The sequence below is a fragment of the Arachis hypogaea genome, chromosome 20, assembly GCF_003086295.3.
Source record: "Arachis hypogaea cultivar Tifrunner chromosome 20, arahy.Tifrunner.gnm2.J5K5, whole genome shotgun sequence".
Taxonomy (NCBI): domain Eukaryota; kingdom Viridiplantae; phylum Streptophyta; class Magnoliopsida; order Fabales; family Fabaceae; genus Arachis; species Arachis hypogaea.
The window spans coordinates 2934458-3004409 of record NC_092055.1 but is presented as its reverse complement, the minus strand read 5'-3'; the positions used below and the strand labels follow the sequence as shown (position 1 = coordinate 3004409).

The 69952-nt window shown below is 32.9% G+C and overlaps 9 protein-coding genes across 18 annotated transcripts; 5 read left to right on the top strand and 4 right to left on the bottom strand.

Annotated features, from left to right (window-relative positions):
- Window positions 1–13412: 13412 nt before the first annotated feature.
- On the top strand, window positions 13413–15039 carry LOC112782311 (pyridoxal 5'-phosphate synthase subunit PDX1.3). Its single transcript, XM_025824657.3, has one exon. It carries the CDS (start codon window positions 13787–13789, stop codon window positions 14714–14716), a length of 930 nt encoding a protein of 309 aa, XP_025680442.1. The 5' UTR covers window positions 13413–13786; the 3' UTR covers window positions 14717–15039.
- A 14940-nt stretch (window positions 15040–29979) lies between these two features.
- On the top strand, window positions 29980–31346 carry LOC112784779 (aquaporin NIP1-2). Of its 2 annotated transcripts, XM_025828103.2 has the most exons (4): window positions 29980–30169; window positions 30242–30664; window positions 30749–30810; window positions 30916–31346. In XM_025828103.2, exons 1-4 carry the CDS (start codon window positions 30059–30061, stop codon window positions 31118–31120), a joined length of 801 nt encoding a protein of 266 aa, XP_025683888.1. In that variant the 5' UTR covers window positions 29980–30058; the 3' UTR covers window positions 31121–31346. The 2 variants fall into 2 exon arrangements, with proteins under 2 accessions (XP_025683888.1, XP_025683889.1); XM_025828104.2 differs by lacking the exon at window positions 29980–30169 and having other exon boundaries at window positions 30236–30664.
- Window positions 31347–32065: 719 nt separating this feature from the next.
- Window positions 32066–35060, bottom strand: LOC112784776 (seipin-2). Its single transcript, XM_025828101.3, has 2 exons — window positions 33778–35060; window positions 32066–32726 (listed from the first exon to the last, which is right to left on the bottom strand). The coding sequence occupies exons 1-2, from the start codon at window positions 34930–34932 to the stop codon at window positions 32229–32231; spliced, it is 1653 nt and encodes a 550-aa protein (XP_025683886.1). The 5' UTR covers window positions 34933–35060; the 3' UTR covers window positions 32066–32228.
- Window positions 35061–36164: 1104 nt separating this feature from the next.
- On the top strand, window positions 36165–40397 carry LOC112784774 (uncharacterized). 2 transcript variants are annotated; one of them, XM_025828099.3, is made up of 9 exons: window positions 36165–36927; window positions 37363–37512; window positions 37665–37805; window positions 38005–38124; window positions 38233–38295; window positions 38386–38463; window positions 38563–38670; window positions 38783–39333; window positions 39680–40397. In XM_025828099.3, exons 1-9 carry the CDS (start codon window positions 36363–36365, stop codon window positions 40289–40291), a joined length of 2388 nt encoding a protein of 795 aa, XP_025683884.1. In that variant the 5' UTR covers window positions 36165–36362; the 3' UTR covers window positions 40292–40397. The 2 variants fall into 2 exon arrangements, with proteins under 2 accessions (XP_025683884.1, XP_025683883.1); XM_025828098.3 differs by having other exon boundaries at window positions 38383–38463.
- Window positions 40398–41224: 827 nt separating this feature from the next.
- On the top strand, window positions 41225–46574 carry LOC112783552 (uncharacterized). Of its 2 annotated transcripts, XM_072230471.1 has the most exons (8): window positions 41225–41837; window positions 43469–43618; window positions 43950–44093; window positions 44195–44242; window positions 44510–44623; window positions 44943–45116; window positions 45204–45541; window positions 45614–46574. In XM_072230471.1, the coding sequence occupies exons 1-8, from the start codon at window positions 41273–41275 to the stop codon at window positions 46229–46231; spliced, it is 2151 nt and encodes a 716-aa protein (XP_072086572.1). In that variant the 5' UTR covers window positions 41225–41272; the 3' UTR covers window positions 46232–46574. The 2 variants fall into 2 exon arrangements, with proteins under 2 accessions (XP_072086572.1, XP_072086571.1); XM_072230470.1 differs by having other exon boundaries at window positions 41227–41837; window positions 45204–46574.
- Window positions 46529–48920, bottom strand: LOC112784778 (26S proteasome non-ATPase regulatory subunit 14 homolog). The gene is made up of 6 exons (XM_025828102.3): window positions 48540–48920; window positions 48220–48397; window positions 48026–48107; window positions 47372–47548; window positions 47079–47246; window positions 46529–46897 (listed from the first exon to the last, which is right to left on the bottom strand). Exons 1-6 carry the CDS (start codon window positions 48670–48672, stop codon window positions 46706–46708), a joined length of 930 nt encoding a protein of 309 aa, XP_025683887.1. The 5' UTR covers window positions 48673–48920; the 3' UTR covers window positions 46529–46705.
- Window positions 48921–52904: 3984 nt separating this feature from the next.
- On the top strand, window positions 52905–59856 carry LOC112784772 (probable LRR receptor-like serine/threonine-protein kinase RFK1). 7 transcript variants are annotated; one of them, XM_072230461.1, is made up of 24 exons: window positions 52905–53306; window positions 53754–53928; window positions 54250–54321; window positions 54429–54497; window positions 54615–54660; window positions 54748–54819; window positions 54916–54987; window positions 55077–55148; window positions 55246–55317; window positions 55403–55474; window positions 55598–55669; window positions 56025–56093; window positions 56299–56364; window positions 56447–56509; window positions 56609–56656; window positions 56731–56774; window positions 56861–57249; window positions 57320–57518; window positions 57823–57966; window positions 58053–58171; window positions 58263–58473; window positions 58619–58856; window positions 58940–59090; window positions 59246–59856. In XM_072230461.1, exons 6-24 carry the CDS (start codon window positions 54749–54751, stop codon window positions 59642–59644), a joined length of 2571 nt encoding a protein of 856 aa, XP_072086562.1. In that variant the 5' UTR covers window positions 52905–53306; window positions 53754–53928; window positions 54250–54321; window positions 54429–54497; window positions 54615–54660; window position 54748; the 3' UTR covers window positions 59645–59856. The 7 variants fall into 7 exon arrangements, with proteins under 7 accessions (XP_072086562.1, XP_025683881.1, XP_025683880.1 ...); XM_025828096.3 differs by having other exon boundaries at window positions 54589–54660; window positions 59246–59825; XM_025828095.3 differs by having other exon boundaries at window positions 54589–54660; window positions 56606–56656; window positions 59246–59825.
- Window positions 59542–62847, bottom strand: LOC112784775 (dynamin-related protein 4C). The gene is made up of 2 exons (XM_025828100.3): window positions 61475–62847; window positions 59542–61354 (listed from the first exon to the last, which is right to left on the bottom strand). The coding sequence occupies exons 1-2, from the start codon at window positions 61967–61969 to the stop codon at window positions 59828–59830; spliced, it is 2022 nt and encodes a 673-aa protein (XP_025683885.1). The 5' UTR covers window positions 61970–62847; the 3' UTR covers window positions 59542–59827.
- LOC112784773 (heat shock 70 kDa protein) lies at window positions 62085–65289 on the bottom strand. Its single transcript, XM_025828097.3, has 3 exons — window positions 64331–65289; window positions 63852–64255; window positions 62085–63746 (listed from the first exon to the last, which is right to left on the bottom strand). The coding sequence occupies exons 1-3, from the start codon at window positions 64965–64967 to the stop codon at window positions 62358–62360; spliced, it is 2430 nt and encodes an 809-aa protein (XP_025683882.1). The 5' UTR covers window positions 64968–65289; the 3' UTR covers window positions 62085–62357.
- Between the last annotated feature and the right edge of the window lie 4663 nt (window positions 65290–69952).

Sequence of the window (69952 nt, the reverse complement as noted above, 5' to 3'; positions counted from 1 at the left end):
GTCTTGTATCTTATACCAGTGAGGTACCTATTTCTTAGTTGGGTGAACACTAAGAGTGAAGAGTTATATATTAGCATTACCAAGTCAAGTTAGGTTAGAACTTGAGTGTGGAAGGATTGTGTCAATCCTGTAGAATTGGTGTATGTAATACTTTAACTATAGTGAAAATTCCACCCCTGTTGTGGTGGAGACTGGATGTAGGTTGTATTGCACAAAGCAACCGAACCAGGATACATGATGGTGTCAGCTTCTCTCTTCCCTGCTCTGTTCTATTTTCTGATATTCATGAGACAAAATGAAATTGTCTCATAAATTTTCCGCTGCTGAGTTCAAACGGATTTAGATTGAAAGTTTATTTTAAAAGGGTTATTTCATTAAAGTAAAAGAAGGTCATAGATTCAACCCCCCCTTTTCTAAGCCTTCTACAACCTTCAATTGGTATCTAGAGCCAAGATCTCAAGAATCAAGCTTAACCACTTGGAACAAAGGTCCAATGGCGAACAACTTGGGTACAACCACAGTTGCCTACGCTCTAATTGAAGGCCAGTCAAACAACAGGCCATCCTTCTTCAACGAGAAGAAATATGCCTTCTGGAAAGAGAGGATGGGGGATCTTCATTCAATCCATTAACTACAACATATGGAAGATTGTTGTAAGCGGTCCCAAGATTCCAACAAAAACAAGTGCTGATGGAGTGGTGACTCCAAAAGAAGAAGCTTAATGGAATGATGACGACAAGAAGAAAATGGAGCTGAATTCTAAAGCCATCAACCTTCTTCACTGTGCTATCAGTTTTGAAGAGTACCAAACGGTGTCTAGATGCAAGACAGACAAAGAAATCTGGGAGAAACTCCAGGTTACACACGAAGGCACTAAACAAGTAAAAGAAACGAGGATTGATATACTGTGAAAAGAGTATGAGATGTTTAATATGAAGGATGGAGAAAGCATTGATGAAGTGTTTGAGAGATTCTCAATCATAATCAACAACCTTGATGCTATGGGTACAACCTACTCAGAACAAACCCTAGTGAGAAAACTCCTTAGAAGCCTCACAAAGGAATGGGAAACTACTGCCACTGTCCTAGCCGAGAGCAATAACCTAAGTCCTATAACCTATGATGAGCTGAGAGAAAAACTCCTTGCCTATGAAGTCACACACACAAACCCGAACTCAAAGAAAAAGGGAATAGCCCTCAAGTCAAAAATAGAATCAAAAGAGAGTGAGCCTAGTGAGCATATTTCAGATGATGAACTTATGTTTTTTGTTAGGAGACTTAGAAGGATAATGAAGAACAAAGGCAAATACAAGGGTTCAAGCTCAAAGGATTACAAGAAGGACTTGAGTAAGGTGACTTGTCATCATTGCAAGGAGGCTGGACATTTTAAGTTCAACTGTCCAAAACTCAAGAAGGAGGACAAAGGAAAAAAAGAAAAGAAGAGAGTGCTCATAGCATTTTGGGAGGATCTTGAGAATGACTCAAATGAGGAAGAAGATTCTGAAGGTGAAGATAAAATTTACTTCATGGCTGGTAATGATCATCTTGATGAGGTAAATTACTATGACTTGTCTATAGATTATTTACATGCTATAATTGATGATCTTATACTAAATTCTTCAAAACTGCTGGATAAATACACTAAGTGTAAATCTGAAAAAGAAATATTGAAAGCTGAAAATGAATTTTTGAGAGAAAGGGTGAAGGAAACTGAATGTGCTTTAGATATCATTGAAGAAAATAGATTTCTAAAATCTGAACTTGAAAAACTAAAAGGAAAGCACATTGTGGATCCTTCTCATGAACTTATTGCTGAAAATGAAAGATTAAATGAAATGATTAAGAGGCTGAATGGTGACTTAGCAAAATTTGCTCAAAGTTCTAGTAACTTGGACAAATTACTTGCAAGTCAAAGATCATTATTTGAAAAATCTGGTTTGGGTTATGTAACCAAAGAAAGTGCAATTTTTAATGATTCATCTATGAAATTTGGGGCTTCTTCATCAAAAACTAAATCCACATCCAACAAATCTGGTATTGGATATGTTCCTACACATGAGAAGAAATTTGATGAAGTTTACACAAGTGAAACTGAGCCATCACCAAAAACCAAACCTACATCAAATAGGTCAGGTCTGGGATACATTTCGAATGATGAGGTTGCTTTCGAAAAACCACAATTTCACAACAAAATCTCATATTCGAAAAGTCCAAATATTTTAAAAAATTCTGGTTGGAACACTTTTGCAAAGAGGAACAATCACAACAAAAATCAGTTTGTCAAAAGAAATGCACCTCTTCTAAAAACCAGAAAATTTCAGTCCTTTAATCATTTCCAGCACAATAACTCACCTCAATTTTAGCGATATACATAAGAAAATCATTGTTTTAACTGCAAAAAATTTGATTACTCATATTCACAATATTTCATTGAAAAGAGAATTGTGGGAAACCAAATTTACAATGTTGTTTGTGATTTCAATGCACTTGGGCAACCAAGATGGGTTAACTTCAAAGGATCTAAATTAATTTGGATACCTAAGATTACTTGAAGTTTTTAATGCAGATTTTACCTAGCATCCAAGAACAAAAGGGATATGTGGTACTTGGATAGTGGATGCTCAAGGCACATGACTAGAAGGTCAACTTTCTTCATCAAACTAAACAAGTATGATGGAGGTTTTGTGACTTTTGGAGATGACGAAAAAGGTAAAATAGTTGCAGTTAGAAAAATAGGTAATAATCACTCCACTTTCATTGATGATGTCTTTTTGGTAAATGGTTTGAGGCATAATCTTTTGAGTATAAGTCAATTATGTGATTTGGGTTATTTGGTGACTTTCAAAAGACTTGAATGTTGTGTTGTAAATGAAAAGACAAATGACGTGTTGGTTGTTGCTAAGCGTTGTAATAATGTGTATGGACTTACCCTTGATGAACTAAATGACAAAATGTAGCTTGTTTTCATTCCAAAGAATCTGAAAAGTGGCTATGGCATAAGAGATTGGGTCATGCAAGTATGTTTCAAATAAATAAACTTGTCAAGAAATGATTAGTAAGAGGTCTTCCTTTGATAAGGTTTGACAAAGACATTACTTGTGATGCTTGCCAAATGGAAAAACAAACAAAAAGTTCTTTTAAATCAAAGGAAGACATCTCTACTAAAAGACCACTTGAATTGCTACATATTAATTTATTTGGTCCAACAAGAACTCAAAGCTTAGGTGGTAAACATTATGGTTTAGTGATTGTGGATGACTATTCTAGGTTTGGTTGGGTTTTATTTCTTGCACACAAAAATGAAGCCTTTTCGGCCTTTGAGGTTTTTAGCAAGAAAATTCAAAATGAAAAGGATTTAAAAATCTCTTCTATAAGAAGTGATCATAGAACTGAATTTGAAAACCAATTTTTTGAATCTTTTTTTGAGGAATTTGAAATATCTCACAACTTCTCTTGTCCAAGGACACCACAATAAAATGATATTGTGGAAAGAAGAAATAGAAGCATTCAAGAAATGACAAGGCTATGCTTTGTGAGAGCAATGTTCCAAAATTTCTTTGGGCTGAAGCGGTTAACACAGCTTGCCACATTTTAAATAGAACCATCATAAGGAAATTCTTGAAGAAAATCCCTTATGAACTTTGGAAAGGCCTCCCACCAAACTTAAACTACTTGCATATCTTTGGATGTAAATGTTTTTTCTTTAATAACAAAGATAATTTGGGAAAATTTGATCCAAAAGCATATGAGTGCTTATTTGTAGGATATTCCACAACTAGTAAAATATATAGAGTTTATCATCAAGATGCTAGAATAATTGAGGAGTCCATACATGTTACATTTTGTGATAGTAACTAGGTTCAAAGTATTTTGGAAGGCTGTGATGCAGGAAATCAAGCTCAAAAGGACAATGAAACAGCACAAAATCATGAAAAAGAAAATTCTGGACAATCTGAACCAGAAATTACAGTTGCTGAAAATTTAAGAGACAATTCTGTTTTGTCTCATGAATCTGAAGAAAATTCTGAAACCACTAGTTTCCTGAATTCCTTGGTGACTGAATCTGCCTCCAAGTCTACCAGACCTCGGGAATGGAGATTCTTGAAGAATTATCCTGAGGAATTTGTCATTGGAAACGTCTCTCATGATGTTAAGACTCGGTCTTCAACTAGAAAGGCAAATGAAGAATCAAACATGGCTCTTCTCTCTCAAATGGAGCCTCAGAATGTCAAAGAAGCCCTTAATGACCTTTCTTAGATAAAGGCAATAGAAGATGAGCTTCTTGAATTTGAGAAGAACCAAGTGTGGACATTGGTTCCAAGGCCAAATGGAAAGAAAGTGACCGGCACCAAGTGGATATTTCGGAACAAGCTAGGAGAGGATGGTAGCATTGTAAGAAACAAAGCAAGGCTAGTGGCACAAGGATATGACCAAGAAGAAGGAATAGACTTTGATGAATCCTTTGCCCCTGTTGCCCGAATGAAAGCCATAAGACTTCTCTTAGCTTATGCTGCTTTTTGTGATTTTAAATTATATCAAATGGATGTGAAATGTATATTCTTAAATGGTGTGATAGATAGAGAAGTATATATGGAGCAGCCACCAAGTTTTGAAAATAAAGAATTTTTCAACCATGTTTTCAAATTATCAAAAGCTCTCTATGGGTTGAGACAAGCTCCCAGAGCTTGGTATGAGAGACTTAGCTCTTTTCTTTTGAAAAATAGTTTTCAAAGAGGCACCATAGACACTACTCTATTTATCAAGAATTCTAATGATTCTTTCATTCTAGTCCAAATATATGTTGATGACATTATTTTTGGATCAGCCAATGAATCCCTTTGTACTGAATTTGGAAAACTCATGACAAGTGAATTTGACATGAGTATGATGGGTGAACTTAATTTTTTTCTTGGGCTACAAATTAAACAAACTAAAAATGGTATTTTCATTTATCAAGAGAAGTATGCCAAGGAACTAGTTAAGAAATTTGGTATTGAAAATGCCAAACCCATGGGAACCCCATGCACCCTAATTCAAAATTAAATAAGGGAGAAATTGAGAAAGATGTAGATGAGACTAGGTATAGAGGAATGATTGGCTCTCTTATGTACTTAACTTCCTCTAGACTCGATATTGTGCAAAGTGTTGGAATGTGTTCAAGATTCCAATCTAAACCAAAAGAGTCTCATCTTTCTGCAGTTAAGAGGATCATTAGATATGTTCATGGCATATCCAATTTTGGTCTTTGGTATCCTAAGATTGATGATTTTTCTGCAGTTGGTTATTGTGATGCAGATTTTTCCGGTGATAGAGTTGATAGAAGGAGCACATCAGGCTTATGTTGCTTCTTTGGAAAGTCTTTGAATATTTGGTCAAGTAAGAAGCAGTCAACAGTGGCTTTATCCACTGCAGAGGCTGAGTATATAGCTGCTTCTTCTTGTTGTTCTTAGCTTATGTGGTTAAAAACACAGCTTGCTGATTACAAATTAAATGTTGAAAATATTCCCTTGTTGTGTGATAATATGAGTGCCATTAATATTTCTAAAAATCCAATTTTGCACTCTAGGACTAAACATATTGAAGTGAGATTTCACTCAATAAGAGAACATGTTCAAAAAGTAGATATTAGCATTCAATTTGTTAAATCAAAGGAGCAATTAGCTGATATTTTCACTAAACCACTAGCTGATGACATATTTTGCTTGCTTAGGACTAGTCTAGGGATTTTAAGCTATGATTCATTGTTTGAAAGTTGCTGATGTGTTTGTTGGAGTTTTTGTCTCATATACAGGTATGAGACAATTCTAGGCAAATGAAGAACCTTCTCTCTAAACAGCATTCTCTGGCCTTGTTGCACATGTTGAATCATCTGGGCCGACCCTAAAATTCAGATTCTGAGTGGTTCAATATGCTTCCTTAAACACAACCATCTCTGGGACCAATGAGTGTTACATGTGATGGTCCAATGTGTTTCCTTAAATTCTTGTGATTTTGTGTATTGTCTTTAGTGAAAAAGTTTTATTTAAATCAGTTTTTATTCTTTTAAAATATTTATTTTTCTCAAATCAAAACACTTTTTCATGATGTCAAGTCTTGTTGGTTGATTTACAAAATCTAAAAAAGAAAGGTTTTGAGTTTGTTGATAATCTCATTTTTCTGTACTGGAACCATCTTTTTTTAAAATAAAAAATTTGATTTACCCAGTTTTAGTCAATGAATTTTATGCAAACATGACTTACCATGAGGGGACTGTTCATTCCTATGTAAAAGGCCGTGACATAATTCTGAATAATGAAACCATCAGTGATTTTCTGAAATACACTAATGTTGGTGCATGTGCCTATACATCTGGTAAGTGGGATGAAGGGGTAGGTCTCTCTTTCAATGATGCTCTGGCCTATATATGTGAACATATTTCTTTGATTGATGACATCACTCCAACTCACAAAGCCTTGGGTTACACTCGTGCTCAATTGCACTGCATAGTGAACCCTATCATCCTTCCTCAGAGTGGCTCATACTAAAGGGTATCTTACACTGACACTCATGTTTTGTATGCTATTCTCACAAAAACAAAAATCTCTTTTGCTTATTTAATGGTAAGATATATGTTTGATTCTGTTAGAAGTGAGAAAGATAAAGCCCTTCCTTATGGGATGTTCTTAATCTGTATTTTTGAACATTTTGGTGTTGACTTGTCAAATGAGTTATATGAAACTAGACACTCTTATCTAAAAGGAGGTGGTTCAGTAAAACAGCATAAGGGGCCTACTCGCACTGAAAGAGTTGTGCTAGATGATGAAGATGATGAGTTCATTCCTGAGGAATCTCCTCCTCCTTTCACTGAGGAAACTTCCATCTCTACTGGACAAAAATCTGCTCTATTTAATGTTGTCAAAGACATAGTCCAGGAGTTTGTCTCCCAATCTAATCACATTTTTGCCATGAGTAAGGAACAAAGGAAACTAGCAAGCAAGCATGAGAATTTCCTCTGGAAATCAAGAGATAGAGTGACTGTTTTCATGAAGTTTATTGATAACCTTCAACAAGATGAGGATCCTGCCACTGATGCTGAAGAGGAAGCTGATTTAGAGGGAAATGGTTCAGATGCCTAGAATTGTCTCATGAAGCTACTGTTGTCTGCTCACTTTTGTCTCATGAAAACTGTCTATCTTGTTACTTTTGAACTTTCTTTTTGTTAGTTCGGATTACTATAATACTTTAACTACTGTTGCATTTACTTTAAATTAATTTGATGTTTTAGACTGTGTATTAACGCTTCCTTGCAAGTTTTAAGGTGTAGATTTTAATTGTTTTTTATTATGCTCCATCCTTGATGACAAAAGAGGGAGTAATAGCATGAGCATCAGCAGCATGTGAATATGTGATTTTTAAGGGTGAATGATCTTTTATGAAGTTTTACTACTGAATTTTTGTGAAGCTTTATTGTGTTTTTTATTGCTACTGCTACAATGTTTTTTTTTTTTTTTTTGCATGAAAATTTGATTTGAAAATTTTTGCAACTACTGTGATTTTTGGCATGAAAACTGGAACTTGCTTTATATGATATGTTGCTAGTTTGCCCTTGTTAAACTTCATACTCTGTTTTGATGCTGAATTAATATGTTATACTGGGCTAAACTTGTGTTGTTGGTTATGTAATATCCCTTAGTCAAGTTGTATTGTGTACAACTCTTTATTGTATTCTCTACAAGTATAACAATCAGGAAGGAAGAAAAGAGCATAAATATAGGGGGAGCTATCCTTGAAAAAAAAGGGGGAGCAACACTAAAGCAAGTGACAAAAATTAAAGGGAAGTCTCTCAACTAAATTTAAAATTCAATTTCTTTGGTTAATATTTCAATTATGTTTATCATCAAGGGGGAGATTGTTGAGTTAAGAAATTAACTAACATAAATGATGATGACAAATATTAAATTATTGGGCTAATTATCCCATTAGTTTTGATTATTTTAGTGTTATGTTGCAGGCCAAAAATCAATATAAAGCAGCAGCCCAAGTGGATGAAAAATATAAACAAGGCTGGTGGGCTACAATCCAAAGGAAGCCCAAAGAAAACAAAGCAAAGAAATCAACGGACTGATTGAAAAGATCCGATCCAAGCCCGATAGCAAGCAATTTCCTCCCATTTGCTTTCACCAAAAGCAACGTTCACTTTCTCCCTCTTGGTCAGAAATCAAAGAAGTAAGAGAGAGCTTAGTTCCTAAGCTATTCATAGAAGAAGAAAGAAAGAGAAAGTTTAATCAAAGAAAGCAAATGTCTAATCACCCAAATCAAATCCATCAAGCTGAGTTAAAAGTTAAAGGTGATTTATTTCCATTTGTATGCATGTTAATTTCTTTACTCCTTCTCCAACTTTCTGCGATACCATTTTTGGTTAAATAAAGAAAGGAGTCTCTGTTCACCACTGCTGTAAATCTATGGTCAAATTTATGTCTTGGGGACCAAGTAGCATTTTAATGGCTCAGATCTGGGTTTACCATTGAAAATATTTTTTTTATTGATGTCATGAGGCTTTCGGTCAAGAAAGGGGGTTAGAACCAAAGTTCCTAATTTGAGAAAAAATGGAAGAAAGTGAAAAAGTGAGTCGGTGAAGCACACAGCTCGAGGGTTGACCTTGGAGAGAGCAACTCAGCAACATGCAAGGAGATACAAAAGAAGATTTTCATCATTCTGAAGCCAAGGAGAGATAACCAGTGTTTTGAGGTGTATATTCTGAGAAGAGTTCTCTGAAGAAGTTCATCAACTTGGACAGTGCTTCCTAGTCAAAGGAGCATTCTGCCAGAATGAGGAACTAAATCAGAGGCAAGCGAATCTGGTTTATCACATAGCAAAGAGGCTGTTGAAGCATTAATCTCCTTCATATTTTATAGATTGTAATTTTCTTTTCAATGTTTATCTTTCTATAATTTCTTGAGGTAAAAGGCTGAATGAGAGAGTTCTTGAAAAGCCTAAGAGTAGAAAGAGGCAGAGAGAAACACACGAGTGAAAAGTCTATAGTGATTTCAAATTTCTTTAGGTTGATTCAGTGTCTTGTATCTTATACCAGTGAGGTACCCATTTCTTAGTTGGGTGAGCACTAAGAGTGAAGAGTTAGGTATTAGCATAACCAAGTCAAGTTAGGTTAGAACTTGAGTGTGAAAGGATTGTGTCAATCCTGTAGAATTGGTGTATGTAATACTTTAACTATAGTAAAAATTCTACCACTGTTGTGGTAGAGACTGGATGTAGGTTGTATTGCATAAGGCAACTGAACCAAGATACATGATGGTGTCAGCTTCTCTCTTCCCTATCTGTTTTATTTTCTGATATTCATGAGACAAAATGAAATTGTCTCATAAATTTTCCGCTGCTGAGTTCAAATAGATTCAAATTAAAAGTTTATTTTAAAAGGATTATTTCATTAAAGTAAAAGAAGGCCATAGATTTAACCTCTCCTTCTCTAAGCCTTCTACAACTTTCAAGGATCATCGACTGAGCTCCACCTCTTCTCTTCGAAAAATATGATTTTGATGATAAAAATTATATTCCCCGAAAAGATATTGCGCCTCGATCTCATGTCTTCAAAATCGTATTTTTTCGACTAACAAATTGTTTACTTAGGATTAATGCGCTCTTTTTCGATACCAATTGAAAATGAAATGTTTAATCCTATTTCGCTTGACTTTCCAAACGCATACAATACATTTGATTTTAAATGCAATTTAATAATCGTCCATTTATTCGTGCTCACTCTAGCACGTTCTCTACTAATAACCAATAACCGTCTCTTTCCCTTTTACTTTTACTTCTTAAAAAAGTTTTCTCCTTTTTCAAATTTTTAAAAAAGTGAAATATAAAACGGCAAAAAATTTCACTTACCTTCCTTACTTTCACTTAACAAAATTCTCACCGTCACAACGTTAACTTTTCATCTTTATCTTCTCATTCTTCTTTCCAAATTCATCTCCTTTCTGACAACAATGACTTCCCCCCAAACTCCAAGAACCTTAACAACTCAAGACAAAGGTAAGGGTGTTTTGACTGAAACGCTCGCACAATCTGATTGAAAATACTAACCTGATTCAATGACACTATTATTGAAGATTCTAAAAATCTTACATATGATAAAAGAATACTTATCCCTTTTCTGTTGAAGATGATACCTACTGTTTCATCGGCCCACTACAGACATTTGAAGAATCCAAAGAAAAAAAAAGTCCAAATCTTCCCAAGTGTCGAAGGGGAGGATCATCAAACAGCCTCTTTCCATAGCACCTCTCACCGAGACTAAAAAATCATTCATAAATAATCTTAAAATCACTTCCAAAAATGTTGATTTCCTTACTTGGTACCAACGACTCGAACCAGTAAAAAACGAGGCTTGGAGAGTGCAAGGTATTCACGAGCTTCTTCGCCTGTCTCATTTTTACCCAACTAACTATTATTGGATGATTGGTGCTGCATTATGTTTTTGGAATAAAATCACAAAATTTTCAACTCCATTGCGAAATGGTTGGACCTATACTGTTTGATGTAATTGTCATTATTGGACTCTCGATGTGGTCAATTCTATAGTTATATTTGACACAAAACCTACTAAATCTTATAAGATCATTCAAAAAAATTCTTATGGTGAGGCAGTTCTGTCACCAATGACAAAAATATGACCTTTTTGTATTTTGTAATATTATTAAAAGAATTGTCTGTAAATAGTGTTATTTATTTAAATAGTTAACTATTTTAAGTTTATTGGATAGATAATTTAATTAAATTTATTAAATTATTTAATAATTTTTAAATATTAATTTTACGTGAAGATAAATGTATGTGAATAAATAAAGTGCGATGTCCAAAAATATCTTGAATATAAATATGCAACTTCCTTGCTACTCAAGGAAGCAATGGACAAAACTGATTTCGGTTACCAAAAATTAACACTACAATATAAACCATAAAGCAAAGCTGAGAGCGACGGCGCATAGATTCAGTGACAAAGATCTTTTTAGTGAAATAAGATGGTGGCTTGGTCTAAGGTGAGTCAAAATTTAAATGCAAATGGTGATTTGGTGAAAGAAAATCGACATTGTTATCTCTTGGTATTGGTCACTGAGGCCGCATGATGATGCAAATAAGACAATGAATCAATTGAATAATACACTTCTTAAAGTTTTATGAGGTAGCAAAGTAGGAGGGAGAAAAAGAAGTTTTAGTTGATTAATATATATTAAGATTATTATTAGTACAAAACCTTATTTTTTTATAAATATGTAATAAATGTTAAAAACTTAAATTTTACTTATCTTCTATAAAGTTTTTTAATTAATAAGTTTAATATATATTTTTAAAATATATTATTTAAATTTTAAAAATTATATTAGTACGTAATAGCGTATACATAAACAAGTGGAGGTGGAAGACAAGTTGAACCCAATCTCTTAGTTAATTATTAATATAAATAAATATAATAATTTGCATAGCATTGGTTATATTTTCCGTGGGGGAGGATGAAAGTTAGAGATTGAAAACGAACGGCTCCACTGCAGCCTTTATCTCAGCCTTTTTAGACAAAAAATTATATGTAATTATTTTTATATAAAATTAATAATTAAAAATTATTAAATAATAATTTAGTTAAATTTATTAAATTATTTAATAATTTTTTATTATTATTTTTATATAAAAATAATTGTATATAAATTTGTACTTTATTAAAAATAAAAATATTAATTGTTATATATATCTTATGTATATTAATATGTGTTATTTTATATTTTATATCTATGTTATATAAATAATTATTTTTTATATACAGCTAACATAATTAAAGTTTTATATATAGCCATTATTTTATGTTGAGTGATTTATGATTCATACTTATTATTTGGGAGTCTTTTGTTAATATTAAAAAGTGTACGAAGTTAGTCCCACATTAAAGTGAGCATTTTATAAGATAAGAAACTCATTAACTTACTGCTCTAAGGTTTTGTGTTGGATGTAATGTTTTCTCATTTTATTTTATTTCACTTGATTCTTACTGAAATTTTTCGGGTGGTCGAGAACTCTCCATGGCGGCTAATACTTTTAGTTAGAAAATCTTTTATTTATTTTTTAGTTTATATTTCCTATAAGAATCTCCTTCTTTTCTTTTTTTTTTTCTTTTTTATCAAAGATAAGAGACTCGAACTCGCAATCTCTTAATTGAGTATGGGAAGACTATACCATTTGAGTTATTACTCATTGGCCTATATTTCTTTACATACGTCTAATTATATTAAAAAATATTATGTATATATAAAAATTAGCTACTAAATTAATTAATATATTTGTATATAAATATATATGATGTTTAACTTATTTGGATGACTATTTTTTATACCCACATAACATGATTAAATTATATATTAGCTTAGATGTCCTCATCTTTTTTATTATTTGCTAATGTATTTGATTAGTTAACCTAACCCAAGTCGCCACAAATGGCAGTAGAGAATATCACAGTGCTCAAATTTATTTATTTATTTTATTATATATATAAACAAAAGCATTTCTGTTGGCCCAGGAAATGCCACCATGCCTTAATTAGAAAAAACTGTCGTGGTTTCCCCTTTACATATGGTTGCCGCCCATGATTTGTGTCTTCCTATTCAACATAAAAATTATAATTCTTAATATTAAGGTCTTGGTTAAAAATGTAGAAATAGATCTAATATTGCAATCCATGCATATGTCAAAAATCTTGAGAGCAGCAATTTATGCTCAGATGAGTTATAGCTCAAATGACATAATTTTTTTATACTCAAAAGTTGCGGGTTCAAATCTTCTATCTTTAATAAAAAAAAAAAAAACAATTTATGCTCAGACGTCCTAGTTGTGCTACTTGTTAAGCAACTGCGTTTAGTTGTAGAGACTAAACAAAAATAGAGAAACTCAATGTCTTTGGAAAAAAATAAAATGACATGAATGAATTTCTTAAATAATAAAAATCCTGGATTTTCTTACATCACTTTTAAGGTTGGGGAAGCAGGAATAATGATAAAAGAACAAACGATAATCCAATGGAGATACGACGTGAACTTATTGCAAAATGTATGCTTAGCAGTTAGCATGTGTAAAGTACTTTAGATTGAAGGTACCCTTCCAAATGTGTGTACTATTGCTTACTGTGATTTTTTGCTTGGTTGGCCTAATAAATTTGAATTTAGATCCTTTAAAATAAAAAATTAATAAAATAAAAAATTAAAATTTATAATTTATATCATATGTAAATTTTATTATCCTAATTAAAAATAATTAATTTTTTACTTTATTATTTTATCAATTTATTTATTATAAAAAGGTTTAATCCGATCAAATAAATTTAGGTCCAGTTACGTTGTTATAGAAAGTCTATTTGGATTTTAATTAGTTTTAAATAAAAAATTAAGATGAATTGTTCAGCGAATTGAGTTCAAACACTGAGAATATCCTAATATTTTATAGAATTATAAATGATTATAAAAGTATATAGTAAAATAGAAAGTTGATTAAAAAAAAAGTGATAATTATGATGATCACATATATAGAAGGAGAGGAATGCGTGGCCATGTTTGATTAGGCAGGGTTGAAGGCAAATGAGGCATCGAGATACGTGAGTGTTGAAACACTACTTAAACCCCCCAAGGCCCCAACCCCATCCCTTCATTCGTTACCCTTTCAGAAACACACAACACACACACACTAACAAGATAAATAAAAAGAAACTCACACACACAGTCTCTAGCCCTCTGTTATTTCTGCGCTACCAATGGAAGGTTCTGGTGTAGTAACCGTTTACGGTAACGGCGCTATAACGGAGACCAAGAAGTCCCCCTTCTCCGTCAAGGTCGGCCTGGCCCAGATGCTACGTGGCGGCGTCATCATGGACGTCGTTAACGCCGACCAGGCCCGCGTTGCCGAGGAGGCTGGCGCCTGCGCCGTCATGGCCCTTGAGCGTGTGCCCGCTGACATCCGGGCTCAGGGCGGTGTGGCCCGCATGAGTGACCCTCAGCTAATCAAGGAGATCAAGCAGGCCGTCACCATACCCGTCATGGCCAAGGCCCGCATCGGCCACTTTGTCGAGGCCCAGATCCTTGAGGCCATAGGCATCGACTACGTCGACGAGAGTGAGGTTCTCACTCTCGCCGACGAGGACAACCACATCAACAAGCATAACTTCCGCATCCCCTTCGTCTGCGGCTGCCGCAACCTTGGCGAGGCCCTCCGCCGCATCAGGGAAGGCGCCGCCATGATAAGGACCAAGGGAGAGGCTGGAACAGGCAACATCGTCGAGGCCGTACGCCACGTGAGGTCCGTCATGGGCGACATTAGGGTTCTGAGGAACATGGATGATGATGAGGTCTTCACTTTCTCGAAGAAGATTGCTGCCCCCTACGATTTGGTGATGCAGACCAAGCAGCTTGGCAGGCTTCCCGTTGTGCACTTCGCCGCCGGAGGTGTGGCCACGCCGGCTGACGCCGCGCTCATGATGCAGCTGGGATGCGACGGGGTTTTCGTCGGCTCCGGGGTTTTCAAGAGTGGTGACCCGGCCAAGAGGGCGCGGGCTATTGTCCAGGCCGTGACGCATTACAGTGACCCGGAGGTGCTGGCGGAGGTCAGCTGCGGGCTTGGGGAGGCCATGGTGGGCATCAACTTGAACGACGACAAGGTCGAGAGGTTCGCCAACAGGTCGGAATGAAAGTAAGTTAGGGTTTGCTGCAATTGGATCTTTTGAAGAAGAAGAAGAAGAAAGAAAAAAGGGTTTTTACTTTTTCTTAATTAATCTTTTTTCTAGTGTTGGTAGCTGTTGTTATTCTTAATTGTCATGATAATAAGGTTATTATTGTGTTTGTTACTGGGAATTTGATGTTTGGGACAATTTTAGGGGAGGAAAAAGAATGCAATTTGGGAGTTGTAAGAGGGGATACTTGGTTGGTCTGAACGTTGGATGGTAAGGTGTTTGATCAAGTATGTCTATTTACGTTGCTGCATAAATTATAAGCATTCTTATTTTGAATATTATCTTTGGTGTTAGCCTTGCTCTGTTTATAAATTATTCTTTATGAACTGAACTGAGCTGATATAGAACTGCTTCATTGGTTAATTTGTGTGGTTGATGAGACTATGAGAGAATGTTTGAACTTTGAACCATATACAAAATGAGTTCATACTTGAATTGGTTCAGCTAGGGCTTGGCTGGGTTATAATGTGTAAAATTATTGGTTTATTTTAATTTAGAATGGTTAAACTAGGTTGTAAGTGTGTAGGATGCTTGGTATCTCTGGAATTGTGATAGGGAAGTGACGTTTTCTGTGTGGCGGCTGTGGAGAATGTTGGATGCTGAAAGCTATGCTCCTTAATGACACTTTACTATGTTGTACAATCTGTAAATTCATGTTTTAACAACCAAATAAGGTGTTTTACCCAAAACATTTAGCATTTGTATTTTATGATTATTTTGGTATATTGTTTACCTTGCACTATACTAGTTACCTAGATTGAGCTATGTGAAGAAAATTCAGGAACTGCTAGCTGCTTTCCAAAGCTAATTGAAACAAAATACCAGATTCTCTGTTCATATTTCATGGTAGCTTTGTTAGAATCATGTTGATGTAATGTTAAGTAATTATAGCTTCTCATCTTCCTAACTTGTATTCTTTTGGTAATGTTGAATTCATCTACCAAATTTTGCTGTCATTTAACTGAATTTGGGAGTTATGGTAAAATATTTGCCAAAGTTTTCTACTCTACCTGTTCATTACAGAAGCTTTTGGAGTTTTGGCTTCTTACTCTCCCTTGCATTTGTTTACTTGTGTGTTACTTTTTTATTTGGTCTCTTTATATCTGTTACTTTAATAGTTTAATTGCATTCGATGTTTTTTTTTAATTATTAAATCATAAAAATATTATTATAAAAACATTTTGGGTCATAACACGTTTCAATCTTAGCCATTAGTTATAATTATAGTGTGCCGAGGTTCTGAATTTCTGAGTATACTATAAAATAAATGTGTGTAGAGTTGTTTGCTTGTATCCTACAAAGACAAAGATTATGAGTCACATAATTAGCTGTGGACAACATCGGCAACTAGACCTTCAAATACAATTGGTAGCAAACTTAGCAGCATGAAGATAGAAACCCGGATAAGATCTAGTACCACATGCACAGAGCAAGTAGTGCATCTAAACAAATTGCACACTGACACAAATTATAATTTGTGTGAGAGCATACGTTTATTATTTGTGTTCGAGACATGAAAATTATATATATATATATATACTTTGTCCAAATAATAACTTAAATAGGCATGTGGCATTCATAATTGTTACAACTTACAACATCATTTAGGTGGAATTGAAAAACAGAACAAGGGTATATTCCCTGGGCGATGCAGAAATTTCTGAGAATCGAATTATTTGAATGTATTTTATGTAGTAAATTTTATGATACTAAATATATTAGCTCCTAATAAATTATTATTTTTCTATGGCATCCCAAGTCTCATACATTTTTATGTCGCATACAAATAATTGAAAACCTTGCATAATTCATTATTTTTGTTTTTGGTCGATCTGCATATTTTATTTTTCCTACATAATTTATTATTATTATTATTTCTTTTTTTTTTGGTAAGAATTTATTTTTTTTTTTTTTTTGTCGGTAGATTGGATACACTCCTTACATACTTACCAATTTGAGATGGAGAGGGGACGGAATGCTGTGTGAGCTATGGCCCATTGGCGAATTTATTATTTATCTGAACCAGTTAAGCTAGTGGTTCAGCTTCTTAGTAGAAGCCCAGAATGGTTTGGACTCTTATTGATGCATTGTATATATTATACACTCTGAGAATTCCACATAAGGCATTAAAGATTGGACCTATTCCAAAGTAGAACTAAGTTGGGTTGGGCCTATTTAATTAGTACCGATGAATCCAATTGGCCCAAAATGATAGAACTTCTTGTACTTCTCCTTTGATACCATTTTGCAAGTCCTAAGCAATACATCACATGATCACAAATTCACAATGACTCATGCGAACACTCAAAATATTTAAAGGCAACAAAAAATGAGAGAGAAATTAAATGTGAAATTAAAGGCAACAAAAAATGAGGGGTAAAAAACCTTAATAAGCCAAGTCAAGAATCATGTAACGTAAATACGCCAAAACGAAAATCGTTTCAGCAATAAGCCAAATCATATTTTTATATAATTCGAACCATGCTGGTTCGAATTCCATTTCTACATAATTCGAACCAGCTTGGTTCGAATTATACACAAACACATGCATACACGTAATTCGAACCAGCTTAGTTCGAATTACACACAAACACACGCACACACTAATTCGAACCAGCTTGGTTCGAATTACACATAGTAATTCATGGTATAATTCGAATTATGCTGTTAAAAAATTAATAATTTATTTAAAAAAAATTATTAAAAAAATTAATAATTTAAAAATAAAAAAATATATATTTTTATTTCATACGTTAAAAAAAGCTAACAAAATATTTAATTACGAGACTTCTTTAAAATATTAATGAGCTATCAATTCGAATTCCATACAATACTTTTCTGTCCATTTTTAATAGTTCATGAATATTTTTTAATAAATTTTTTTAATAAATTTTTTTAAATTATAGTACAAAAAATATTTTATCCTATGCAAAACAATTTAAAAAAAATGGCTTAAAAAATGTTAGGAGTACTATAAAAATTTGTAATGTTATAATAACTTAGGTAAATACATGCATGTACTCAAATTTTAAATAAAATACTCTACATAGTCAATAATAATTTAGAAATGAAAGAAAATATTTTATTTCATACAAAATAATTAAAAAATATATTTTATTCTATACAAAATAATTTTAAAAAATGGCTTAAAAGATGTTATGAGTACTATAAAAGTTTGTAATATTCTAGTGATTTAGGTAAATACATGATAAAAATATTTTTTCTTTAATTTCTAAATTATTAGTGACTATGTGGAGTATTTCTTTAATGTCCTAAGTCATTAGGACATTACAAATTTTTATATTACTTCTAACATCTTTTAAGCCATTTTTTAAATTATTTTGCATAGAATAAAATATTTTTTTGTGGTATAATTTAAATAAATTTATTAAAAAATATTATCGATTATATCATAAAAAAATATTTTATTCTATGCAAAATAATTTAAAAAATGGCTTAAAAGATGTTATAAGTACTATAAAAATTTGTAATGTCCTAATGACTTAAGACATTAAAGAAATACTCCACATAGTCACTAATAATTTAGAAATTAAAGAAAAAATAATTTTATCATGTATTTACCTAAATCACTAGAATATTACAAACTTTTATAGTACTCATAACATCTTTTAAGCCATTTTTTAAAATTATTTTGTATAGAATAAAATATATTTTTTAATTATTTTGTATGGAATAAAATATTTTCTTTCATTTCTAAATTATTATTGACTATGTAGAGTATTTTATTTAAAATTTGAGTACATGCATGTATTTACCTAAGTTATTATAACATTATAAATTTTTATAGTACTCCTAATATTTTTTAAGCCATTTTTTTAAAATTATTTTGCATAGGATAAAATATTTTTTGTACTATAATTTAAAAAAATTTATTAAAAAAATTTATTAAAAAATATTCATGAACTATTAAAAATGGACGGAAAAGTATTGTATGGAATTCGAATTGATAGTTCATTAATATTTTAAAGAAGTCTTGTAATTAAATATTTTGTTAGCTTTTTTTAACGTATGAAATAAAAATATATATTTTTTTAATTTTTAAATTATTAATTGTTTTAATAAATTTTTTAAATAAATTATTAATTTTTTAACAGCATAATTCGAATTATACCATGAATTACTGTGTGTAATTCGAACCAAGCTTGTTCGAATTAGTGTGTGCGTGTGTTTGTGTGTAATTCGAACCAAGCTGGTTCGAATTATGTGTGTGCGTGTGTTTGTGTGTAATTCGAACCAAGCTGGTTCGAATTACGTGTGTGCATGTGTTTGTGTATAATTCGAACCAAGCTGGTTCGAATTATGTAGAAATGGAATTCGAACCAGCATGGTTCGAATTATATAAAAATATGATTTGGCTTATTGCTGAAACGATTTTCGCTTTGGCGTATTTACGTTACATGATTCTTGAAATGGCTTATTAAAGTTTTTTACCCAAAAATGAGAGAGAAATTAAATGTGAAAGGAATTGGTACCTCCTAAAAAGGAAACAGATATCGCGGGTCGCGACATCCATTATTTTATTAGCGCCTTTATTTGTTTTCCAAATTAAATTAGTGCAAAGTATACTTTTGTGGGCTAATTTTTTTTGATATGACATCAACTGTGGTGTAATGCTGGGTTATGGAACTATGGGGAGTTTTACACCGGTGTGGCGGTGTTCAGGTGAAGAGAAGTAATCAGACGGTCCGATTTATTGCAGCTGAAAAGGGACACAAATCGGACCGTCTGATTTGTGGATCATGAAGGGCAGTGCATGGAAATCGGATCCACCAATTTCATGCTTAACGTTCAGATTTTTCTTTTGCATAAGGAAATTGGACCCAACCATTTCTTGGCAAGATGGAAAAAAATTTTGGAGGCCATGAAATCGGACCCAACGATTTCTAGGTGCCACACTCCAGTCAAGCACCCTGCACCCCCATAGTGCAGTTATACACCACCACTAACCCAATATCAAAAATAAAAAAGTGTACTTTTGTGTATCCAAAAATGAATTAAATTCCAAAATAATTTATGAGATTGTCGTGCACTAAAATCATTTCTAAGATTTTAATTGCACTAATTACATTCCTGAAATTGACAAAAGTGTATCACGTTAGTCCTTGATCTATTTTTCATTAACGATGTGATGGCATGGTGGCTTGATGACGTGGGCTGTTAGTGACACATGTCACTCTATGGTTTAGCCACGTGTAATGGTATGATGATGTGTTGACCAATGACACATGACATGCTGATGTGGATGGTTGTGCCATATGTCACAATGTTATTTGGTCACGTGTCTGTTTGTGTCACGTGTCGCAACAGTATTCGTCCACATGTCACCCATTATGTCGCCATTGTAGATGCACCAAATTAGTCCCTCACTTTGCATTATAAGTGACTCATTTTAATCCTTGAAATTGAATGTCGTGCACCAAACTAGTCCCTTCACCAGTTTTTCTCATTTTTTAAAAAATTTAAAATTTTCAATATTTTGGATGCACTAATTTTAATTCTATTTTTTCACATATCGTTTATATACAAGTGTTCTTATAAAAAATTTTAAGATTTTAGTTTTAATTATATAATTTTTTTTCTATAATGACTTAACATTGGTAAATTTTGTAACATATAAGTATGTTATTATAAAAAAAGAATTATATGATTGATTAGACACTTTTTTTTATTAAAAATATGTGATTTTAACAAGAAATCAAGAATTAAAATACACATTTTTTTTAGTTCTTATAGAATACATGTTTTTGTTGTGTGTAAATGGGCTAGACCGAAGGCACTTCAAGCACCTTCACTAACATCTCTGACCTCTTCGGTCTAGACGAAAGAGGTCGGAGATGGTAGTGGGGGTGCGTCAAGTCGTCAACTCCAAAATGGGTGGTTAGGAGTATCCGCAAGAGAAAAATATTTTATAAAAGCACTTGTATTTAAATAACATGTGAAAAAATAAAATTGAAATTAATGGATTCAAAGATATTGAGAATTTTGAATTTATAAAAAAAAAAAGAGAAAAAACTAGTGAAGGAATTAATTTGGTGCACGACATTTAATTTCAAGGATTAAAATGAATCACTTAATGTAAAATGAGGGATTAATTTAGTGCATTTACAATGATAACATAATAGATAACACGTAAACGAATATTGTTGCGACACGTGACACAAACAAATACGTGGCTAAATAGTATTTGTGACACGTGGCACAACCATCTACATCAGCATATCACGTGTCGCTGATCAATACATCATACCATTATATGTAGTCAAATCACAGAGTGATACGTGTCACTAATAATCTACATCATCAAGTCATGTTATAATGTCGTTAATAAAAAATGGATCAAGAATCCACATCATCAAGTCATGTCATAATGTCGTTAATAAAAAATAGATCAAAAACTAATGTGGTATATTTTTATCAATTTCAAAAATATAATTAATACAATTAAAATCTTACAGACAATTTTAATGCACAACACCAGTTTAAAAGGCCATTTTAAAATTTAACCCATCAAAAATACAAGTTGACAACATTAGCTATATAGTCTTTTGGTTTGAAAAGTAATGTGTTAATTGTTGAAAGCAGTCAACAGCAATTTTAATTTTTGTTTTTTCGGTCAGCAACAATGATTTTATCATAAGTGACACATTTAAAGAAATGGTAGATATTATTTCCACTAAAAAATTATTGGATATTATAAAAATGTAAGGTACCTAATTAATAAACATCTACTTACTTATATTAAGTATAATTAGTTTCCCTCTATGATTTATTTCTCTATTAATAATATATTAAAATAGAATCTAAAGTAATCTCTATTCTCTAGATGCATTATTAATTTTTTACAATAATGTTACGTCAGTTTAAATAGTTAATTTACACCATTTAAATATAATTTTTTATTTTTACATTATATTATATAATTTTTATTATATTTTTATCTTCTTATAATAACTTATTTTTATATAATATTATAAGATTTTTTTAACTTTAATTTTTTATATTCTCTTACATTTTATTTTTATATATGTTACACTATTATTTTTAATATTAATGTTATGTCTTTTTAATATGTATAAATTTAATTAAAATTTAATTCTTTCTCTTCTTCTTTCATACTCATCACTCATTCTTATATTTACTATATAAATCAATATTTACTTCACACATTTTCTTTATATCTTTTAGCATAATCTTATACTTCTTTCTCTTTCTCCTTATCCCTCTCAATTCTTACTAATTTTTTTCATAATTAGAATTGGTTGATAACTATAGTTTTTATTTTTAATTTTTTAAATTTGTTAAACGTATATATTAGGTGATTGTGTGATTGTATTCATTAATTTTTTTATTTCTTTGTGTAATTGTATTCATGATTTATATAGTGTCTTTGTCGTCTATATATCACTTCTTTTTCTTTTAACAATTTATACTTGTTTAATATCATTTAGTTGTAATCATATTGTTAAAAATATATGTTGTCATGGTTCATGAAAAATAAATTTAGAAAGTTAAATATTATTTTTAAGGTTAAATTACACAGTTAGTCTCTACAATTTCAATGAAATTGCAAATTGATCCCTACACTTTAAAAGTTTGTAATTGGGTCCCTAAAGAGAATTAAAATTTGTAATTTAGTCCCTATCATTCAAAAAATGTTTGATTTAACAGAATATTCTCAACATATTCTCTATTTTAACAGAATATTCTTAGTATATATTCTGAGAATATTCTGTTAAATCAACAATTTTTGATTGGCAGGGACTAAATTACAAATTTTAATTCTCTTTAGGGACTCAATTACAAACTTTTAAAGTGTAGAGACCAATTGTGTAATTTAACCTATTTTTAATTATTAAAACATTAATAATATTCATACTTATATTTTATTCAAACGGGTTGGTTCGGGTTAGATATCCGCGAATAGGGTATATATTGTCAGCTCTAGCAGGACGAAAAAGGAGTGCGGCAACAAAGGAGGAATGTGAGGCGCTGCGAATCTAGATTTTATGAGCGGGTGAAAGATTTAATAGAGTAAAACTGTATTTTGAGATATTTAAGGAATGTTTTGGGAGTTGTTAAGATTTAAAAAGTTTAAAATTAAATTGTTCAATTTTAGTTTTACTTAAATTATTTTTTGAGCTTGTATTTTAAATTAAAAAATATTAAATCTATTTAAATATATTTATTTTAATTTTTTTAAATTAGTATAATAAAAAATTATTTAAAAGATAAATTTAAAAAATACCTAATCATATTGATAAAAAAATTTAAATTTAATAATGTACACTAAAGCTTAATATCCTTTATTCGTTTCGTTGCAATCTTTCTTATTTATTTGGTGGTTTCCATGCTGTATATAATAATTATCTTATTATTATAAGCTGTATATAGACTCAAAGAGGGCATTATGAGTTTTTATTTTATTTTATATATATATTTATATTATATGGATTTTCCTAATAAATTTTTCTTGGAATATAAATGAAATGTAGGTTGTACGTAATCATTAATCTTAATTATATTATATTGTTCCGAATTGATATTTTGGATCCTATCCAATAAACTAGCTCCAACATTAGTATCAGATTTGGCTATACGATGCAGTAAGCGGACTAAATTAAAAAGCACGTTATTTTAAGAAATACAGATCAAATAAGAGTAATAATATCTTTTCAAAATTAAGAATGCAAAATTTAATGAATAAAGTGTCATCATATATGATCCCGTTATGTATTAATTAGTTCAGTACTTCAGTTGAACCCTAGTATAATATAAGTTCGCAAATGATTATACTATCAATTTCGGGAGGAACATATTACATATATTTAGTTTCACGTACATGATCATAACTCTGTATTACAATCCTGATAATTTATGCTTCTGCATGTACTAAATACTAATAATGTTATCATATGTTAATTCACATCTATAACTCTATTCAGTATTCACCTCAATTTCGATTAGGAATATAAAAAAAAAAAAAAAAAATTCGTACCCACAATTATTTGTGATAGAATACTAACATAACCTGTAAAATTTTTATAGGAACAGGGTTTGGCTCCGGACAAGAGCGAAAATTGAAGTATCCTGTAAAATCTAATTAGATCTTTTGATTACATATTTTTTTTAGAAATATTTTATTAATTTTAATAATTTTTATATAAAAAAAATTTAATTACAAAAATTAAAAATAATTTAAAGATTCAGTTAAAAAAATATAAAAATTTAATTAAAAATTTAATAAAATTATAAAAATTAACAGAATAATTAAATTTATTTTAATTTATACATTAAAAATTATATATATATATATATATATATATATATTATGTTAATTTATGTTTGAATTGTGTTTAATTTAATATATTTAATTAAATTATATTAGATTTTATTATAATTGTGTTAGTTTTATTTTAAAAATATTTTTAAACTTAATATTCACATATATCCCCGAGTATCCACCTCTTTTGCGAAAAAAAAAAAAAACAAAGATTTGTGAAAAAAATAAAAGGAAGACAAAACATATTTTAAAGGAAAACAGGAGACCCATCCCTAACTTTGATGGTTATCAATTTACCATCACCCACCAAAACTAGTTGTATTAATAATTAAGAGCCTTAGCTTTTGGCATACTTTGACTTCTTAGATCATAATTGTTCTTGCTTTGTCAACTCATATACAAAATAAAACCATATAATAATGATGAAAAATCAATTCAAGATCGAATCCCTTGTCCCTTGATATTAAAGGTGAGTGGCCGCTCATGCTACATTAATTTTTAAATGAAAAATGTTACTAACCATGAAAATTTATTATTTTTAGTTATTATTTAATTATTAATTTAATTTTTTTAATTTAATTTTTTAATTTAATAATTTAATAATATATTTTATTTTATATTTTTAATTACTAATAATTAAATAATAATTAAAAATAATAAATTTTGATCATTTTTATTTTTTTTTTTCTTTTCTGAATTCGGTAGCTGGAGAAGACGTCAAGAATTAAATGCAAATTAGCTAGATCCCCAAAATCCATAACTCAAGCTGCTACAACTTACAAATAAATATTCCGCTCCATTGATATATCTTAATGTTACATAAAAATGTTTATTATCACTCCAATTCATAAATTTAATCTTCTATTATGAATTTATATTTTTGATTGAATAATTATGTAAAATTATTTAGAGTATCATTGTATTAAAATTATATTTTATATACTCTTTTTTAATATGGTATGTATTCTAGTGTCTCTGAACATATATATATTTAAAATAGGTGGATACTCTAATAAAAATTTTATAATTATTTTTATGTGAAAATTTTTTTTTTAACCATTAAATGATGAATTGAAGAGTTAGATTTTGATATGTTATAAAAGTGTTATTTATATTTAAAGTATGGCCAAATAAATAAATAACATTTTTATATAAAACATTTTTATAAAAAGATATTTTTGACATTTTTATTTGACTAACTCCCTTTAAAATATACCTAGTTCAAGTGTGACTGAAAGTTTTTTGGGTCTTATACATATAAAGTGTAACTATAAAAAGCATTCTCACCCTTAAATCAATAAAAAATATAAATCGGTTTATATGTGAAAAAGAATAAAAATTTTCTACCTCTTGCTTTGTAAATTTCCGTTCATTTTATAGAAAGATTATTTTAGTGAATTAACATGTTGTTGTAATCAACTCATTTATCTATTATTCGTTATAATTTAGACATACATTTCTGTAATTGTTAATCCGACTATTGCTCAGTAGATCAGTATGAATCTTTGCTAACAAGTATTTTAATGACATTTTTTAAGAATATTAAAATAAAAAATTATATTTTTTATATACTGAATTAGAACTTCGATTTTTTTTTTTCAATTACAATAACCATTTTACTTTTATATTCTCTAGCGGAACCCTTACAATATATATCCTTAAACGAGAAACACATAGTATGTTAATAAAAAAAATCTAAATAGTAGTCTAAAAATATAATTAGACAAAATTGTCCTTATAAAAAAATTAAATTTATATAATTTTTAAAATTATATTTTTTTGGTGACTGAAATAAATTAAACAAAGAAAAACAAAACAAATAAAACAAGGAACTGCCTAAATAGAGGGACAGTCCCGTTCAAGACTACTCTTAAACTCCTCCCAAGGTGAAAGAAGCTCCACATGCGAAAGTTGTAACTTCATCGCCATCTTTGCCATAGTATCTGCCACCGTGTTTGCATCTCTCATAATCAAACGAAAGTCAACCCGCCAATTCCAATGCATGATATCTCTTATTTTGAGCACCAGTGGATCAATAAACCCAAAACCATCTTGAGTAACAAGATTAAATGCTTCCATACAATCCGTCTCACAAACAACATCTCGTTGACCCACATCCCAAGCTAAGAGATATCCTCTCCAAATAGCAAATAATTTTCCTTGAAGAATACTATTACTCTCAATCATTCCCAAACACCCCATTTGCCAGCTCCCATTACAATCTCTAATAACACAAGCAAAACCAACAATATCACCCGAACCAAAATAACTAGCATCACAATTAATCTTAAAAGTACCAATAGATGGGAGATTCCAAAAACTATTTAGAGTAGAGGGAAGGGACATACGTTGTAATTCAAAAATATTCCTAAGCTCCTTTTCTGAAGTTAATGCCAGACAAATCACTTTTTCCGGAGTCCAAGTTTCATGGGGATTAAAGATGTCATTATTCCTTGCTCGCCATATCCACCAAAGTCCCGAAAAGAACTTGAACGGATGCTCTCTGCTATGATACAAGAACCAGTTCTTCAAATCCAAAGGATGACAAGAAATATCCAACCTATGCCAGACAAGCTGAGCTTTTGGACAATCCCGAATACAATGTAAAACTGATTCCTGGCTAGAAAGACATCTTGGACACCTATCCGATGACGACATCCCTCTTCTAAAGCGAAAACTTGCAGTAGGAAGAGCCTCCTTAAGACACAACCAAGCCAAAAACTTATGCTTTTCCGGAACAAGTTGACGCCAAAGCCAAAGCCAATTCTCCCGCTCCTCCCAACCAAACAGCTGCTTACACAACCACAAGTAACCATTACGTGAGTCATAGACTTTGGCAGCAGACCCACTCCAATACCAACCCACTTCCGGACCTGCTTGTTCATCTGGATTGTAAGAGAGAATATTATCTTTCAGATTTTGAGATAAAGGAGAATAAAGAGTATCCAAATGCCACCTACCAACCGACCAAATATCCTGTATCCGGAGATTCGAATCAGAAATGTGAACATAATCCATCTCATTAGATAACCGTCCTTCTCTCCTCCAGCTAGAAAACCAAAAATTCTGGTTCAAATCTCCAATACACCAAGCAAACCCATCCTTCAACACTTCCCAAACCTTGCAAAGACACCTCCAAATGGGAGAGTCCTTGTTCTTAGGATAACTAAAACAGTCATATAGAGATGATCGGTATTTGGCATCCAACAATTGGACCCATAGCTTGTTTGGCTGCTGGAAAAAGTCCAAACTAGCTTCCCAAGAAGAGCAATATTTACACAATAAGGATCTCTAATCCCCAAACCTCCATATTTTTTTGGAGTAACCAGTACCTTCCAACTAACAAGATTCAATCCTCTTCCATCAACTTGTCCTTTCCAAAGAAAATTCCTCATCATAGACTCCAATTTACTAATGATTCCTTTGGGAAAAATAGAGACCTGCATCTGGTACGTGGGAATAGCAGCGGCAACAGAATTAACCAAGCAGAGCCTACCAGCCCGATTGAGTAAACTTCCTTTCCAGCTTGCTAGCCTACTCCGAATCTTATCCAGGACACCATTGAAAGCTGAACGAGTCACCCTAGAATGGCTAAGGATAACTCCAAGATACTTGCCCAAGTCCTGGACAAATCTGATAGAGGATACCCCAATGAAAACCTCTTTCCTTGTTGCAGAGACATTCTTGGAGCAAAGCGCTTTAGACTTCTCCACATTAATCTTCATCCCAGATGCTTTGCAAAAAGTCTCTAAAACCAACATCACATTTTGTACTTGTCTCTTTGTAGCTTTACAGAACAGAAGCAAGTCATCCGCAAACATTAAGTGGGATATTCTTGGTCCCCCTCTAGAAATAGCAACCGGCTCCCACAAGCACAAATCAATCTGATGACTAATAAAGCATGCCAATCGCTCCATACACAACACAAAAAGATAGGGTGACATAGGGTCTCCTTGTCTAAGACCTCGGCTAGGAGTAAAGCCATTCAGACGACTCCCATTCCAAAGAATAGATAAGGAAGAAGTAGTGACACAATTCATAATCAAATTAAGTGTAGGAATAGGAAAACCAAAGCTTTTAAGGGTATGAGCTAAAAACCTCCAGTCAACTCTGTCATAAGCTTTCTCCAGATCAATCTTAAAGGCCAGTGTGCCTTTCTTTGATTTAGTCTTCTTCATAAAGTGGAGGACTTCTTGAGCAATAATGATGTTGTCAGGAGTTCCTCGTCCCAAAATAAATCCTCCTTGAAGCGGGCCAACAATCTCCGCAAGATGAGGACGAAGCCTATTAACAAGGACCTTCGTGATGATCTTGTAAACTACATTGCAGAGACTAATCGGCCTGAAATCTTTCATAGATACCGGTGATTCAACCTTTGGAATGAGAACCAGTAAAGTCTCCAACATTCTCAGATCAAGAGGAACACCGGAGAATGCCTGCTTAACCATCTTCCAAACATCAAGACCAATGATCTCCCAATATTCTTTGAAGAAGAAAGCTTGAAACCCATCAGGACCCAAAACTTTAAAAGAGTTCATGTGAAAAACAGCTGCTTTGACTTCCTCCATAGTAACTGGTGCCGTAAGGTTATTGCAAGCTTCCTCATTCAGAGAAGGAAGAGGCACATCACCAAGGCAACCCAAATCAACATCATCCAAATGACAGAATAAGCTTTAAAATTACATTAATACTAGGAGAATGGTAAAAAATAATAAAATTACTTAAATATTATATAAATATTACAAATTAAATATCCTATGATATATGCAAATCAACAATAACTCCGTCTATGCTACACTTACGGTACATAGTCAGTTTTAAACCCGGATAAAGGAAGAAGGTTGTGTTAGACCTTCGACAGTCAACATAAAAACTTAGTCAAATTTTTATGACATAGATAAAAAACGTTATTGCGCTAAAACTAAGTCGTTGCCTAGAAGCAACGCTTTGTATGACTCGAGTACAGTGTCAAATGAGCAAGAGTCACTGCATTGGTGCCTGGGAGTATTAAATGAGCACGGGTTCTTGCATTTTCGTGAACAGACGACAGTAAATAAGCTAGTTCACAAAAAAAAGAATAAAGGTAAAGGTCGGAGCGACAGAAGGTTAAAATTTGGGACATGAAATATATGCACTCTAACAGGAAAATCCATGGAGGTGGTGAATACCATGACAAGGTTATGTTTTATGATCCAGAGTGTTGGGCAGTCAAAGAGGAGCATGAACATAAGTTAAGTGTGACAGAGATGAAGATGTTGAGATGAATGAGTGGTCATATGCGATTAGATAGAATAAGGAACGAAAATATAAGAGAGAGAGTTGAAATAACACCTATTATAAAAAAGATGGTAGAATTGCGTCTCAGGTGGTTTGGACATGTGAGAAGAAGATTAACAGAATATCCAGTCAGAAGAGTGGATGAGATGGAAGATAGATAAAGGATGAAAGGCAGAGGAAGATCTAAGAAAATCATCCATGAGATGGTCAAACGAGATCTACATATAAATGTTCTTTTTGTAGACGTGATACAAAATAGAACCCAATGACGTCGTTTGATCTATGTAGCCGACCCTAACTAGTGGGACAAGGCTTGGTTGATGTTGACGTTGTTGTTGTATATGCAAATCAAGAATATTTTTATCTATCATCAGCTATATTACAATAAATTTTTATGGACACATGCAAATAAGTAAAATAACAAATATTTCAATTTAAATAGAATGAAATACTTTTAAAGTTGATTGAATCATTAGAGTCGAATCTTGTTTCCATCATATATCCTTTGAAGAAATGGAAAAGCCTAATAATAACAATAATAATAATAATAATAATCTCATTATTTTCTATCAGTACAGTGACTCTGTCCATTGTTCTCTTTAGCACTTTTGTGTTGCTATAAATTGCATTGGCACACACAACTTCGATTGACAGAGAGTATTGCTTGTTTCTGCCCTTAGCTTAGCTTGTTAGTTCTTGTCTCTTAGCTTTCATTCTCAGTCATGTCAGATAATAATAATAATAATAATAATAATAACAGAGATGTTGTAATGAGTGTTACCAATGATGAAGATGAGTCAGACACCAAGGTCACTGTGCCTCTTCTGCAAAAGGTATGTATGTATGTATGTGTGTTGTTTATTTATTTGCCTATTTTGTCTTGAATGGATATGAATATGATGCAGATGGTAGCAGAGGTAGTGGGAACGTTCTTCTTGATATTTGCAGGGTGTGGTTCATTGGTTGTGAACCTCAACAACGACAAGGTGGTGACACTTGCAGGAATCGCAACAGTTTGGGGGTTGCTTGTGATGGTGTTAATATACTCTCTTGGACACATATCTGGTGCTCATTTCAACCCTGCAGTTACCATTGCTCTTGCTTCCATAAACAGGTTCCCTTGGAACCAGGTTCCTGCTTATATCTTCTCTCAAGTTCTTGGATCCACACTTGCAAGTGGTGCTCTCAGACTCTTATTTACGGGCAAGGATAACCAGTTTCCCGGAACCGTTCCATCTGTGACTCACGTTCAAGCTCTCGTTATTGAATTCATAATCACTTTCTTTCTCATGTTCGTCATTTCTGGGGTGGCCACTGATAACCGAGCGGTAACATTCTCTATCTAAAGGACTGTGTCATGAGGATTAAACACTAGTATCACAATAATTTCATTTGAGCTTTAAATTTTGCAGATTGGTGAATTGGCTGGACTTGCAGTTGGATCTACTATTCTACTAAATGTGCTCGTTGCAGGGTATTGACTTAAACATTAAGCCTAACAAAAAATATATAATATAAATTTGAAATAAGACATTTTTCATCTAGAAACAAAAGATATCATTCAACTATTTTTGAATAGGCCATTAACGGGAGCATCAATGAACCCTGCAAGATCATTGGGACCAGCTATTGTGCACAGTGAATACAGAGGAATATGGGTGTATTTGGTGTCACCCATTGTTGGAGCTGTGGCTGGTGCATGGACCTACAATTTCGTTAGGTACACAAAGAAGCCGGTTCGTGAGATCACCAAGAGTGCCTCTTTCTTCAAGGGGAGTAACTAGAGATCAGATATAAGCAAACATGTTCCTAGTCTTCAACATCACACGTTGTATGGTTTTTCTTAACACAGTTCAGTTTTCTCACGTGGCCTTTCGTTGTACTATATACACACTTTAGTCCCAACTTTCTTCTAAAATATAAAGTTTGCACTTTGCTGTATTAACGAGTATGTTATTAAGTCCAACAGGCAACAGAATTGTATTTTATGTTAAAATAATCTTTCGGTTTTTTTCTTTCTTCCTCAAATTTTTTTTTTTTTGTATTAAATTAAGTCCAAACGTTTTTTAAATATCTTGTCCACGACCGGAATATGTAATTAATTCTTTGTTAACTTATCGTTAGTTAATAGTTAGGCACTTCAATCAGGACTAGTCCAATCGAATTAAATTAAGAGGAGTGCTAAAATGCTAACAAATTTTGTAATTTGTAGCTATCAATTAGTTATAATTAGTCATCATTAGTGTTTTTAACAGTGAAATTAAAAGTACAGTATTGAATAAGAAAGGGAAATGAGCCTAACCACGTGGTCACATGATGAGCTTGGAAGATGACCAAACACAGCTATAGAAGTTCAATCATTTGTTTGGGCCTTAAGCCCTTAACAATACTCCTAGCAAATCCTGTTTCATATTTTCTATGGGTTTGTCAAAAGGTGTCCAACGACTCCAAACAACAACATCCAAGGTATGACAAAAAAGATCCAAGGTTGAAAAAAACAAAAACCTTCATCCGCGAGGTAGGTAAATAGGTAATCAGAACTCAGAAGTGTAAATACCAAAAAAAAAAAAAAGAACTCAGAAGTGTCAAAATTCCTTGAGCACATTGCATACAAGTTTGTCATAATAGGATACAACATTCCGGAATGAAGCTGTTTATTGATAAAAGTATACAACTAAATCAAATGAACAGATAATACAAAAAAATAAAAAAAAAATCAAATGAACAGATACAGGAACGATTAACCATATACCTCATTAACAAATTAACAGGTTACACAAAATTACATTATACATCGCATGTAATTAAAAGACTACATTGTGACTGTAAAGGAATTTAACAGAAAAATGAACATTAAAATTAAAAAAAAAAAAAAAAAAAGAAAGGAAAAAGTTAGAATTTAGGATGCCTTGCTAAATTTTGTACCTGATGATTATTTTGGGTTGCAGGTCTGCTAACCCTTTGCCTTGTTCTAGGAATAATTACAGGTCTACAACACACCAGAACAAAAAGTAACTGAATTATGAATACCATCATCGTGATCCATATGAATATGCTCATCTTCCAAACCCAAATAATCCTCTTAAAGAATGGAAGTTGGGACTCAATAACCACAGATGCATCGTATATCTGAGGAATGCCAGCACCAGGTTGATATTCAGCTCGCTGCTCAAGTGTCACCTTCAGGCACGAAGTAGGTTCATTCCCTTCAATGAAACCTCTCATATGGACGTTCAGAGTCTGGGTTTCGGCCATATAACCAGTTACAAGAGGAGCAATCTTGAGGAAAGTCATGATCAATCGTATAGGCTCGCTGCTGAATCTTAACATGCAAGGTTTACTTGAGCTTGCCATGGTTCTACCATCAGCCGATAGGAAATCAACTCTGGCCTAGAAATGAGTCATAGAAGAAACTCAAAAGAAGGCAATAGGAAAACTATGCACTGTAGTTATCATAGTTAGTTCTAACAGTTTTAACAAAGATGCTTGAAGAAATCATACAATTAATCCACTAGTCATAGATAAATAACACGTCAAAGAATCATTTCACCTAAAAGTATGAGCTATTAAGCAAAGGCCTTCGAAAATGTTTTTGATGTTTTTACACAAATTTCATGTTAAGTCTACATTGGCTTGAAATAATGAAAAAGATTGCTCGAAGAACTCAACATTACATTTAGAAAAGGGCATCAACAATCAGACTCCACTGATCTCGTCTAAAATTTCAATAGATGTGACCGAGACACTGCAAGAAAGGAGGCCTTTGAACTCCTTTCAAATGAGACACATTCTTAAAAGTCTATGATCACGTTTACAACAAAAAAATTCTTCTCCGTTTTTGATAAATCATTTACCAAAATTTCTTCCAACCACATGCCAACAATACTAAAGTAACACAAATAAGAAACTAATGGGAGTTGGAAAGGGAAAGGTTTAATGAAACTTCAGAGTTTACACACAAAACAATGTTCAAAGGTGAAAACTCATGACTGCAAATAGTATTACCCCACATCAAAGGTCCTTATTCTTCCATAGTAACATATAATACCTCATTCTTACAGTGTATCCTCTCAACTATAAAAGTGAAACCTATGACATTAAAGAGAGGTATAGACGTAGTGGTTTATCCGACGAGGTCCACAACTTTAATAATGTAAACAAAGAAGAAAATCAAATTCTGTAGTTATTAATTGAAGAAAGTGTAATCAGAGTAAGAAAAATGAAAAAAAAAAAACCCTGCTAGCTTGCCCAACAAAGTGAGGATTAAATGTTGGGCCATTCAATACTATTTGTCAAAGCCAAATCACAATCACTTCCCCTATGATTCCTAAGCTCAGAGTGTAACAGAACATACAAAATTGCTTAGAACTAAATCACAATCACCGAAATCACAAAGCAAAACAAAATTTGCAGAAAAGGAGTCAGATAGATTTATCTGTACCTGAAAGACCCCAAGATCTCTGTTGTATCCTGACTCAGGAACTGTCAACAAGAGAGTGACTTGCACTTTGTGCTTATAAGGTATAAAACGTTGACCCCTCCACTTGGTACTCGTAACACCAACGTCGTTGTTCAAATTCTCAGAATATTTTCCACCAAAAACAGCATCACAAGAAATTATGGGCACATAAGCCACAGGGCTATGCTTAGTGAAATCAAAGTTCAAAACTTCCCTCGTCCGAATCGGCTTCTCCACAAAGCACTTCATCAAAAGCCCACTCACCACAAAAGAATTAACCAAGAGCCTAAACAAGACGCAACAAACGTAGATCGACCACAACAACCCCCACCCGCAACGAAGCGCCAAGCTCCAAACTGAATCGTTCTCGTTGAACCAACCCTTGAAGTAATGCCCCACACGACCATAAACAGCGTCACGCACTCTCGCCAAAACTCCTGTCACGAAAGCCTTGCCCTTTTTCGTCGTCCCCAATGGGTCCACGCAAAACATGCAACATTGAAACGCGAACAATAGCGGATACGTCACAAACATCGTGACTAGCTTGATTTCGAATGCGATCGCCTTAATTACAAGCCCTGCAACTATTTCGAGGAAACTCGAGGACGAGTTGCCGTGTTGAATCGGTGACTCGGCTGAATCCCCCGGCGAGTCGTCTTTCGAAGCTGTGGTAACCGTCGACTCCTCGTTGTTCACATTGTTCTCTTCTTTCACGGAACTTGAAGCTTGAACTGCGCGAGCGCGTTGACGTTTTGCTTCGTTCGAATCGCATTTCTCGGCAGGACTTTCCTCTTCCTTTGTTGATGTTCGAGGGCCTCTGTGATTTCGGGAGCTGCTTTTAGCGCCATTGGTGAAATCGCTGCTCTCGGAAGTGAGGAAAGAATCGGGAGCTGAAATTTCCGGTTCCTTGCCCTGGGAATCACGATTAATTTTCCGGCGGCGGATTCTGGCGGCCGGAGAAGGTCGTTGGGGATGCGAAATTGGAGGTTGTGATGAAAGGGGTTGAGGATCCGAAACCGTAGAATTCGAGGTAGAAGGTTCCTCGGCGTTGTGGAAGACGGCGTTGGAAGAGGAGGAGGAGCAGTGATTGAGGCGGACGGCGTCGTTTTTGTGGATTGATGAAGCTGGCGAGTCCATCTCGGAGAGGGAAGACGCTGGAAGATTGGGTTGCCTTTTATTTATTTATTTTTATTTAATTAAAAAATAAGGGTAGAGAATAGAGATGAGTATTTTACTATTTTTCATTTTTAGACATAATCCAACTCGTTTTGCATGAAAGCATTAAAATAATATTAGGAGTACTTGCGTAAGCGAAAGAGAAAAAATCCAAAATAGCTTGATAATTACTTTGAAAAATAACAAGATTTTTAATAAAAAAATATTATTTATTATTTATTTTTATTTTTATAATATTAATTAATTTTTTTATTAATATTTTTTTATATTAACAGAATAAGTCTATATAAATTAATTTATCTTTTAAAAAAAATTAAAATTTTGTTGTCTTTTAAATATAGTTATTAAGATCGTTTAATTTTTTTATTATTATTTTTAAAATACATTAACTAAATATATATTGTAAAATTAAAAAATATTAGTAATTTTTAAATTATTTTTATGATAGAAACATAACATTTGATGTTTGAAGGTTAAATGATAACAAAGTCTTTTAATTGTATTCTATAAGAGTAGTGCTAGAGAGTCAATTGACTAAGCGTACAATGTGTACAATAGACTAAATCTTTGGTTCATGAATAAAATAAACATCAAACTTAAGCTGATTTTGGAGTTACTTTTCGGATCTAGAACTCTAATAGTATATCATGAAACTACTCATCCCAAAAAACGTAATTTAACGGGACAATGTAACACTAATAGTCATATCTCTAATACTTCCTAATCCTCCATTGTAAGTTCAGACCATTGACTCCCTATACTTATTCATTCTATAATCCTCGTCGTGAAACACGTTGAAAAGGTGCAATTTGTGACTTTACTTGGAGAGGAAACTCAGCATAGATACTCACCAAAAGCAACCAATCCATTAGCAACAAATAAAACATTCCATAACCTGTATGTGTTTAGATTTTTTTTTAAAATATATTATAATCGAACAGGATTCCTCTGAAAGAATTTTCTTTTGGACAAAAAAACAGTTCCAATCAATATAAAATCCAAATATGTTGGAATCTCTCATACTCAAAGGCAGTAAAATCAGCATTGTTTCTATTTTCAATTCAGTTTTGGATCTTTCAAAGTTGCTGGCTGCACTTTTTTGCTTCCAACCGAACGAACGCTGTCAGATAAAGAAAAAAGGAATTGAAGAGACTTAATCGAAATAAAGAGCTGCAGATTGGAGATCCAACAATGGGAACAAACATGAACATCTCCACTTTATATGGTAGGATCGGATAAAGATAACTTCATATCCAAGTAATAAATAAAATAGAAATATATTATTCAAATACATAAATACACATTCATAAGCTTTGATCAGTTTCACTAATCACTATAAAAAGTGCTGCTGAATGCTGGTGATACATAGATTATAGAGTGAGTGAGAAGTTATGGGAAATCATGATGATGATACTGATCATATTGAGAGTGTGACGTGTAATGAGACGATGAAGAAACAAGAGAATACGAAGCAGCTCTTCCAAATCTGCATGGAAGGTAGATGGAAGGAAGTTGTTGAGATCTATGAGAAGGAGAAGAGAGCTCACACGGCAAAGATAACGAGGGGAGGCGAAAGCGCGTTACACCTGGCAGTCATCGACGGCCAAGAGGAGGTGGTTTCAGAGCTTGTGGATCTGATTGTGAAAGAGGAGAGTAAGAAAGAGGCTCTGAGAATCCAGAACAAGAGGAATAACACGGCATTGCACTTTGCAGCTTCCATGGGGACTATCAGCATGGTTCGGGTGATTGCTGATGCTGATCCTGAGCTGGTGAGTTTTCGAAACGTTGATGGCGAGACCCCTCTCTTCCTTGCTGCTTTCCATGGAAGAAAAGAGGCTTTCATGATCCTTCATTATATCTTCCACAAGGAACCAGGGACTCCCGTTAACTACTCTAACTGCAGAAGAAATGATGGCGACACCATTCTTCATTCTACAATTGCTGCCGACAATTTTGGTAAGAGTAGTGCTAGGGAGCCAATGGCCTAAGCGTACAATATGTACAATGGACTAAATCTTTGGTCCATGAATAAAATGAACATTACTTATACTATCCATAATAACCATCCGGATACCAGGATAATAAATATCTCATGTCATAAAACCATTCATCCCAAAAGTTTAAGTTGATTTTGGGATTCACATCGAACTCTTGACCTTTCGGATCTAGAACTCTAACACCATATCATAAAATTATTCATCCCAAAAGCGTAACCTGACAGAACAATGTAACACTAATGGTCATATCTCTAATATTCCCTAAACCTCCATTATACACGTACGATTAGGCCATTGGCTCCTTATACTTATTCTTTTGGTAATGATGATAGAGACATGGATTGGTTTAATTTTCTTTCTTGATTTATGTGTGTCTAATTGAGCTGTTTTACAGAATTAGCATTCCAAATAATTCACTTATATGGAGATCTTGTGAATTGGGTGAATGAAAGGGGAGCCACTCCTCTCCATTTCCTTGCAACCAAGCCTTCTGCTTTTAAAAGTGGCAGTCGTCTTGGCCGAATAGAAACATTTATTTATCACGGTAACTCTTATTAATTAATTCACACTATTTTATAGTTAACTCTTTTTAAAAATAAAAAATAAAAAGATATATATTATATCCTAGTATATAGTACTTATATCTTTTATCCTCAATTTCATTATTATAACTACTGCGTTATATATTTTTGGAAGGTATACGTGTGAAGCAACTGAAAGCTGAAACTGATTACCGGCCACAAGCTGAAACGAGAGACAATGGCAAAACTAGATATCCAAAGAATTATCAGGCATGCGTAGACTTTATGACCCTGATGAAAAATGCAGCCTCGGTTGGTATGCAAAAATAATCAATTATAAGTTTGATTTTGATATAATTTGCACCTTACTGTTAGTGTAGTTTATTCATCGGTACATATAAATCAAGTCATTGAAGAATTATATTACTTACTATTAATTGCAATTAATGTGATTTAATTTGAGTCTTATGTACCGCAAAAGGAATGATTTGATTCAATAGTTATGTATCCACCAGCTACCACCAAATTCCCCGTGGCAACTTTTCTGATTGGAAAACTAAGAAAAAAGCATAATAAAACTCAAAGAAGGGACCTTGAAGCACAAGAAAGAATTGCTTCTCAGACAAACCTCTTAGGTGAGACCATAGGGCTGCATTTTAGTGCATGCACAACAATTACCATATGTTATGATTTGATATAACAATTTTATTTTGTTACAATATTTGAAAATTAAACTACTCTAGGACGGGACTCTAAAGCACAAGAGAAATCTACTGTCAATGAAATTGAGACAGACTCTTCATCAGGTGAGGGATGAACTATTAATTAGTGATACACATACTCACATGTATACTTTTAACTAAAAATGTTGCTTCAATTTTTGTATGTGAAAGTAGTATATCTGAAAACTCAATTAGGACAAGGAGGGGATGGTGAAGCACAAGAGAAAATTAATGCTGACACAAACTCCTTAGGTGATGTCTACATATTATTATTATTATTATTATAAAATGTATTCGAATATACTCAACATAGATAAGAATCTAATTAGCAAGATATAAATAATTGTTTAGGGTCGGAATCTGAAGCTTGGTCGCACCCCCTATTTCCAGAAAATTATGAATGCTGTGCTGGCTTCCTCGCGTTTATATACACGGCTATCCTGGTAATCTTTGGAAAAGGTATGTCAAACATATATATAGGGCGTTGTGGATTAATTCATGGTTGACATAATTAAGGGATTAGTGTGCTGTTTAGTGATAATGTGGTATATATGTTTTGTACTACTAAAAGGGACAAACATATTCAAGAGGATAGGGCGAAAGAAGGAGAAGCACATATGGTCTAATCAAGTAATGAACGAACTTCTGAAGCGAGTATCCTTGTATGAGTATGATGGCAATGGCAGTAGTAGTGGACCTCAAGATCAAGATCAAGGGACATCTCCATATAATGTTTATAAAGATGATGCTTTGGATAGAAGCAGAAATGAGCAGCATGGTTCCACCAGCAGAGCTACTACTAAGGAGATGGAGACACCGATATTAATAGCAGCAAGGAATGGGGTAATAGAAATGGTGGAGAGAATCCTGGAAATGTTTCCAGTAGCAGTGCATGACATGGATTGCAACAAGAAGAACATAGTGCTGTTGGCTGTAGAGCACAGGCAACCACACTTGTATGAGTTCCTGCTGAAGAAAGAAAGCATAAAGGAAAGTCTATTCAGAAAAGTGGACCATGAAGGCAACAGTGCGCTGCACTTGGCGGCCAAGCTTGGTGACTATACGCCTTGGATCATTCCCGGAGCAGCCCTGCAAATGTACTGGGAACTCAAGTGGTATATGGTAAGTACGTAATTATTTTTATGTGAAGTTAATATTATATTTAAAAATCATTAGATGATTTAACAAATTTGATTAAATCATCATCTAACGATTGTTAGATATTAACTTCACATGAAAATAACTATACGTAAGTCTTCATCTGAATTAATTCAGATATAATAGATGGAAACTCAGGTGCAGTCGACTTTAGGTGAAGTTGATAGCTGGTACTGTTAGATAATTTGACTTATTTGACTAAATTTTTATTTAACGACTCTCAACTATCAACTTCACATGAAGTCGACTGCACCTGAGTTTACACATATTATTATTACAAAAGACTAATTAATATGACTCACGCACCCAGTTTGTCAAAGACTCTATGCCACCACGTTTCTTTGGTCGATACAACAAAGACTGCAAAACCCCGAGAGAGGTGTTGGTTGAATCTCACCAGAAGCTCGTGAAAAGCGGCGGGGAATGGCTGAAGCAAACCTCAGAGTCTTGCTCCGTGGTGGCTGCTCTGATTGCGACGGTGGCCTTTGCAACCTCCACCACAGTACCTGGTGGAGTCCAAGAAGACACGGGCGTGCCAACGTTGGAAAGCACGGCGGCATTCAAGGTGTTCGCCATGGCATCACTTGTTGCTCTTGCATGCTCTGTTACCGGGGTGGTGCTGTTCCTGTCCATACTAACATCTCGGTATCAAGAGTATGATTTCGGGAATAATCTTCCTCGGAAGCTTATATTGGGTTTGACAGCGTTGTTCATGTCAATAACGTCGATGCTGGTATCTTTCTGTGCTGGGCATTTTCTTGTGCTTCGGAACAAGCTAAGGGATGTTGCACTTCCAATATATGCAGTGACATGCTTGCCAGTCACACTTTTTGCTCTGGCTCAGTTTCCACTATACATTGATCTTATATGGGCTACGTTTCGGAAAGTGCCACAGCGTAGCTACAAAGCCACTCGACTCTAATTATAACATTTCTCCTTTTCTTCTTGTTTTATTATTTGCTTCCTACTGGGACGGATTACGGATTAACGCTTTTATAAAACATAAGACCTTGGTTTACAGCATTTCATTGAGAGAATCTATTAACAGCTAGCACAACAAATATTAGCTCTAGTAATGCAAGCACACTAAACATTATCAACAAGAGAACGAAAAACAAGTAGGAAAATTTCTTGTGCGCTTTGAGAATAAATAAGTGATCTTGCTCTGTTATTTATTGTGTCAGATTGATTTAATTTTTATTTTATTAATATTTTCATTCTACCTATGATACTAATATAAAAGGTAATCAATTGATGAGAGTAAGAGTAATCATTTACACTCACAAGACCTAAGAGTAACTTAAAGAGTAGGATCAGAAAACCCTTTATAAAAGATGCACCTTATTGTGGCTTTGCTTGGATAGGGAATTTAGCACTAATACTCACCAAAAGCAACCGATAATCCATACTTTTACTGTTTTTATGTGTGTTTAAAATTAAATTAATGTATTTTTATGTTTAAAATATAGTATAATCAAAATTCTTTTCTTGGACAAAAGAAAAGTCCCAAACATGTAGGATTAATCTGTCATCATAGGCAGTAAATTTAGAATTATTTCCATTTTCAATTCATTTTGGATCTTTCAAAATTGCTGCCTGCCCTTTTTCGCTTTCTACGGAACGATCCTTTTTAAATAATAAATAAAAAAGAATGGAAGAGGAGGAAGAGACTTAATCGAAACAAAACCTGCAGATTGGAGATTCAATGCAACAGTGGAAAGTGGGAACAAATAAACACATCTCCACTTTATTCGGTAGGATCGGAAAAAGATGACTTGATATCCAAGTAATGACCAATAAATTAAAATAGAAATATATTATTTAAAAACATAAATACACTGACATTCATAAAAAGTGCTGCTGAATGCTGATGATATACAGATTATCGAGGGAGTGAGAAGTTATGGGAAGTGATGATGATGCTGATCATATTGAGAGTGTCACGTGCAATGAGACGATAAACAAACAAGAGAATATGAAGCAGCTCTTCCAAATGTGCATGGAAGGCAGATGGAAGGAAGTGGTTGAGATCTACAAGATCGACAAGAGAGTTCACACGGCAACGATGACCAGAGGAGGTGACAGCGCGTTACACCTGGCGGTCACCGACGGCCAAGAGGAGGTGGTTTCACAGCTTGTGGATCTGATTCTGGAAGACGAGAGGAGTAAGGGAGAGGCTCTGAGGATGCAGAACAAGAGGGAGAACACGGCATTGCACCTTGCAGCTTCCGTGGGGACTATCAGCATGGTTCGGGTCATTGCTGATGCTGATCCTGAGCTGGTGAGTTTTCGAAACGTTGATGGCGAGACCCCTCTCTTCCTTGCTGCTTTCCATGGAAGAAAAGAGGCTTTCATGATCCTTCATTATATGCTCCACAAGGAACCAGGGACTCCCATTAACTACTCTAACTGCAGAAGAAGTAGTGGTGACACCATTCTTCATTCTACCATTGCTGCCGAAAATTTTGGTAACACAAACTCTCTCTCTATCTTTCTATTTTGGAAAAGTATAGGTAACTAACAATATTTTTGAATAATATGTAAGGTGGATACTACAATGAAGATGGCATAATTGTCTTCATATGAGTATATTTCTTTTTGACCTTTGGATGATGGATTGTATGGTTAGATTTTGATATTTATAAAAGTGTTGTTTTTGTTTAAAGTGTGGCTAAATAAATAAACCACACTTTTAACCAAAGCATCTTCATGAGAAGATATTTTTGCCATCTTCATTGTAGTATCCACCATATGTAAATAATGTGAATTAATAAGGTTAAAAGAATAAATTAATCTTAAATTTAATTAGTAGCATTAAATTAGAATGTAATGTATTTTTATATGATTGGTGGTTGTTCATGTTGTTCAAGATAGTCATTATTTACCTAACACTTTCCTTTTATTCTTAAGTACGAGAAAGTTTTAGGATTAGTATTTTTATTAAAATTTAGTATTTAACTATAAAAAAAATATATAATTTTATATTATTAAATATAATTTTATACTATTAAAAATATTAATAATTAATTGATGATTATAAATTATAAAATGTGCTTGGCCCTAGCAATACTGTTTAGCTATTACTGAACCAAACTGTCATGAAAGCATTTCAAAAAAATTTAAATAAAAATATTTATTATAAAAACTAATTTAATGATGACCGTAAGTATGCTCATTAAGAGTATGTGCAAGTATGTACGTATAAGTTTCGCTTTGTTGCTTTGGTAAAAATACTTACTCACTTGCTTACTTTTCTTAATTTTGTTATATATATATATATATATATATATATATATATATATATATATATATATATAATTGAAAATTTTTATATAAATATTTAATTATATTCATTATTTAAATTGAATTTTTTTTGGTGACTAAATAGATATTTTAATATCATGTATGATATATTAATTAATAATAGTAATTAGTCATTTTTATCATACTAGTGTATTAAAATTTTATTCATTATATATCTAAACACATATCTATGGGAAGCAGCTGTTTTTTCCTTCTTAAAAAGTATAGTTTAAACACATATATTTATTATATAATGTTATATTATGTTAAACTAATTACTTTTTATATTACTTGTCTGAATGATCATTGCAGATTACGAATATAATTATATAATTATATAAAATATTTTTTATTGTTAGTATATTAAAATTAAAAAAAAAATATATATATATATATATATATATATATATATATATAATTTATCTTTTTTTATTGGTACTTTATTTTATTTTTGAATTATATATGTTCTCCCATTATGATGTGTATAAAAAATAAAAAAATATAATATGAACTTAATAGAATATATATGTATATATCTTCAACCTTATTAAGTATACATTTAAGTTAACAACTTGTATAAAATATATAATGAAATATAAAATATGAATTATAAATAATTTAAATTATATATATATATATATATATATATATATATATATATATATATACACACATAGGAACAGATTTAATGGTTGTCTCGCTGATTTTTAATTTTGACATAGTATTTTTTATATATGATTCTAAATTTAGTTTCTTGTTATGTCTAATTGAGCTACTTGTTAAATTTGTTTGGCAGAATTAGCACTGATAATAATTCACCTTTATGAAGATCTTGGAAATTGGAAGAATGAAGTTGGAGCCACTCCTCTCCATATACTTGCCTCTAATTCTTCTGTTTTCAAAAGTGGTAGTAGATTTGGCCTAATAGAAAAATTAATTTATCAAGGTAAATCTTATTAATTAATCCACGCATTACGCATACATATATATAGCGGATATTATAATTCATTGATGTTATTTTTATAAAAAAATATTTAAAAGACAATAAAAATTAATTTAAAGTAGTCTATTTTTTTAATTTGCACTCTTTAATTATTATTAAAATAAATACATAATTTTAGATTTAATAAACTTATAATTACAAATACTACATATATAAAATTATACATGTTAAACTAAATAAATATTTCTTTAACATTACTTATTTAAAATGGTAGCCTTTATCCTCAGTTTCATTATTGTTATTATGATGTTAACAAGTGCATTATTTTTGGAAGGTATAACCGTAAGGAAACTCGAAGTAGATGAAAGTGATTATCTGCCTCCCTATGAAACGATTGACAATGGCAAAACTAAATATCCAAAAAATTATCAGTCATGCATGGATTTTATGAAACTGATGAAAAATAGAGTCTCATCCGGTATGCAAATTAAAAGGAATCGTACCCTCCTCTCGCTCTCTCTCTCTCTCTCTCTTGGAAAACATGTAAGTTTAATTTTGATATATATAATTTACTTTTAGGAAACCTTGAAGCACAAGAAAGAATTGCTTCCGAGACAGACTTTTTAGGTGAGGCCAGGGCTGCATTTTAGTGTATGCAAAAAAAAAAAAAAAAAAAAACCATATATCATGAAGATTTTGGTACTAATCCGTAGATAAATTTTGATGATTTTGTAATCTGGATCTATAATTAATTTTTTAAGGAGTACTAGAAGACTAGCAGATTTTGTAATTTGTAATCATCAATTAACCACCATTTACTTTCTTTTTTATGGTTAAGTAATAGCTATATTTGAATAAAAGTGCTGACTCTCTAAACTTTTTCTAATTTTGTAGGACAAGAAGCCGAAGCTTGGTCGCTTCCATCATTATTTCCCGCCAATTACAAATGCTTTGCTGATTTTCTTAAGTTGGTATTTATGATAATGCTGGTGCTGGTATTTGGAAAAGGTTGGTTCTCGTTGTAAAGACACGTTTACATCTTTAAGGGTTATGCTAGGTAATGAATAATTTTTTTGAACAACATGAACAACCACCAATCAAATCAAAACACACTACATCTCCAAATTACCTACCTAAATCTTAATATTAGAATAACCATCTACACACCTAGTGAAATGAACATCCGATATATCTATTGTTCACATTATTTAATATTTTCATTGTCTACCTATACTTTTCCCATCTGCATCTTTGATCTTCAATATTATTTGAGCTTCCAATATTTTACTGAATTATTAATTTATTTAAAACTACACATGTATTAAAGGTACATCCACACTTGAAGTGGTACTTGAAAAGAAGAAAAAACATATCTGGTCCGTTCAAATAATGAATGAACTTTTGAAGCGATTCTCTATGTATGAGTATGATAATATCCAGGTGACAACAGACCCATGGATAGACCAACTGATAGACCAAGATCAAAGGATATATGATGACGGTAACAAGATTCCTATTAGCCACTTAATTGTTTAGTTTTTTGGCATTAACATATTATCTGAGTTAATAATGGAAAATGAAATGTTAGATGAACGGAAGGGGGAGGCAGTGATAATAACAGCAGCAAAGAATGGGGTAACAGAAATGGTAGATAAAATCCTGGAAATGTTTCCGACGGCTATTCATGAGTTGGATTCTGAGGGGAAAAACATAGTGCTATTGGCCATAGAGAATAGGCATATCCACTTGTATCAGCTCCTTCTCAAGAGAAATATGGTGAAGGACAGTCTACTGGCAAAATTGGATTATGGAGGAAACACTGCCCTGCACTTGGCAGCCAAGCTGGGAGCTCCAGGCTATACTGATCTGTCTCGCCGCAATCCCATTGCCGCCCTGCAAATGCACTGGGAAATCAAATGGTACAAGGTAACAAACTCTTATTCTACATGTTTTTTTCCAAAACATGTCGTGTACAATGCTGATGATGATGTGATGCAGTTTATTTTAAGATCCGGGCCACCACGCTTCTTTCGTAGATACAACAAAAAGAGGCAAACTCCAGCAGCGATCTTCACCAAAACTCACCAGGAGCTTGCCTGGGTAGGTTGCGAATGGCTGCAAATAACCTCTGGCTCTTGCTCCCTTTTGGCATCGCTGATTGCCACGGTGGCCTTTGCCACTTCTACCACCGTTCCTGGCGGTGTTGGCGATGGAGAGGATGCTGGAATTCCAAACTTTATAGACAGGACAGCGTACAAGGTCTTTTCCATCTCATCACTCATTGCTCTTGGCAGTTCTATCAACTCACTCGTCTTGTTCCTCTCAATACTTGCATCTCGATGTCATCCGTCTGATTTCGAAAAGAGTCTGCCCAGGAAACTTATCTTGGGTTTGATATCCATGTTCTTGTCCATTATTTCCATGCTGGCTTCTTTTTGTGCTGCCCATTTCCTTGGAACCAGCAGCAAACTCAGGAATATTGCTGCTCCTATATATGCACTGGCATGTCTTCCCCTGGCATATTTTGCCTTGTCTCACTTTCCACTATACATCAAACTTTTCTGGTCTACCATTCACGATGAACCACAGGATACGTTCGACTACGCTCCACTTTAGTTGTGAACAAGTGTGCCCTCAATCTACCAAGCTTTAGCAGCCCTTCATGGTTCATGTTCCTGTTTCAAGCTTTAAGAATTAAGATCATATGATATAATCAGTGAATAAACTTCATACCTTGCACTTTTGCTTAGTAAGAAACTACTGATCTTGGTGGATGCTTAAGTATATCTTACATGTAATATCAAACGTTTTTTTCCTAACAATAGCAATCTTTCCTTTATGTAACCAATGATGATTGATGAGTTCAGGTATCGTAACTCCAAGGACACAAAGTAAATAGTAATACTATGGGGGTCACCGGAAAAAATATGAACTGTTTTAATTTCTTGACCTCTTCAGCTCGTCCAAAGAATACATCTGTCTTCAAATATGGTTTTGGGATAATTGTAAAACTACTAGTGAATAAATTACCAGTTTTCTAACTAATTAGTAATCACAATAGAGAAATTGAAAGATCCGAAAATAACAACTCTAGAAGACAACGGTATCAAGCATCATTCCTAGAGTTTGAACGATGTTGGAAGACATCAAATTCGAGACATGCTCTTCAAGGTGCTTCTTCGCATCTTGTCTTCCCACATTTGCTATCGCAAGCTTTTCCGGGGGCAGCTCATCTTCCTCTTGGACTGCCTTGTTGTATTTCACGGCAAGGTTCAGCATCTCCTGCAATTCCAAATTAGCTGAGATATATCACCATCTAAATCTAATCTAAAAAATAAACCGGACTGGCTTTCAAATCTTAGAAAGTTTAAACAACAGCATAATTGCAAAATCAAACACATTATTTGAGTAAAATAAAACCCGGGTGGCATTCAACCTTACACGCTGAATTCCTTAAATTTACCTGAACAGTCTGCTCATTAGTCTTAGAATGTGTATCAAAATGCTGAAGTGTCAAACCATCGGTCCATTTCTTCTTGTGAAGATTTAGCAACATCTTCTCCTCAAGTTCATTCTTCCTGTAGTTAATGGCTATGGAATAGTAATGCCTGTTCAATCCATGGATCAACGCCTAAAGATGGCAAATATTAGTCAGAAGCTGCTAAAAGGAGTCGCGGAAAAAAAAAAGACAGTGATCACATTGATGGCAAAAATAAAAATGAAAAATAGAAAAAGGAGAGGCATTGAATAACGCACTTGAATGGATGGTTTGTTCAGGTGCCCCAGATTGGACGTCGTCTGCCTCGGTTCTTGGCCAAGCATCATAGTCTGTGGATTGATCAATCTGAAAGCGTCAATCACTACTTTTCCTTTAACACTTTGTATTGGATCTACGACAACAGCCACGGCACGCTGATTCAAAGCCTCAAAACTCTGGAAAACACAAATTCATGAGCAAAGTTATCCAATAGCAAATGTCCATACTAATAAGAATTGATAACAGTTAGTACAATTACTGCACTTAATTATTATGCTGGGACGCATCCTGAAACTAAAATCATCAGCAACTCAAATTTCACATTAATAAAATAGACAATAGTTGGCACTTGCACTTGGCACTTGGCACTTGGCACTTGGCAATTGGCACTTGGCAGTGCAGTCCACCACAGTATTTCAATCACAAGAAAATAGTTTGCTTCCATTGATAATCTAGAAATATTCTATCTCATAATGAAGAGTACCCTTCTCAGGGAATCCAAAAAACAGAAACATTAACTTTATTCACCCCAACATAACATCATGAACCAATCAACCAGCCTAAATGAAAGTAAGGCATCCAACTTTAGTCCACAATTTCCCAAGTGATTAACTTTACTCCACAATAACCGAAAAAAAAAGATAAACTTGAACCTGTTGTGTATTGATGTCCACACCAGAAAGCCAACATCCAAATCCAGGATGTGAATGGTACCACCCAACAACCATCTCTGGTCTGCCAACACAAACAAACTAACTGACATTGATGAATTCATTCATTCATGAATTAAACCCAACACAAATAGTTAAAAAAGTATCATTTTTTTTTTCAAAATATATATTAATACCGTCCAGTCTGTTTGAGCATATCAAGCATGTTAGTTTGGAAGACATGATCAACAGCTTCAACACTAACACCAGTTCCACTCTGTGGCATCGCAAACACATCAACAACGCGTACGGTATACTCATCCACGAATTCCCCAAGCATCAAACCCATCACTTCCATTGGAACCCCAGCTCTTCCTATAGCAAATAGCACCCGAATTCAGCTAAAATAATATTTTTCTTAAGAAAAAAAAAACCTAACTTTGACATTGAGCTGAAACAAAAAAAAAAAAAAAGAAAAAGCAGAGATTTGATTGGGTTAAAGGTTGAAGCTTTTTACCGTGCTTGAGCATCTTGAGGAGGGCGAGCGAAGAGATATAGACCTGCTCGGAGGAATCGAGTGTGGGGGAATCTGGTGGTGGGTGCCCTAGCGCCCCTCCTGCACCTGCAAACATTCTCTGAAGCCGCTCCATGATTCTCAACTCTCTCGAGATTCTCTCTTCTTTTCAGATCTCAATTGATTTGGACTTGAAATCTTGAGTTGAAGTCTTTGATCTCAGCGAAAGTTGAAGTCTTGAAGCTGAATTTGTAGCTTAGCAGAGGAATGCCATGAAATTTTATCCTTTTAACCACAGATTATCACTTTTTACGAATAATATTTTTTTAATTAAGAGTAATATTGTAAATTTTTATTAAGTAACAATATCTAATCATTTATATAATTAAAAAAAAACTAATAATTTATTATTATTATTATTATTAAATAATTTTATTCTGTAGCGGTGTCATGCCGACTTTCATTTTTGGAACTCTAACGTATCGTTTGTTTTGAGGTATTGGGACAGAGATTGAGAGACTAAAACTCAGTATTATGTTTGTTGGTTTAGAGACTGATACTAAAATTTCTGTCTCTGTTTCATTATTTCAGTACTTCTAAAAAGTGGAAACACAGGAGACTAAAATTTTTAGAGACAAAAACTAAAACTTTAATAACATTTTATACTTAAAATACTCTATTTCAATTAATTAATTCCAATTTTACCCTTGTACAAATTAAATTAGAGCTTCATTCACGTTTCAATTTCTATCACCCACTTTATACCAAACAGAATACTAAATTTTATTTCAGTCTCTGCCTCTAAATCTCTGTCTCTCAGTATCCGTCTTTCAATCTCTATTTCTCTACCAAACGCTACCTTAATATTCGTTTCAAAAGAAAATAGTATCTAGTTCCCTGAGCAAATAAGAAACTCAACTTGGACCTTCTTTTTCAAGCTAGATCATGGGTCTTAGATATAGAATTTAAGGGATTTGATATATCATGAGTTATAGTATAATTTCTAAATTTGTTTGTTTTTATTTATAGTCCCAATTTTTTTTCATATTAAGGAGATTTAATTGATTAAGAGTTTGTTTGGGCGAGTTTCTAAAAAAAGATTTTTTTTAGTGCATGTTTGGGCGCCATTATTTTGTTAAAAAAAGATCTTTTTTCAATAAAAAAGATCTTTTTTTTATTTTTTAACGTGTTTGGCAAATTTCTAGTAGTAAAAGTAAAAGCACTAGTAAAATAAAAAAAAAAGATCTTTTTTGAGAAGCTGTAATTTACATCTTTTTTTAAAAGATCTTTTTTTCTTAAAAAAAAAATGTTTTTCGTGTAATAAATGAACAAAAAAGTACTTTTATATTGTTATACCCAAACATAATTGATAGATAAAAAGACCTTTTTACATGAGATATCCAAACATAAAATTACTTTTACTTCTCTATAAAATCTTTTAAAAAAAGATAACTCGAAAAAAGATTTTTTTTCAAAAGTTCACCCAAACAAGCCCTTAGTTATCTTTTTTTAAAAGATCTTATGAAAAAGTAAAAGTAATTTTATGTTTCGATATCATGCAAAAAGATCTTTTTATTTTTTAATTATTGTTTAGATGCTATTATTTTGATAAAAAAATATTTTTTCAATAATTTTTTTTTTTATTTTTTAGCATGTTTGGTAAATTTTTAATAGTAAAAGTAAAAGTACTAGAAAAAAAATCTTTTTTGAGAAGTTGTAATTTACATCTTTTTTTAAAAGATCTTTTTCTCTTAAAAAAAAAGATGTTTTTCATGTAATAAATAAACAAAAAAATACTTTTATATTGTTATACCCAAACATAATTGATAGATAAAAAGATCTTTTTGCATGAGATACCCAAAGTCCAAACATAAAATTACTTTTATTTTTCCATAAGATATTTTAAAAAAAGATAACTCGAAAAAAGATATTTTCTTAGAAGCTCACCCAAACAAGCCCTAAGTAGATATTAGTTTTAAACATGTTTAAGCACAATTTTATTTTAAAAGAAAAAGGAAAAACTAAATGAGTCGTACATTATAATCTTTCTATGAATATGGAACATAAATTTTTACAAACTCAATCTCCAAATGTGGCATAAGAAGAGCTCTGTTTAACCTAGACAACACTCATACATGCATTTATATTTATGAGATAGTGGTTGTTTCAAATTTTGTTTGACAACTTGGTAGTGAGAGTGATAGTGATACTTCCATTCATGACACATTCTTAGCCTTACTTTGATGGATTTGCACATACAGAATGGGTTCAAGAAATATTCTAACCTTAATTATTATTTTATTTCACTTGAGAAATATTGATACCTGAAAAATCTAGCACATACAGTAGTTCAAATCATCCACGTCGAAATTAATTAAAATATTGACTTAGGAGAACAAAGTGATGACAAGGGTTGTCAACCTGAGGAGACATTTTTGCCATTGGGAGAATGAATCAATGAAGAAAATAATCGTTCTATTGTATAAATTAATTGTAAAATTTAATTTAGGAATCTTTTTAAACTTGCCTGAATTATTATTGTTATTAGTTTATCTATTTATAATATATAAAAAGCTGATACCAACTTTTTTCAACCATCTTTTCTTTGTTAACGATATCACATCAGCAATTCTAATTTAGCAAAAGATTAAAATCAACCAATCACTATTTAGTAAAATATTTTTAAAAAATTAAAACAAAAAACTTTTATCTATTATTATTCAATTGAAACATTAAATACTAATTAAATGTAATAAATATACATTAAAAGTATCATAATAATGATAATTATAAAAAATTTTAGTTACAGATATTCAAATTTTACAACTTATACATATTAAGACTCTTACTATTTTTTATTTCTTAATCTCTTATATTAATTATCAAAATTTTTTTAAATTTAATATAATATTTTTATATATTTTTCATTCTCATTCATTCATTTTTTAATTATTTAAAAAAAAAACTCAAGAGGTAAAAAATTAGAATTCCAAGAGTTAATAAATGCAAAACACATTACTGTAGAGAATGATAGGAAATTAAAAAAAATATTTTAAGTAAAGATTAAAAAATATTAATTTATGTCCCAAACATCTAAAAAATGAAAATAACATTAATATATGCAAACATATAAATAGAATGCAAACAAATAAAAAAATAAAAAATTATTTTTTTATAAACAAATTGATTATATAAAATAAAATATAATTAATGATAAGACATAATATTTATATGACATGGTTGTTGAAATAATAAATAAAAATGATATTATTTTATCGTAAAAATATAATTTTTTTAAACTAATATATATATATACCATTTGAGATATAATTCATTAAATACCCTTGTTATATCTAGTTACTATTATAGATAAGACTAAAGTAAGTCTACTAATATATATATATATACTAATACCTTAAAGGGGAGTCTTTGACCACAACACACTAACGCAATGTATGCATATGCAAATTGACCGAAACTTTACGTGCCCATAGTATGTTTTTCTAGGGGTGTGCATGCCCGGGTGAAGCCGAGTTTGATGTGACTCAGACTCGACCCGAAATATATACCGGGCCTATTTGTTAGACCCGAACCCGACCTTAGACTCGATGAAACCTATACACTTTCGGGCCACGATTATACCGGGTAAAAACCGGGTGAAAACCGGGCCGTTAACATTATATTACCTTGATACCTTCTTGTAAGTTAGCATGTAAAAATATCCAAATTTTCAAGACTCCAATCATTATTTGACATGGTAAAATTCACTTAGAAAAATATAATAAGAACCAACTCTTCTCTAAAATTAAAGCATAACCATAATCAATACTAATATTGCCTAATAACACCAAATATTTAAATCAATACAAATAACACAAGATTATGAATTAGTCTAAAGTCTTATGCATTTTAAACACAAAATATTAACTTATAGTCTTATATATAATGACTAATAACACAAAATATTAAGGTTTACAACACTTAAATTTCACATAATAATAGTCATCATCCAATATCCATCACTAATAATACAAAATATTAATTATGTATGATGACCGGGCCACCAGGTCGATTTCGGGTGACCCGAGCTATGACCCGGACCCGACCCGAAATAATGACCGGGTCTATTTTTGAGACCCATACCCGACTCTAGACCTGATGAAATCACACCAAATTAGCTCCTAAAGTGTTCGGGGCCGAGCCGGGTGTTCGGGCCGGGCCGGGCCATGCACACCCCTATGTTTTTCCATTGTTTCAGCTTTATTTCTTTTAAACTATACAAGTAAGGTATGGCATTAATGTAAAATAATAGTATGACATTAATCCACCTGCTGCCTTAAAAGTCTAAAACTGACAGCAGAAATGTTTGTTAAACAAGCAATATTATAAAATTCTGCAAAGAAATTCAACTATTCTCATTCAGAGGTTTCTGGATCTCACTATCTAGTTAATCCAATTTTCATGTTTGTCATATTCATTGTGTCCCTTATTATTGTGCAATAATGCAATAAATATTGTCACTGTTTGGTATTTGACCATAGCAGTGCAATGTGCACAACCTCTATTATTCACTAATCTAGGTTCCTGCAAGGCAAACACTATTAAGTTGATGATACTTGAAACCAAACTCAGCTTTGTAGCAAATATCAGAGTTTCTTAATACTTGTCAGAGCAACATGCAACTTCTCAACTTCTTTGGCTTCTTACTTGTTACACTTTGTTGCTTCCAGTTGCTGACAATATCCGAATCAAAATTACCAAAAGAAGAAGGTAACTCTGAAACTCATCTTTTCAGGTGATGAAATTCTTAGTTCAAAACATTTCATTAATGGTGGGTTTTAGTGACCTAGCTCCTCATTTCCTTATCTTCCCTTGGAGAGATTTCTGGGAAGAAAATGACCAAAATGAAAAACAAATGAAATTGATGTTGTGTCCTTCAATTTGGAAACTCCAGTATTTGAAATTATAGAGAGTACAGCAGGATCTTGGCAGACCCTACAGACTTATAATTTTTTTTTTATTATTTTCTACGTGCTTTCACTTCCATAATTAATAGTTATGTGACATATAGAGGAATTCTTTTAATGGTAGCCATCAAGTTGATATTGGACTCACTTGTAGTGGGTAAAGCTTCAAATTTCTCTAGTTACTGAAATGAGCATTCTAATATTTTAGAATGATTGCCTTAACTTTAACATGATTATGATTGCTATTCAGTTGAAGCTCTCAAAGAAATTACCAGTACAATGGGGGCGGTCTATTGGGAGTTTGATAATGATTCCTGTGACATTATAAGGGTTGGACTAACTCGAGAACCTCCTGACGAATCGGAGAGAAGCATTGTTTGTGACTGCAGTTTTGAAAATAATACTGTCTGTCATGTTACTAAGATGTATGACTACATAATTACCCTTTTGTTTTTTAGCTCCTTGAAGCTGTATTTGGTGTCTCATGATGGAAATGCAGAGTTGTGCTTCTATTGTGCCTGGTTTTTTGGTGGATAAAAAATTGGGCAGATTTTATCCAAGACAAAGACATTTTATGTGTTTTCTTCTCTGAACAAGTTTGTGTTTCTGGTTTCTTTGTATTTCTATCCTGAGACTGTTATCAAATGTGGCTTAAGTTTTTATGTGTGCTTGGCTACATTTTCTACAAAAATCTTATCAGCATTTTATGCATCTTAACAACGCTGAGCATTGTCTCTGTGCTTTAGAACCCTCAAGCGCCTTAGTCTACCTGGAGCACTCCCACCTCAACTGGTCAAGCTACCTTTTCTTCAAGTGATGTATGAGCATCTTAACTTCTTTGCTTTGTTCCTTTTACATTCTTTCTAAATGTTCTATGCTTCTTTATTTTCATATTTTTTACTGATAGTTTTCCTTCTATCAACAGAGATTTTGCATACAATTGTTTAAATGGCACAATTCCAAAGGAATGGGCTTCAATGAATTTAACTTCCATGTGAGTCACTTTGAACTACTGAATCTCTGAACATAATTTGTCATTATATTGTTCTTATATTTGATTACATATTTCATATAACATGATGCAGCTCTCTTCTTGTGAATCGCTTGTCAGGGGAAATTCCAAAGCATGTAGGAAATATTACTGCTCTCACATACCTGTATGTTTTGAGCTTTTAAGTCTATTCATTCGTATAGTGTGCCTTTTTCAATATTCACTGAAATGGTAGTTTTGAAACATTAATTAGGATGCTGGAAGCAAACAATTTTTCTGGAGTTGTTCCACCTGAACTTGGGAAGCTAATCAACTTGCAGACCTTGTAAGACCTTTGTTCCATTTGTACTTTTTAATGATATGATTTTTTCTTGATTTTAATTATTTCTTAAAATCTGTTTCTGAAATATTACCATTGAAGGGTACTGTCATCAAATCAGTTGACCGGGAACTTACCATCGGCACTTGCTGGGCTGCAAAATTTAACCGACTTGTGAGCTTTTCTGTTGTTTCTTCTCATCAGAACTCAAATTCTAATGATACTGTCATACTGATGTTTGCCATTGTTTTGTAACAATGCAGTAGGATAAGTAGTAACAACTTTACAGGAACCATACCTGATTTCATAAAGAACTGGCAATTTCTCCAAAGACTGTGAGATTCTAATTCCTTTCCTTGCTAATATATTCACAATACTAAATATTTATATTCTTTTCTAATTTTATATTCTTATCAATGTAAATTAATTAAGAGAAATGCATGGAAGTGGACTAGAAGGACCGATTCCATCGAGTATATCTCTATTGAAGAACTTACTTCAGTTGTGAGTATAACTATCTTTCTATAAAACATTTTATGATATTTTACTTCAATTTTGTCTGTCCTCATGGTAGCACATCTTTCTACAGAAGAATCAGTGATATAAAAAGTCCTAGCCAGGTTTTTCCTTCACTGCAGAGCATGACAGCACTAACTACATTGTATGTAGGCTGCTACTATTGAGAATATAATACTTCATTTTATTATTTTTGTAAAATATGATTCACTTGATTTCTTCGAATTGTTTTCCATAAGTTTAATGTGATTCAGTTTTTGCACTCAAGGGTTTTAAGGAACTGTAACCTGTCTGGGGAGATACCTTCATACATATGGACCTTGACAAATCTAGCAACTTTGTAAGTTAAGCATGCTCTGCATCTGTATTAATAATAATCAATTTATACACTTGAAATTGTTTACTAAGAAAATGTTAAAAGAAATGATTTCTTTGGATTTTTGTACATGAGAAAGTTAAGAGCTTTAGATTACATCAATAAATATGATAAGCCTTACTTGTCAGTGAAGAAGTTATGAATTACCTTTGTATTAAGCTTTACTTTATCTGATATGAGTTATTATACTATATTACTATTCTATTTATTGACTTACTTTGGTTTTACAATATGCTTAGACGATCGTACGATTTGTTTCTGTTAAAACAGCATTGTAAGTTTAAACAATGAAGTTCTTTGTTTTTGAAAATTTTGTCAGGGATGTCAGTTTTAACAAGCTAGTTGGGAAAATTCCCGAAGTCATTAATGTAAAGCGTATGAGATACATGTAAGTATCTTACTCTACATTGCTTTTTGACACTTTGATTTGACACAAGATAGCATATTTACACAAATGAAATCAAATAGTTCTGCTGAAGTAAGATAATATGCAACTAATTTTATGATTAGGCAAGTTATGTGAACATTGAATAAATGCTTCTACATTCAAGTATTAACACTATGAATTAAACAATTTGGAATTGTTTTGCTAGCTACCTAACAGGTAACATGCTCAGTGGAAATGTACCAAAGTCAATACTGAAGGATGGAAGTAGCATGTAAGTTGCTTCTTTTATGAACATCTTTGGATTCATCTGCAATTTGTTTCTGTTACAACTCCCCTGGCATTTTTGGATACAGTGATCTCTCTTACAACAACTTTAGTTGGCAAGGGCCTGAGCAACCTGCTTGTCAGGAAGACATGTGAGAAACTGAGATTATCATTCCTTTATTATTAGTGGAGTACTTTTTTATTTTCTTCCCTTAAAACTAAAATCTGTTTCATGCTGATTCACTTAGTAGGAACTTAAATGTGAATTTGTTCAGAAGCTCAATGATGAAGAATAAGTTGTAAGATCCTCATCTCTAATTTCTTGAGTTAGAAACAAGCAGAAACCTGAAAGTTGCACCTTTGCTTTTGACAGAGAGGAATATGTGCCTTGCAAAAGTAACTTCAATTGTCCACGATGTAAGTATATACTACTCTAAAGGAAAATGTTTCTCATTACACAAACTCACTTGAGAGAAACTCATCCATCTTCTTAAATTCTTCAGATTCAAGTTGCTTACATGTCAATTGTGGTGGAAAGGATATACAAGTAAAAGATAATACAGGAAACACCCTCTATTTCGGAGATGGAGAAGTTGCAGGTGGTACTGCAACATATTTCTATAGCTCCAGTGATCAATGGGGATTTAGTAGCACTGGGGACTTTCTGGATGATTTCGAAGCCCAGAACATACGTTACACTGTATCTTTATCATCTTCAAATATGTCTGAATTGTACACAACAGCACGCATATCTCCAATTTCACTCACTTACTTCCATAATTGCATGGAAAATGGGAACTACACTGTGAATCTTCACTTTGCTGAAATACAGTTTTCAAATGATAACACATATAAAAGCCTTGGGAAGCGTATATTTGATATCTATGTTCAGGTAAATGGTCAAAATAATGAATTTGGCTCTTCTTTCTACATTGTGAACTAATGCAGTGATTTTGTCTCAGGAAAAATTGATTAGAAAGGATTTTGATATAGAAAATGAGACACATGCTGCTGTAAAACCACTGGTAGTGCTTATATACAATGTCAGCATCACAAATAATGTTTTGGAGATTAGATTCTACTGGGCTGGGAAAGGAACAACTCGAATACCTGATTATGGAGTTTATGGTCCCCTTGTATCAGCATTGTCTGTTGCTTCTGGTGAGTACTTTCATCTAACATTCTTCATTTATCTTCATGTAAATCAGCTGACAATTAAAAAATGGTTGACCTAAAGAAAAAGAACCTCATGTAATAATACTTTTGTACTCGATTCGGTTGTGGTACAGTTCACTAGGATTCTTTCTAAGGCTTTCTCAATCTTATCAATAAGATGAAGTGCAGTGTCTGTTCTCATCACACGCAAACTAGTTGTTAAAAGAAGGCATGCTATTTTCAACACTAATCTGCATGATGTCCAGTACTGTCATAAATATAATATGATATCTATCTGTGGTTTGAACAGACTCTAGAACTTGCTCAAACGATGGAAAGAAGGTTCCTGTTTCTGTAATAATTGCAAGTGTAGCTGGGGCTCTATGCTTCATTCTTCTTTTGTTTGGATTCATTTGGTGGAAAGGCTTTTTCAAAAGAAAATTGCGACGGAAAGGTGGTGAACCCAGTCTCTTAACACTTCAAAAGTTGCAACAATCTCAAACTAATATGCTTATAAATTTATCTTGCTCCAATTGATAGGTACAAAAGGTGGAGATATTCAGTCAGGAACTTTTAGCTTAGAGCAGCTGAGAGCAGCCACTGATGACTTTTCTTCTGTTAACAAGATTGGAGAAGGCGGTTTCGGTCCTGTATACAAGGTTTTTGGATAACTTCTAAATGCTTATTTTTGTCAAAATGAAATCTGCTTATATGTTTGATATAAGTGGTTTCTGACAATTTGAATGTCAGGGTCAACTGCCTGATGGTACTGTTATAGCAGTTAAGCAACTATCATCAAAGTCAAGGCAAGGAAATCGCGAATTCTTAAATGAAATAGGCTTGATATCTTGTTTGCAACATCCCAACCTTGTAAAGCTTTATGGATACTGCACAGAAGGGGAACAACTTCTATTAGTATATGAGTACCTGGAAAATAATAGTCTTTCCCGTGCTTTATTTGGTGAGTATGACTTTGCCATGAATTTCTCGATACCTTGTGTGTGCCGAGGTCCTGCCAATGTTTAAGAACTAACTTAGAGATTGAACATGTTAGGCTTCTGATTCATTCATTTGTCTTAGAAGTGTTTAAAATTATTGATTCGTAGGTAGTGAAACCAATCAGCTTAAGATAGACTGGCCAACAAGGTTTAGGATCTGCATTGGCATAGCAAAGGGTCTAGCATTTCTCCATGAAGAATCAAGATTCAAGATAGTTCACAGAGATATCAAGGCTTCTAATGTGTTACTTGATGGTGAACTAAATCCTAAGATATCTGACTTTGGATTGGCTAAGCTTCATGAAGATGAGAAGACACATATAACTACCCGAGTTGCCGGAACTATGTTCGTAGTCTTTTCGTTATCATAAAGATAAAAATGATATTAGTTTACATGGGTCTAGATATAATTATCTTTTTTCTTTGCAGCGGATATATGGCACCAGAATATGCACTATGGGGATATCTTACATACAAAGCTGATGTTTACAGCTTTGGAGTCGTGGCCTTAGAAATTGTTAGTGGAAAAAGCAACAACAATTATTTACCAGATGATGAAAGCGTTTGCCTTTTGGATTGGGTATGTTCAACTCTCCTAGTTTTGTTATTCAATTATAAATAATGCTCCATTTTTGTTTAATTACTTATCTCATAGTTAAACACAATTATGCAGTATAATTATTTAGTCACTTTGTCCGTAAAACAAGTAAACAACAACAACTATTCATATTGTAGGCATGCCAATTGCACAAAAAACAGAACTTAGTTAAACTGATTGATGAAAGCTTGGGGCCAGAGGACATTATAACAGAAGCAGAAATGGTGGTCAAAGTATCACTACTATGCACAAATGCATCACCATCACTCAGACCTACAATGTCTGAGGTTGTGAATATGCTTGAAGGTCATGCAGCTATTCCGGATATGGTTCCAGATCCAAGTTCCTGCAATGAGGATTTGAGGTTTAAAGCCTTAAGAGACTTCCATCAACATAAATCAAAACAGGGTTTCAGTGTAAACCAGACCCCAAATTCAGCAACACCACATACATTCAGCTCAATATCTGGTGATAATAATTACACAAGTTCTATTGAGGAATTAGCTCATTCTGAGATTTCCCCTTTATCAAGTTAAATATTCATCCTTAGTTGATTAGTCTTAGCAAATAGCATAGTGGTACAATACATATATTTGTGTACAAAAGCATTTTTGTATCTAAAGATTGGGATTCACATAGACGTAGACACTGTACAAATAGAATTTTTGTACTGGAAGTAACACAAATTCACAAACATCAAACCAGACTTGCTGCAAATTCTAATCTGCATCAGCAGAAATTCTATCCATGATTCGAGCCACAACATCCTTGCTTTCCCTGAGCACTTCTACACTCTTCTTAAGCCTTTCGCGCTTACTCGCAGTCGATGGACTTTCCTCCAACAACCTCTCAATTCCACCACCATATGGATTCACCATCTCATTCACAATTTTCTCTCCAAGATCCTTGTTCACAAGGCTGTTAATGTTGAACTGCAAATGCAATGCAGTGCTGTCAATAATCCTTCTCAGCACGATCTTCCAATAGGAAATTAGCCTCATTCTCAAGTCAAAAGCCTGAGAAATCAAACATGGATACTGCCTCAGATGACTAACCTCAACTTCTCCAAAACCTTCAAGATTCACCCAACATGGGTTTTTAGTATTACCCTTGCAATGCAAAACATCTTCTGTGAATTCAATCTCATTGGCCATGAGCTTCTTGTAATCGCGAATGTAGTCGGGGTTACAAGTGTAATCTGTTATCTTTTCCATTTCAACAACCTCCATCACATGTTTCATAGACTTATCCTTCATGCTGGAAATAACATTCTGCACTGATCTTCGCACAGCCACTTGAAGTTGGTGATAGTGTTCTGAATGGTTTACCAAAACAGTAACCACCACTTCTTGTAGGTAGTCCCAAACCCTCTCAATGAACTCAACCGGGATTCTTGATATTGCCTTCACTCTGTTTTGTAGCAGAGTAAGAAAAGTGCTGCGCGGCACAAAGTTTGGGAGTCCAATCCATTTGGCTTCTTCCAGCACCTTGATTTCCTCCATCAAGAAGTTCTTCTTGGTTGAATCACTTTCCTGATAGTTGTGGAGATCATTTGAGTACTGATCAAGCATCTGAACCAGCCGAGCAGTGCAATGCATGCGTTTGTCATCAGGGTACTCATCGAATTCTCCTCTTAGGAGAATCTTCCTTAGCGACTCTTTGGCTGATCCAATAATATGCATGAATGCAGACATAGCTTCAGCCACAGAAGTCAAACTCTTGGGAAGTTTCTCCAGTTCAGAGACATGAGAACCGAGTTTGTCATTGATCTTCTTAACAATCTCAGGGAATAATTTGGAAATGCTATTGGCTTGGATTTGAACCAGCTTCTGTGCCAAAACTGGGACACCAACTATGGACTTATCAATATTGGATAGCAATGGATGAGTTCGGAACAGTGTTTCTTCTGCCATTCTTGCTTCTTCATAGGACTCATTGCCAATGCGGTTTCTGACACAAACATAGCCAAGACCAATGTTGACATCATCAGCCATAACCTTCTCTAGAAGACCTTCTGGAGCCTTATCAACTTTTGTGACCACAGCAAGAGTCCTGACTCCTTTCTTGTCAACACTCTGTGACATCCTAATGGATTCACAAGTAGAAAAATCAACAGTTGCAGACAACACATTGAGGATGATGGATTCCTCTGGCCTTATATACTCCATTATGATGTTCACTATCTGGTCATAGATATTCTCAGGTTGGCCATGAACCGGGACCCGAGTTATACCAGGAAGATCAACCTATGTTGAACAATCATAGCCAAAATTTTGAGAATTAGAATAACCTTTACATGCATTTAATACACAAACAATAATCGTATGTGACTAAAATTGAAGTGTTTATGCATCAAAGAGACCAACCATTGTGAGATCAGGAACACCGTTCTTCTTGACCAGCAAAGTTAATGGAGAGTTAGAAATCCCTTTGCCTTCACCTGCAAGCACATCAGTGGCTATTCTAATAGCGTCGGAGACACGGGACTCATCCGTGGAAACACTTTTCCCATTGTACTCCAGCACAAGCTCTGGTTTTGGGAGTGGATGCTGTTGGAGCCTCATGATCAAGGGTACTCTAGTGCAGATACCTTGTCCACGGGGCAAGGTAATTTCGGCAAGAGATTCAAGGACACTAGACTTGCCGGAAGATTGGTCGCCAACAACGACAATGGTTGGGAGTTGTATGCCTTGTTTGGTGATGTTGAGACGCCTTAGGTCCTCAAAAGCATCAAGAATTGGACGAATTCTATCATTGTAAGAGGAAACGAGAGGCGAATGGAAGTTAGCATCATGAGCTCCTGCTTCAACTGAGATGGTTTTGCAATCATTGTTGTGAGGAATATGGTTTTCATCTCCCATTTTCCAGCAAGTGCGGTAACTTTCTATGTGGATGAATGATTGTTTTTAATGCATGATGAGAAAAAATCAATAGAATTAAAAAGAGGGAGTGAAGTGTAGGAGACTCATACTTGACTTGAGACAATTAAATAGGGTAACTGATTCTCATAGATAGAATCTCTTCGTTGCTTTATCATGGAGGAACTTTGCACTTTTCCATGCATGCAAATAATTCATAAACATTTGATAACTTCAACCAAGGTATATACACATTTTTAGAAGCATATAAAGTGGAGAGAATCCTATGTTACATTCTTCTAACTCACTCGACACTAACTTTGTTCTTAAAGATATATATTATTCGTTTCTTTTTTCTTCAGGAAACAAAGACAAGAAGAAGAAAATTTTGCTAACGAGCATGAACACCACGTTGTAAGGGAACACCAGCAACATCATCATTAAGAATGTCAACAACAGCAGTGGGTGCCTCCATGAACCGCTTCACACTAAGACCCGAATCCAAAGTGTGTCCCAAATGAGCCATTTTGTCAGCAGCACGATTAGATTCTCTAAGTATATGAGAGAATTCCACCAACCAATCCCTTCTCACAAGTGCATTAATCTCAGAAACCAACCCAAATGCAGGATCACTAGCCACAGGACAATTCCTCACCAATCCAAGAGCATTTCCAGAATCAATATCCACCTTCACTTTTCTACACCCAAGATCCCAAGCCAGATTGAGTCCATGAACAACGCCCCACAACTCTGCCATTGTAACTGACGTGGCATGATCTAGTTTAACAGAAAAACCACCTAGGAAACTACCTGAGGAATCTCGAACTAGACCCCCACATGCTGCTTTGTTGTTATTGTTTCTGTTCTGCAACACTGAACCATCGGTGTTGAGACAAACCCAACCACTTGGTGGAACCCTCCAAGTACACCATATTGGAACCTTGGACTCATCAGGGTTTGGAACAACATTAGATACAAAATCTGATTTCAGATCATCTTCCAGTTCTTGCTTCCTGAACTCAAATTCCTCTGCTTCTGCTAACTGGTTCCTCTCTAACCATTCTATTGCCTCCTCAATTTTCTTCTCTAGATTCTTCAATTTTTGCTTCATTTCATATGCATAGTTTTCAAGCGAGTTCTTTGCCTTCTCCTTCTTCTTTACTTCCTCATCATCTTCCTTAAACTTCTCTGCATCTCTCACCATTCTCTTCAACTCTTCTGGCCTCAACCTTCCATTCCTGTGGTTGATCTTGATCGTTTTCTTCACCCTCGAACTTTTGTCTTCAGCCGTGACCTCAAGAATGCCATCGATGTTTATATCGAAGCAAACATTGATCTGTGAGGTTCCTCTTGGTGCTTGGAGCTCAAGCTTCCCGAGAAAGACATTATCCTTTGTTTTTTGTTCTTCTCCTTCAAACACTTTGATCATAACACTGCTTTGATCCTCATATGAAGGATAAAAAACCCTCTCTTTTTTGGTCGGAATCATGGTGTTCTTAGGAATCAAAACCGACATGGCTCCACCGGAAGCTTCAATTCCAAGGCTTAGCGGCAACACATCAAGCAATAAGAGCTCCTCCACGTTCTTGTCTCTTTCACCACTCAATATGGCTGCCTGAACCGCAGCACCATACGCCACGGCCTCATCGGCATTGATGCTTTTGCAAAGCTCTTTAACCATACCATTGACACAGAACATCTCCTTCAAGAGTTGCTGAACTTTCGGAATTCTAGTAGAGCCACCAACAAGAACAATCTCGTGTACTTGCCTTTTGTCAACCTTGTATGTTGCACAGAAACATGAACATATAAGTATAAGAAAAAAATACAAAACTTTGTGATAAGATTATTCAGAAACTTAAAATTATTTGTTCAATGATAGTACCTTAGCCTCAATTAGGCATTTCTCCACTGTCTCCATGCACTTTTTGAACAAGTCCTTGTTCAATTCCTCAAATGCAGCTCTAGTAACAGTAAGGTAAAGATCAATCCCTTCGTGCAAAGCATCGATTTCGATTCTTGTTTGTGAAATGGAAGAGAGATTCCTCTTGGCCCTCTCACAATGTGACCTTAACCTCCTCAATGCTTTCACATTCCCACTAATGTCCTTCTTGTACCTCCCTTTTACCAATTCAACGCAATGGTTCACCATTTTGTTATCAAAATCTTCACCTCCCAAATGTGTGTCTCCCAAAGTGGCCTTCACCTTGAACATCCCTTCATCAATTGTTACTAATGAAACATCGAAAGTGCCACCACCAAGATCAAACACAAGCACATTCTTCTCACCTATGATCCACAAACACAAGCATCATATTCCATAAGAAAGAAAATCATAACAATTCTTGCATTATAGCCACTCACCTTCCCTCCAACTCTTCTTGTCGAAGCCATAAGCAATGGCAGCAGCAGTAGGCTCGTTTATGATCCTCATAACGTTAAGGCCGGCGATTCTTCCGGCGTCTTTGGTGGCTTGTCTCTGAGAGTTGTTGAAGTAAGCAGGGACAGTGATGACTGCATTCTTCACAGAATGGCCTAAGTAAGCTTCAGCAACCTCCTTCATCTTGAAAAGCACCATGGAAGACACCTCTTCAGGTGCAAGGTATCTCTCTTCACACTTATAGTTAACAAGAATGAGTGGTTTGTTGCTGTTGTTAGGATCAGGGACAACCTTAAAAGGCCACAGCTTCATGTCCTCTTGAACTGAGTGGTCGTTGAACCTGCGACCGATCAAGCGTTTGGCATCGAAGACAGTGTTGAGTGGATTCAAGGAGAGTTGGTTAATGGCGGCATCGCCTAGTAATCTTTGAGTGTGAGTGAATGAAACGCAAGAAGGAGTGGTGCGGTTGCCTTGTTCGTTTGGAATGACGTCAACGTGGTTGTTTTGCCACACTGCAACACAACTGTAGGTTGTGCCAAGATCAATTCCTATGGCTTTGCCATTGTTGCTTGATCTTGAACTTGAACTTGAACTTGAACTTGAACTTGAACTTGTTGCCATTGATAAACACTCACTACCAAAGTATCAAGTAGTGTGGCTGAGACGCTTTATGTGTTTATATAGAACGGGAAATTGTGAGAATATTGGAAATTAAAGAATGGTTGATGTGATTTTCAGCGTTTTGGGGAAGCTGCGAGGTAGCAACCATGAAGCTCATTGGTTTGGTGTCGGTAACTTCCTCCATGACCAAGTTGGGTTGACTTTTACAAACAAAGCAAAATTCACTCACTAGTGGATTCAATGATTCATCCCAATATTATTTTCTAGTTAATACTTAATAGGCAAACTAATTTTTAATGGTTAAAATATATTTAGAAATATTTCGAATTGATTTGGTATTATTTGACTTTTGTTATTTGATCTAGAACTGAAAAATTAAGTGAGTGAGATATTTGTTTAGTAAGGAAAAATTACTATCCAAAAAAATAATTTTGACTCTCACTTAATTATCCAGTGATAGTATCTATTTTAAGTTTGGATGAGTAAAAAATAAAAGCTCGCAATTTAATATATAAAAATAATTAATTATCTAATTTTAGTTTACAAATAATATGAGCCTCCTCTACTAGGCTTTTGATATTAGCTTTTCAGTTTCTCCTTCGTAGCTAAGGACTCTCACTTATTGGCTGTTTTCTTTTCTTTTTCTTTTTTTTTTAATCTCTTATCGGATGTTTGAATGCTAATATTACGCATGCCATTTTTCAGTCGGAGTAAGAGTAGGTTTTTTTAAGTAATGTTAAATATTTAAATTTTTTTATTAATTAAATTTAATTAAATTGATTTAACATAATAAAAATTATTTTAAATTTTATCATTTAATTTGATTAGATTTGATTTATAAAGAATTTAGGGTAACTTTCATAATTAAATTGTTTGGACTTTAAATTACCCCTTTACAACTTTTGAAAATTTGATACGATCCACATTGAATAATAAAACCTGAGGAGTGAAGTTGAGGGTCTGCCGCTGGCCAATAGATTCCTACATGCACAAGACGAAATTCGAATTCCCGACACTTATTTAAGTGGACGAGTGAGTTGACCACTCAACCAATTCAAGTTGGTTAGTTGAGTTTTCATCTTATTAAAATTGTTTTGATTCTTTTGGATATTGGGTGACCCAAATCATTTTCAACTTCTGGGCCGAAACATTCCTACCCAATGAAGGCCCATAAATAGCACAAGCACGATCAAAAAACTGTTTTTACTATATTCATTAGTGTTGATTTGCATGGTAGTTAACATGTATTTAGGAGTGGCAATAGGCTGGTAGGAACTGATTTTTTAAAAATTTTGTTTCATAAAAACTAAACCTTTTACAATTATATTAAATATGAATGGCAAGAGATGAAGAATTAATTTTTTTGCCATCTTTTAATTTTTTATTTGAACATTAAAAATATTTAATTATACTTTACTAATCATGCCTTTAAAATTCACCAGTCACCACATCACTGCAGACATTGCCAATACAGTCCACACTCCACACTCCACAGAGTGAATCTAACTCAAACCCTAATCCTAAATTCACATTTTTTCTCCTGAATCTCCCAATTTTTATGGCGAAGCAGAAGTATGTGGTTCCTCTTAAAGACTCTGACCATGAAGAAGAAAAAGATAGCAGCGAGGAAGAGGATGAAGTTGCTTCATCCAACGAAGACGAAGACACAGATGAAGGCGAAGATAAACGTGACAAGCACGTGCTGGTTCCCAGAAAGCTTCAACCGCAAATGGTTTCCAAACCCTCCTCTTCTTCATCTGAAGTCGAATCTGAAGTCTCTGAAGCAACAAACATGATAGTGAGTCTCAGTCTTTTAATTTCTGTCTCAATACCTTAAAACAAATACTACCTAAGAATTTTAATATGTATAAGTTGTAGAATTTGAATATTTGTAACTGAAATTTTTTATAATTATTATTATTATGACACTTTTAATGTATGTTTATTGTATTTAATTATTATTTTATGTTTCAATTGAATAATAATAAATAAGAGTTTTTTATTTTAATTTTTTTAAAATATTTTATTAAATAGTGATTGATTAATTTTTTATCTTTTGCCAAGTCATTAGAATTATTGATATAACATCATTAGTAAAGAGAAAATAACTTAAACTTATTGGAAAGAGAATTTGTATCAATTTTTATATATTATAAATAGATGATTATTAAAAAAATAACCTGACAAATTTTTTTCATTTAATGTTAGATTTTCAGAAATAAAAAATACACCAAAGAAATCATGGTGTGATGTTTTATACATTAAGTAAGGATCAGATAAGACATTTTATGGAACATTTCTACAAACAAGATATTATGGTGACCCAGTATTTATCAGATGTAATCATTTATTTAGGTCAAAATTAACAGAAATAATCATTTACTGAAGACTTTCCCAATTTTATTTTATAGGAAAGAGGAGTACAAAAAAACTAAATTAAAACAGTGGTTGAAATGTGCTGATTTTGCTTTTACTAAACCTACATCAACGGGTGCTTATTTTGTTTGCCCAATTATAAAAATTTTATCACAAATGTAGAAAAAGATAGGATCTCTTCGTTGCTTTGCTATGGAGGAACTTTGCACTTTTTTATGCAAATAATTCATAAACATTTTCCACTTAAATTCCTCTTCTGCTTGCTAACTAGTTCTTCTCTAACCATTTTATTGCCTCCTCAGTTTTCTTCTCAAGATTCTTCAATTTTTGCTTCATTTCATATGCATAGTTTTCAAGTGAGTTGTTTGACTTCTCCTTCTTCTTTACTTTCTCATCATCTTCTTTTCCTTTTTTTTAAATATTTTTTAATAATTAAAATTTAATCTATATAATTGATTAAACCGTGTTATTTTTATTAAAATTAGACTAAAAAAAACCAATTTGACCGAAAAATTGATAAATTAAATTTTGAACTGATCTAAATTAATATTTTTTTTTAATAGAAAATTACTATAATACTCTTGTTATAAAAAATGACTAAAATATTCTTATTATATATTAATTTTAAAAATTTTAAATTCTAATTCTATGATAGCATAGAAAAAAGAGAAATGTTAGAATTTAGAATTTTAAAATATATAGTAAAAATATTTTAAGTAGTTTTCTATAATAGGGGTATTATAGTTATTTTTATAAAAAATATTAATTTAAATCGGTTCAAGATATGGTTTATCGATTTTTTGGTCAAACCGATTTATTTCATCTAATTTTAATAAAAATAATACAATTTGATTGATTATATAGATTGCATATTAATTATTAAAAAAACATCTTTAAAAAAAGATGTTTTAAGCATCTTTATATGAGTGGCTCCCTACTACTTAACAAGGGTATTTTATGAGTTATAGGCTTATAGCTCAAATCATATATGATACCCTATATATATATATATATATATATATATATATATATATATATATATATATATATATATATATATATATATATTAGTTTAAAAAAAATCATATTTTTACAATGAAGTAATGTCATTTTTATTTATTATTTCAACAACCATGTCATACAAATACTATGTCTTATTATCAATTATATTTTATTTTATATAATTAATTTGTTTATAAAAAAAATATTTTTTTATTTTTTTATTTGTTTGCATTCTATTTATATGTTATATTAATGTTATTTTCATTATTTAGATATTTGGGACATAAATTGATATTTTTTAATCTTTACTTAAAAATTTTTTTAATTTCCTACCATTCTTTATAGTAATGTGTTTTGCATTCATTCATCCTTGAAATTCTAATTTCCAACTTCTTGTGTTTTTTTTTAATAATTAAAAAAAATGAATGAATAAGAATGAAAAACATATAAAAATGTTATATTAAATTTAAGAATTTTTTTACAATTAATATAAGAGATTAAGAAATAAAGAATAGTAAAGTCTTAATATATAAATTATATAATTTTAATATTTGTAATTAAAAATTTTTATGATGTGATATTATTAGTAAAGAAAAAATGGATTAAATGTATTGTGAAAAAAGTTAATATCAATTTTTATATATTATAAATAGATAGATAGGCAAACTAATTTTTAATGGTTAAAATATATTTAGAAATATTTCGAATTGATTTGATATCATTTGACTTTTGTTATTTGATCTAGAACTGAAAAATTAAGTGAATGAGATATTTTTTTTTTTTGGTGACTAAGTGAATGAGATATTTGTGTAGTAAGGAAAAATTACTATCCAAACAAATAATTTTGACTCTCACTTAATTATCCAGTGTTAGTATCTATTTTAAGTTTGGATGAATAAAAAATAAAAGCTGGCAATTTAATATATAAAAGTAATTAATTATCTACTAGGCTTTTGATATTAGCTTTTGAGTGGCTCCTTCATAGCTAAGGACTCTCACTTATTGGCTGTTTTCTTTTCTTTTTATTTTTTTATTTTTTTTAATCTCTTATCGGATGTTTGAATGCTAATTAATATTACGCATGCCATTTTTCAGTAGGAGTAAGAGTAGGTTTTTTTTTTAATAATGTTATATATTTAAATTTTTGTTAATTAAGTTTAATTAAATTTATTTAACATACTAAAAATTATTTATAATTAATATTATTTTAAATTTTATCATTTAATTAGAATAGATTTGATTCATAAAAAATTTAGATGTATAGTATTATTTTTTTTTTTTTTTTGGTATAAGGAGTAAGAGTAATGTTACTTTGCAGTAAAGCTTCTTTATTGACTTTTGGAGTTTTGGTCATGGTTCATGGATCAACACACTGAATAGTAATACCATTATTAAAATTGTTTTGACGTTTTTGGATATTGGGTGACCCAAATCATTCTCAACTTCTGGGCCGAAAATTCCTACACAATCAAGGCCCATAAATAGCACAAGCACGATCAAAAAACTGTTTTTACTATATTCATTAGTGTTGTTATGCATGGTAGTTAACATGTATTTAGGGGTGGCAAACTGGCAATAGGCTAGTAGGAACTGATTTTTTAAAAATT

Coding starts and splice junctions, on each gene's coding strand:
- LOC112782311 (XM_025824657.3), top strand. CDS start 13,787: ATGGAAGGTTCTGGTGTAGTAACCGTTTACGGTAACGGCGCTATAACG.
- LOC112784779 (XM_025828103.2), top strand. CDS start 30,059: ATGTCAGATAATAATAATAATAATAATAATAATAACAGAGATGTTGTA. Junction 30,170..30,241: donor CTGTGCCTCTTCTGCAAAAG/GTATGTATGTAT, acceptor AATATGATGCAG/ATGGTAGCAGAGGTAGTGGG. Junction 30,665..30,748: donor TGGCCACTGATAACCGAGCG/GTAACATTCTCT, acceptor TAAATTTTGCAG/ATTGGTGAATTGGCTGGACT.
- LOC112784776 (XM_025828101.3), bottom strand. CDS start 34,932: ATGGACTCGCCAGCTTCATCAATCCACAAAAACGACGCCGTCCGCCTC. Junction 32,727..33,777: donor GAGATCTTGGGGTCTTTCAG/GTACAGATAAAT, acceptor ACTCATTTCTAG/GCCAGAGTTGATTTCCTATC.
- LOC112784774 (XM_025828098.3), top strand. CDS start 36,363: ATGGGAAATCATGATGATGATACTGATCATATTGAGAGTGTGACGTGT. Junction 36,928..37,362: donor AATTGCTGCCGACAATTTTG/GTAAGAGTAGTG, acceptor GCTGTTTTACAG/AATTAGCATTCCAAATAATT. Junction 38,296..38,382: donor TGAGACAGACTCTTCATCAG/GTGAGGGATGAA, acceptor TGTATGTGAAAG/TAGTATATCTGAAAACTCAA.
- LOC112783552 (XM_072230470.1), top strand. CDS start 41,273: ATGGGAAGTGATGATGATGCTGATCATATTGAGAGTGTCACGTGCAAT. Junction 43,619..43,949: donor AGAAAAATTAATTTATCAAG/GTAAATCTTATT, acceptor TATTTTTGGAAG/GTATAACCGTAAGGAAACTC. Junction 44,094..44,194: donor GAAAAATAGAGTCTCATCCG/GTATGCAAATTA, acceptor ATTTACTTTTAG/GAAACCTTGAAGCACAAGAA.
- LOC112784778 (XM_025828102.3), bottom strand. CDS start 48,672: ATGGAGCGGCTTCAGAGAATGTTTGCAGGTGCAGGAGGGGCGCTAGGG. Junction 48,398..48,539: donor CCTCAAGATGCTCAAGCACG/GTAAAAAGCTTC, acceptor TATTTGCTATAG/GAAGAGCTGGGGTTCCAATG. Junction 46,898..47,078: donor CTAATGAGCAGACTGTTCAG/GTAAATTTAAGG, acceptor TTGGAATTGCAG/GAGATGCTGAACCTTGCCGT.
- LOC112784772 (XM_025828095.3), top strand. CDS start 53,213: ATGCAACTTCTCAACTTCTTTGGCTTCTTACTTGTTACACTTTGTTGC. Junction 53,307..53,753: donor AAAATTACCAAAAGAAGAAG/GTAACTCTGAAA, acceptor ATTGCTATTCAG/TTGAAGCTCTCAAAGAAATT. Junction 58,474..58,618: donor TCTTTCCCGTGCTTTATTTG/GTGAGTATGACT, acceptor ATTGATTCGTAG/GTAGTGAAACCAATCAGCTT.
- LOC112784775 (XM_025828100.3), bottom strand. CDS start 61,969: ATGGGAGATGAAAACCATATTCCTCACAACAATGATTGCAAAACCATC. Junction 61,355..61,474: donor GTGTTCCTGATCTCACAATG/GTTGGTCTCTTT, acceptor TGTTCAACATAG/GTTGATCTTCCTGGTATAAC.
- LOC112784773 (XM_025828097.3), bottom strand. CDS start 64,967: ATGGCAACAAGTTCAAGTTCAAGTTCAAGTTCAAGTTCAAGTTCAAGA. Junction 64,256..64,330: donor CAAGAAGAGTTGGAGGGAAG/GTGAGTGGCTAT, acceptor TGTGGATCATAG/GTGAGAAGAATGTGCTTGTG. Junction 63,747..63,851: donor AATGCCTAATTGAGGCTAAG/GTACTATCATTG, acceptor GCAACATACAAG/GTTGACAAAAGGCAAGTACA.